The sequence below is a fragment of the Perognathus longimembris genome, chromosome 6 (genome assembly GCF_023159225.1).
Source record: "Perognathus longimembris pacificus isolate PPM17 chromosome 6, ASM2315922v1, whole genome shotgun sequence".
In the NCBI taxonomy this organism is placed as follows: domain Eukaryota; kingdom Metazoa; phylum Chordata; class Mammalia; order Rodentia; family Heteromyidae; genus Perognathus; species Perognathus longimembris.
This window is the reverse complement of record NC_063166.1, coordinates 38,751,113-38,823,201: the sequence shown is the minus strand read 5'-3', so window position 1 is coordinate 38,823,201 and position 72,089 is coordinate 38,751,113. Positions and strand designations below refer to the sequence as shown.

The 72,089-nt window shown below is 43.9% G+C and overlaps 1 protein-coding gene across 1 annotated transcript; it reads left to right on the top strand.

The window, feature by feature from the left end:
• The first annotated feature begins 70,722 nt into the window (after positions 1-70,722).
• Positions 70,723-71,910, top strand: LOC125353684 (PRAME family member 12-like). The gene has a single exon (XM_048349350.1). The coding sequence runs from the start codon at positions 70,723-70,725 to the stop codon at positions 71,908-71,910; it is 1,188 nt and encodes a 395-aa protein (XP_048205307.1).
• The last annotated feature ends 179 nt before the right edge of the window (positions 71,911-72,089 follow it).

Genomic DNA, 72,089 nt, shown 5'->3' with positions numbered 1-72,089 from the left:
TGCTTATCTGGCAGAGCACAAGCTTTCCCTCCCAATTCTCTCCATAGCACCTAAGAAAGGTCTTTCTGTCCTTGTGAGTAATTTCCAGATTGTTTTCACACTTCTGAAGAAAATGGGGTGAGAATTTTGTGGTGGCAGTGGACTCTGTTACTATGAGCAAGAATAGCCTCCTTCAGGAGAGTTAAAACATAAATATTCAGACAACCATACTCTATGACTTTGTGGTATGACCTCTAAATTTTAAGCTATGCCTTGTGGGCATAATCAGTTGTGACCTGAGGTGGACATGTATAGTGGACAGATGAATGACTGTTCAACTAGACTCGGCAACTGTGAATGACCCAGACTGAGAGCATGTCTGATGAGTAGCCCTCCACTGAGAGGTGCTTCATCAGGTTTTACTGGTCTGTATCTCTATTCCTTCAGAAACTTTTAGGAATGAGATACAGTGTACCTATGACCCCACAAACTTCTTGGCTATCTCAGTTCCAGTAGACTAGATCTGATGTAGATCAACCCCTGCAGAATGCTTCTGCACTATGATGTGAATACCAGCACTGACAACCAAGTCCTCATAGGATTGAAGGGCTCTGTCTATGGATAGAGCAGGAAACCAAGTCCTTGGTTTTATATGTGAGAAGCAATGTCTGCCTCCTTGGTGTTTGCAGCCCTGACCCCATTTGAAAGTTCTGCTTATAGTGGCACAGAACACTGAAGAGCCTCAAAGAAATGTGGTTTCCTTTTATGCACAGAGACACTAGAGAAGAACATAACACACTTCTGTCATCTCAGAACCAAGGTATCCTCTGCATAGATTGGAGGACCTCACTAATCTAAAGGGCACAACTGCAAGTCTGAACTGACTTTCTCACACTGACTTTGCCATTTTCTAAATTGCTTAATTGGTGTGCTTCTATTTTTAATCCTGTTGATGTGTTTATATTCTATTGGAGATGGGAGGTATTCTTTGTAATGATTTTAAATAGGCTATCAGTGAGTCATACAGATGACTGAATCCATCGGAAGTACTCAAACCATAGGTGGCAACTCTACTGAGCAGGAGGCTAGTCAATTGATGAAGCATTTCACAACATTTCTTCTTGACATACTGCGGGATGTTTCTGAACAGCCACTTTCTAAGTTGCTTTTGATTATCTTCTTTCACCTACTTCTATCACTGTTTGAAGAGTTCCTCTCTTCAGAACACAGCTTCTACTTTGCAGGTGAGAAAAGTGGAGGCCACGGAGTGGCAGAAGGACACTTCTCCATCTTGCAATTCAAGGATACCAGGCAGATGTAGCTGTCTAGCAATCCTTACCCCTAGAAGTTTCTCTGAGAAACTTCCAGAAACAGCCTCTCCTCCTAGGTGAAGTTCAGATAGGTCCTCAAATGTTCACTGATGAGTTCCTTCTGTTCTTAGAGGTATAAGAGGACTGGGCATCCCATACTTCCTGGTATAGTGGTGATTGATATTCTCCACATAGATCTCCCAGCACCTGCAGGTCATAGGCAGGAGGGACTATCCCAGACACTGGGGCCTTCTGAGCAGAGGACAGCTCAGTACTCAGTGTTGTCCCTTAGCCTTCCTCCAGAGCTGTCTGTCTCGTGTAATTTTGTACAATCAGTGTTAAGGGAGAATGATTCCTCTTTATTTCTCTTTCGTACCCATGAGGGCTACTTTCCACCCTGTTGGATACCCACTTAAGATTCCTAGAATTAAAATGGGAAGAAAGATTGATGCATAGACTCCTGCTTACTGCTTCTGGCAGAATTCATCCTCTTATTTCAAAGGAAAATTCTGGATTACCATTCCAGAGTAGTGGTGCCGGGTTGTTTCTCTAGCTTCATGGGAAGAGGTTTAGTATAATAGGCTATATTGTGGGATCAGCAACTAAATGGAGCTTCTCTACATTCAAACCAGGGATTACTCTTGGCCATACTCAGGGTGTGTGGGGTGTCCATGCCACTGCTGGAATTCCCACTGACCTTGCCCTCAGCTTGCCAGGTGTGAGGTCGATGATGGGGATGCTCTGTAGGCCTGCCTGCTTGCTCCCCACTTTCAGTAGAAGCCCAGGAATTCACAGCTTTGAATTTTCTGTGACATGCTTGGAGTTAGGGGCTAGTTATTTTCTCACGTCTGGCAAGTGAATTGTTTCCTCTAATGGAACCATTTATTCCCTGGTCCATCCTTTTGTATTGACCTAGTATTGCACTGTCAGGCAAAGTCTGCAGTGCCCATGTCCCATTGAGCTAAGGGGCACAGCCACAGGTCTGCTCTGCCTCTGCCCCAAGCCAGACTTGTGCTTTTCTATGTAGCTGAGATGGAATGATTCCAAATGTTAACTCATTAGAGATAATCATCTTTTCTTGAAGAAGACAGTCTTGGGACAATCGTTGAACAGGCAATGAGTGTTTGTTTTTAACAAATCCTGCAGCACCCAGTGACAATTGTTGGTGTGGTATCCACAGATATCTATAGCAAGTATTGTGGAGCTCAGCTTTCATTTTCTGAGTGGTGTGGGTCTTCCTTTGCCTGGGGGTGGAAATAAAGTTGTCTCTCCTGAAGTACAGGGGGTACTTGAATGGTAAATGGATAATGACCCAGAAGATCTATGTCTGCGTCCAGGAAAAATAGCAGGAGTGGGCAGAGCCTAGGTCCAGGTGGCAGAGGCTAGCTCAGGGTGGGGAATGCAAGGAAGTCCTGTGTTACCTCAGTAAATAGGTTTGCTCATGATTTTTTTTTCTCAAATTTTTATTATCAAACTGACGTACAGAGAGGTTACAGTATCATACGTTGGGCATTGGATACATTTCTTGTACTGTTCGTTGCCTTGTCCCTCATGCCCCCCTCCCTTCTCCCCCTTTCCCTCCCCCCCCCAGGTGTTCAGTTCACTTACACCAAACAGTTTTGCAAGTATTGCTTTTGTAGTTGTTTCTCTTTTTTTACCCTGTGTCTCTCGAATTTGGTATTCCCTTTGAATTTCCTACTTCCAATACCAGTAAACACGGTTTCCAATATACTCAGATAAGATTACAGAGATAGTGTAGGTACAAACATAGGAAGGTGATACAAAACATTATCAATAATAGAAACTACACATACACATAGGACGTTGAAAGTAGTTACAACTGTGATATATCACTTGTTTCCATAACATGGAGTTCATTTCAATTAGCATCATCTTATGTGTTTCTAAGGGTATAGCTATTGGGCCTTGTGATGCTCTGCTATGGCTTGCCTAAACCTGTACTAATTATTCCCAATAAGGGAGGCCATGGAGTCCATGTTTCTTTGGGTCTGGCTCACTTCACTTAGTATAACTTTTTCCAAGTCCTTCCATTTCCTTACAAATGGAACAATGTCATTCTTTCTGATAGAGGCATAAAATTCCATTGTGTAAATGTACCACATTTTCCTGATCCATTCATCTATGGAGGGGCATCTGGGCTGGTTCCAGCTTCTCGCTATGACAAATTGTGCTGCGATGAACATTGTTGTGCTGGTGTCATTACTGTGATTTTGTTTGTGGGCTTTTGGATAGATACCCAACAGTGGGGCTGCTGGGTCATAGGGGAGTTCTATATTGAGCCTTCTGAGGAATCTCCATACTGCTTGCCAGAGTGGCTGAACCAGTTTACATTCCCACCAACAATGAAGTAGGGTTCCCTTTTGGCCACATCCCCTCCAACAATTGTTATTATTAGTTTTCTTGATATATGACATTCTTGCTGGGGTGAGATGGAATCTCAATGTTGTTTTGATTTGCATTTCCTTTATGGCCAGTGATGTAGAGCATTTTTTCATATGTCTATTGGCCATTCTCATTTCCTCATCAGAGAAGTTTCTTTGTAAGTCTTTAGCCCACTTGATGAGGGGGCTATTGGTTCTTTGCAGTTTTGTTTTGGAAGAAGGTAATTTTTTTAGTTCTGCATATATTTTAGAGATGAGGCCTTTTTCTGTTGAATGTCCGGTAAAGATCTTCTCCCAGTCTGTGGGCTTTCTGTTCATCTTGAGAGCTATGTCCTTTGCCGTGCAGAAGCTCTGCAGTTTGATGCAGTCCCATTTGTCCAACCTTTCTTTGATTTGTAGCCTTTCAGGGTCTTTGTTAAGGAAGTTCTGTCCTGTGCCAAGGAGCCCAAGTGTTTCTCCTACTCCTTCCTTTAGTGTCTTCAGGGTGCCTGTTTTGATTTCAAGGTCTTTAATCCATTTGGAATTGATTTTGGTGCAGGGTGATATATAAGGATCTAGTTTTAATTTGTTGCATGTGTTGAGCCAGTTTTGCCAGCACCACTTGTTAAAGAGGCTATCTTTCTTCCATACTATTGTTTTAGCTCCTTTATCAAAGATTAAGTAGGCATAGTTCTGTGGGTTTAATTCTGGGTCTTCAATTCTGTTCCATTGGTCTTCAGGCCTGTTCCGGTGCCAATACCAAGCTGTTTTTATTACTATAGCTTTATAATACAGCTTGAAGTTGGGTATTGTAATTCCTCCAGCACTGTTCTTTCTGCTTAGGAGTGTTTTTGCTATTCTAGGTCTTTTATTGTTCCATATGAATTTCTGGATTGCTTCCTCTATTTCATTAAAGAATGGTGTTGGGATATTAATGGGTATTGCATTGAATTTGTAGATAGCCTTTGGCAATATTGCCATTTTGATTACATTAATCCTCCCAATCCAGGAGCATGGGAGGTTTTTCCATTTTCTTAGTTCTGACTTAATTTCGTTTTTCAAGCTTTTAAAGTTCTCTTCAAAGAGGTCTTTCACTTCTTTGGTTAAGGTTATTCCTAGGTATTTTATGTTTTTGGGGGCTATTGCAAAAGGAGTTGCTTTCCTGATTTCAGCCTCGGTCTTCGGGTTGTTAGCATAGAGAAAGGCCGTTGATTTTTGAAGGTTTATTTTATATCCTGCAACTTTGCCAAAGTTTTGGATCAGCTCTAGTAGCTTGGGGGTAGAGTTTATGGGATTCTTTAGGTATAGGACCATGTCATCTGCGAAGAGAGAAAGTTTAACTTCATCTTTTCCTATTTGGATCCCCTTTATATTCTCTTCTTGCCTAATTGCTCTGGCTAGGAATTCTAGTACTATGTTGAAGAGCAGGGGAGAGAGTGGACATCCCTGCCTTGTTCCTGATTTTAAAGGGAATGGCTTTAGTTTTTCACCATTTAGAGTTATGCTTGCTGTTGGTTTGTCATAAACTGCCTTGATTATATTCAGGAATGTTCCCTGGAATCCCAGTTTTTCCAGGGCTTTTAGCATAAATGGGTGCTGGATTTTATCGAACGCTTTTTCCGCATCCAGCGATAAAACCATGTGGTTCTTTACCTTGCTCCGGTTGATGTACTGGATTACATTAATTGACTTGCGCATATTAAACCAGCTTTGCATCCCTGGGATGAATCCAGTTTGATCGTGGTGTATGATTTTTTTGATGACCTGTTGCAGTCGATTGGCCAGAATTTTGTTGAGAATTTTTGCATCTATGTTCATCAGGGAGATTGGTCTGTAGTCCTCTTTCCGTGATGAGTCTCTGCCTGGTTTTGGGATGAGGGTTATACTGGCTTCATAAAATGAGTCTGGTAGTGAACGTTCTCTTTCAATTTCATTGAAGAGTTTGAGAAATATTGGAGTGAGTTCTGTTTTGAAGGCCTTGTAGAATTCTGCGGTGAATCCATCTGGACCTGGGCTTTTCTTGGATGGGAGATCATTTATTGCTGTTTCTATTTCAATACTGGATATGGGTCTGTTTAGAAGGTTTAAGTCTTCATAGTTGAGTTTGGGGGTATCAATTTTTTCTAGGAAATCATCCATTTCTTCCAAGTTCTCGAATTTGTTGGCATAAAGGTTTGCAAAATAGTCCCTTATTATTTTCTGAATTTCGGTTATTTCTGTGGTGATGCTACCTGTTTCATCTCTTATCTTGTTTATTTGAGTGTGCTGCCTTCGTTCTTTGGTCAGGTTTGCCAGGGGTCTGTCTATCTTGTTGATTTTTTCAAAGAACCAACTCTTTGTTTTGTTGATTCTTTCGATGGTTTTTTTCGTCTCTAATTGATTTAATTCTGATTTGATTTTAATTATTTGCTTCCATCTATTGACTTGGGGTTTGGCTTGCTGTTCTCTCTCCAGAAAATTAAGGTGCTTCCTTAAATTACTGAGTTGCTGTTTCTCCAGTTTGTTGATGTATGTACTCAGAGATATAAATTTTCCTCTGAGTACTGCCTTTGCTGTGTCCCAAAGGAGCTGGTACTTTGTGCCCTCAACTTGGTTGAAGTCCATAAACATTTGAATTTCTGTTTTAATTTCTTCAATGATCCACTGATGGTTCAGCAGTGTGTTGTTTAGTCTCCATGAATTGTGGGATTTTCTGTGGTGGCTGAATGAGTTGAGCTCTAATTTAATTCCATTGTGGTATGAAAGAATGCAGGGAATGATTTTGATACTTCTGAATTTGTACAGATTTTCTTTGTGCCCTAAGATGTGATCTATTTTGGAGAATGTTCCGTGTGCTGCCGAAAAGAATGTGTATTCTGTCCTTGCTGGGTGGAATATTCTGTAGATGTCGATTAAGTCTAGTTGGTCTATGCAATTGTTTAGTTCTGTGGTTTCTTTGTTCAGTTTTTGGCGTGCTGATCTGTCCAGAGGTGATAGTGGAGTGTTAATGTCCCCCACTATCATTGTGTTTGGGTCTATGAATGTTTTTAGAGCCAGTAGTGTTTGTTTGATGAAGTTGGGTGCTCCTGCATTTGGCGTGTAGATATTTAGGATGGTTATTTCTTCCTGTTGGAGAGATCCTTTTACTAGTATGTAGTAACCTTCTTTGTCTCTTCTTACCTTTTTTAATTTGAAGTCAATTTTGTCTGATAGTAGGATTGCAACTCCAGCCTGCTTATGGGGGCCATTTGCTTGATAGATTTGTTTCCAGCCTCTCACTTTTAGAAGATGTTTACTTTTGCTGGATAGATGTGTCTCTTGGAGGCAGCAGAAAGATGGATCTTGATTTTTGATCCAAGTTATGAGCCTATGTCGTTTGATTGGAGAATTAAGTCCATTAATGTTGACAGTTAGGATTGAGAGGTGATCGTTTGTTCCTTTCATTATCACTGTCTTGTTTAAAGCTGTGTCTTCCCATTTCTTGATCTAGTGTTTACTAATTAGGGATCATTTCTCTGTCTGTGTTGGGATCTTGATTATTTTCCCTGTATAGTACATCTTTAAGGATTTTGTGTAAAGCTGGTTTGGTGGAGATATATTGTTTCAGTTTTTCCTTACTGTGGAAGACTTTTATTTGACCTTCGGCTATGAAGGAGAGTTTGGCGGGGTACAGAATTCTTGGTTGGTAGTTATTTTTATTTAGACTTTGGTATACTTCATTCCAGGCTCTCCTTGCTTTCATGGTCTCTGCTGAGAAGTCTGGGGTAATTCTGATTGCTTTTCCTTTCTATGTGATTGTTTTCTTTGCCCTAACAGCTTTGAGTATTTTTTCCTTGCACTCTGCTGAAGCTGTTTTGATCACAATGTGTCGGTGGGAAGTCCTATTCTGGTCTGGTCGATTTGGGGTTCTGAATGCTTCTTGTATCTGTATAGGCCTTTCCTTCTGGATGTTTGGGAAGTTCTCAGCTAATATTCTGTTAAATAGGTTGCCTATCCCATTAACCTCTTTCTCCAAGTTTTCCTCAATACCTATTATCCTTAAATTGGGCTTCCTGATTGTGTCTTGAATCTCCTGTAGCGATCTGTTTTGTTGCTTGGACTGGATTTGTATTGATTTTTGATCTTTCTCCATAGAATCTAAGGAATCTTCAGCTCCTGAGATTCGATCCTCTGCTTCAGTTAGTCGGGACTGTAGGCTAGCTACTTGATTTCGAATCTCTTTTCCTTCTGACTGGTCTTTCCTGATGATTTCCATGTTATTTCTTAGGTCTTGTATGGACTTCTTTACTTCATTAACTTCATTACTTTGGTTTTGAGTGTTGCCTCTCAAATCTTTAAGTTGGGTAGCTATCTTTTCATTTGACTCTTGAAGCTCATTTATCTTTCTATTTGTGGATGCCATGAAATTCTCCATTAATTTTTGCTTTGCCTCCTCAGATTCAAACTTTTCATTTATCATGTTTATCAGTAAACTTTGTAGAGCATTTTGGGGGTTTTCTTCTATGTTTTTGATTGACTGCTCTGCTTCCTGCTTGTTTTGGGTGGGGGATAAGACTTCATTATTTGCCATCTTTCTTGTGTTTCTTCTGCCCATTTGAATTGGGAATGCCAGTCTACCAGCACCTGTGAGCACTGTTTAAGACCCAAAGCAGCCCTTACCAAGCACTGTTGTGTAAATCTTACAATTTCACAATTATATACAGATAACTTGTATACCTGTCTATAAAGTTAGATTTGGTATTCCTAAAGAATACAATTTCAATATAACATCTGATCCTGGGCCCTGTATTCAGTAGTTACTTATTTACTATTACAACCTTATACGCAATTCTTGTTTTTATATTAAGTTCTTTTAGGACTGGCTTTCTCTATGAACCCCTTTGATTCACTCGTATTAAGCTGGGATATCCTCTATCCAATAACCAGGAGTCAATGGAACCTGGAGGTCCAGGCAGTAAGTCAAGAGGGTAAGTTGGAGGTAGTAAAGAGAATAGAGTAAAGTGTATTGGGAGGGTGGTGGTGATTTTGGTTTAGTTTCAGTGATGTGGAAATGTGGAGAAGAGTAGAATCAGTAGAAAGAACATTGATAAAATGACAGACACTGGAGAGTTAGCAGAAAAGGGTGTAGGTGTTATTTATAGGAAAGTAATTTTTAAAGGAAGAGGACGCAACGAGAGAAATGAAGTAAAAATACTGGAAGACCGATACACAAAACAGAGAAAAATTATTTAACAAGGAAGCATAAGTAAATAAAAAGGAAAATAACAGAAAAGGAACAACCCAAGCAAATAACAAACACAAAAAAAAAACTTGATAAAACAAACCAGTAAAAATGGAAAACAAACAAAAAAAAAAAAACAGCCAATGATGTTTCAGGTGTGAAAAAATTAAAAAGAAAATTTAAAAGAAAAGTTAAAAAAAATGTTTGAAAAGAAAAAGAAACCAGTCTCTGGTTTCCCTGCAATGGACTGCAGTCTATTTTCCTGATTGGCTGGTTTGACTTGATTTCAGTTGGCAAGGGGTGGTTCTGTGCTGACCTTCTCCCCTGTTGGAGCAATTGTGGGTCTCTGAGGTTCGCACAGCTTGCAGGCAGGCCTTGGGCATCCTCTGTCGATGGGGACGTGGGCAGTCACAGGAACTGTGGCTCCTCTGTCTGCTGTGGGGCCGCTGCCTTTGATGCCTGGACTTGACTAGACTGTGAACTCAGCAGAGCGTGGCGCCTCTGGCCTGTTTTGCTCCACTAAGAGTTGCTTGCCTGAGGGAGGCGGCCTCTTTGGCATAGGTAGCTATGGAATGCAGCCCGTTTTGGGCTGGGAATTAGTTTCCTCTGTGATGGGACCGTTTAGCTGTCCCCAGAACTGTTTGTTCCTCCGTCTGTTGTTTCCGTGCCCCTGGTAGCTGCTCGCAGCTTTTGCTTTAAGTTTAGAAGTTCCGGCGGGCAGGGTGGAGCATCTCTGGATAAGCCCCGGACTCGCCTCCCACCAGGGCAGGGGGCGTTCTTCTGGGCGGAGCTGGTTCTCACTGATTCTGCCCCTCCTGCCCTTTTCAAAGATGGCTTTTTTGACCTCGCTTTCCCCAGGCCCACTTCAGTTCCAGTCTGGTCTGACCCTATGCCCGTGGCAAAGATGGCGCTTTGCTCTGGCGGTGGGGACAGGGATGCCTTCCAGAAGCTGGGCTGTGGGCACAAGCGAGAATAATTTTTTTTTTTTTTTGCGGGGTACTCACGCTGTCTCTGCGATGTCAGGTCCTCCGTGCTCGGCTGCCGTCTGGAGTATTTCTCGCTTTAGCTGCGCGGAGTGCGGGTGGCTGTGCCCGCCACTGTGCCGGAGCCGGCGCTGGCGCCGTGGCAGGACGCCGCCCAGAGCTCAAAACTGTGTTTTCAGACCAGCAAAGTCGATTTTTCCTTCCTGTTCAGAATCCCTGTACTGTTAGAACTTACTTTGGCTGTCTTTCTCGGAGAAACAGTTTCTATGAGGTGAGAAAACTACGATATCGGAGGCAGCTCTGCAGGGCTCAGCCGCTCCTCCGCCGTCTTCCCCGGAAACTCCGGTTTGCTCATGATTTTCCGCCCCTCCAGGAGTCAGTGATGCTGTAAGTATGGCCAAAGCAGGTAATTATTTTTGTATTCAGAATACACAAGTATCTTGAAGGCACTCTCCATTCCTGATGGAGAATACCTGAGCCTGATTGTTTTAGTCAGATGCAGACTAATCTGTAAGCCTTTCCATAAGGGTGATAACTCTATGTTGGTTTTCACGAGCCTTTGACTATAAAAATGGGAAAGGTTCCGTTGTCATGTGCTGCTGTTCTGTCAATTTCTCCTGCTGAATTTCTGCACTAGGCAACTCAATCTCCAGGTGTTCACGGCAGCCAGAGAGTGCCGTGGTGGAGAGGGGTAACAACACAACCCAGTAATGGTGTAGGCTCCTGAGCCACCCTCTGTATGTTAATGGAGGGATTTCTGGGAAGGTTGAGAGTTTGGCTCTGGAGAGGAATCAAGGGGTCTTGTACTTTTGCCTGGATTGGCCTCACATTGTGGGTCTCCTACTTCTATCCCCTGAGTAGTTGAGCATATAGACCCATTGAATGTGTTAATCTGGCAGATCCCAGAGAAGAAGGGAGCATAAGACACAGTGAGCCACATCTGTGAGAAGACCTCTGAGATGTCTCCCTCCCTCCCTCCCTCCCTGCCTCTCTCTCTCTCCCTCTCTTCTTCTCTTTCTCTTTCTCTCTTCCTCCCTCTCTCTGACTACATACTGAACACAGCATACTTGGCATAGTCGCTGCCATCACAGGAGGACTGGGCATTTCCTCTGCTCTGGTAGTTGCTTAGGAAAGTTGATGGCAAAGAGCAGTTTCTTAGACACTTAACCAAGGTGAGGTGAAGGAGGAAACAAAGAGCTTACCTTCTCCCTTTCTCTTCCATGTTGTCAGTTCTCCCAGATATTATAAAGTCTGGAGACTGCATTCTTCATTCTCTGAAACTTTTCTGCCCAAGATATATTTTGTGAGATGTGTTTCATCTAAAGATGTTTGTTTGACCTTTGTCTTAGATGAAGGGATGTCTGCCATGGCACCTTGGTATCATTGTTGTATAGACAGTTGTTTGAGTTTTTCTGGCACTCAGGGCATGGGGTTCTGAGTCCCTCAAGTAGGCATTTCAGACTGAATGCAGGTAGGTTGCTTTCAATTGCCTTGGAATTTCCAGTTGTGATGCCTTGGTGCCCCAGAGAGGGGATCAACCCAGGTTGATATCTCAGGACTCATTATGGTCAGGAAGAGTTTTGGCTCTGAGCAGGCCCCTATCTGGAGACTTGTACAGAAATTTGAGTGCTCCATTGCTTGATGTGAGAAGGTCGGGAGCGGTGTTATTCTTGGGATTGCAAGCTTATTTTTATAGCATTCAAGTCTTCTTTACAGGGACTAGTTGTTGAAGAATTTTTTCATGTCTAAAATGAACAAAGCCACAGGCAATAACTTGTTCAGGCTATGTATTGATAAACATGTATTCTCTGGGTATGGGGAGGTCCCTTCTCCAGGGTTATCTTTAATCTTCCATGATGCAGAGGGGTTTGGGTCAGCTCTGAACATACGGCCTTCAATCACTTCTTAGGTTCTTAGCTTAGCAGCCATTACAGGGGTTGAACCTCATCCTGAGGGGTAAAACAGAGAGCTGTGTCTAGAGTAGGTACAGAAAAGCAGTGGGGTCCTTTCAGCCTGGAAATTTTCCTTGTGAGAGTTCACATTATTAGATCTATATAGATAGGTTCCAAAACACTAATGTGTCCACTGTTTCTCTCAATTTTTCTAGACAGTCCTGCCACCAGTCCTCATTGTGAGTTACAATGATGGCATGTAAACTCCTGTCAGCACCATCTGCTTGGTCAGTGTCACATTTTGAGGTGCTTCTTAGACCTTGAATTTTGAAAATGACCACCCAAACATGGATATATCTTCTGCATGAGTTTACACCTGTTCACTCATCTCTTTCTACTGCTAGTACCTCTGGCATTTGATTCTACATAAAGAACCTAATCACAAAGCCATTGTATGCACTATGTGCTGAGTGTGTATATAGCATTGATATCTATTGCAGGAAGGTCAAGAGATTTCTGACTATCATCTCCACAAAGCAGGTAAAACAGCAGCCAAGGGATGAGATGAATTCTTCACAGAAGGTCAGCATTTCTATTCAGGTGGGGGTACCCATCTGCTACGGAGGAATGCTTTGGAGGCTGTTGTGACCTAAATTGAAATTCTTCCTGTACCTGTAGTTTCAGACTTAGGGTTTGTTTTCCTCCTGTCCTGTGAAATGATTACATGTAATATGCTTGGTAGGGCATGTGTGCAGACTTGTGAGTCAGTATCCCTCAGATACCTGAGAAGGGCTGCCTTGAGTCAGAGGATCTAGAGGGAAATATGAGTGTCTGTCCAGTGTGGACTCTTGGGGAATAGGACCAACAAAAAAGTCCATTACTTTTCAAAGCAGTATTTTAGAGAGTGGGCAGGTGAGATTTGAAGCTACATGTGTTTTCTGTCTTCCTGGGTGTAATAAGCTACGCACTAGTGACAAGCTGGAGTTAACAGAAGGGCCTAGGGAGATAGAAAGGCTTTGTTTACTGCTACATTTGATTCTTGCTCTTCTGCCTGTGTGGTGAGGATCCACGCTTGCTTATGAGCTATAGCTTAAGACATTGTATCAGCTGGAAACCTTTTATTTCTTATCAAAATCTAGTTCCATGTTCTTTCCTTCTGCAATCCTGTGTGGGTCTGAGCTTCACAGGGACTACTTTGAGTGATGGCATAGGGTTTCTGGGCTTTTCCCATCTTGCTGCCTCTACTGATATATGCATCTGGGTGGCTGAATTTTCCCTGCCCCTCCTGTGCAGTCTAGCAGATACACTGTCCCTGTTGGGAGCCATATGTGTTTTCCTCAATCTCAAGTCCCATGTTGGTGACATTTCTGATCTTCCATGCAATTATGAAGATTATTATATGCCAGTGTATAAAGTCTTTGTGTGATAAACACTTTGCCATGTTAGGTTGTTTTTATAGATAGATTCTAGATGATTTGAGGAAACCTATAGTGTATCAGTGCAAGTAGGCTCTGCATTATATGTGCATTGCTATTAGGTGAGCCTGATCACTTTTGTGGGTGTATTTTGTAAATCACAGAGGGGAAATGATAAGGGTAACATCCTATGAGCCTCTGTACATGGCTCTTTGTGTCTCAGGCATTTCCCTAAATATGGTATCCCTCTCTGGTTGTGATGAGGCTCGGCATGAAACTAAGTGTTCCCAGAGTGATGGCTGTGACAGCCTCATCACTCTAATTACATTCCAGTAGAAGCAGATGCACTATCCAATTCAGCGGGGATTTCCCTGTTGGCTATCTCTGTGATATTATTTCCCTCTCTTTACTGGGAAGTGTTTTTTTTTAATACACTCTGTTTGCTCATCTGTACTTAAATAGATCGCTACTTCTCATGATCACCACAGGAATTGAATAGAGGGGTCAAAAACATGAGGTTAATTAATTCCCTGAATTCAGGGATTAGGTATTCTTTAACTCTTATGCATTCTATCACAACAAGTAGGCCAGAGAATATTTAATATTGCCTGCTTCATTTTATATCATTTGTCTTGAATAGATCTAATATAAATACTATAAGTCCTTCAAGTCTTTACTGCTTAATAGCAAGTTAAGAACTTCAGTGGAGTATTATGCAGCCATTAAAAAGAATGAAACTGTGTCATTTGCATAAAAATTGATGGAACTCAGGATGATTCTGTTAAGGGAAGTAAGCCAGTTATTGAGCATCTAGACATTCACTGTTTAGAAGAATAATGTGCCCAAAGCAATGGGGAAAACTTGTTTTGGGATGATTCCAGGCATAATGGATGAGACCTTGGAGTTTCAACTCTCTATTTCTTGGCATACATTGGTGATTTCCAACTAGTTAGGTGAGGACTGAAGGTACAGGGCTATCTGGAATCTGGGACCTTGGGGATAGTTGTGGAAGTACTTTCCTGGAACTTTAACCCTGCCCACAGTGTAGGTAATATTCTTGTTATGTACAATTCATGCCACCTACAACTGCAGGAACCTTTACCATGACAGCATTACAGTAGCCACCACCATACTGTGAAAGGAATTTAAGGGTAACATAACTGCTCCTTCCCTATTCTATATGATCACATTATTGAAATAATGTCTCTATGCTGATGAAAGTAGGTGGAAGAAGACTCATTTCCATGGAAGCACAACATTCCCACATGGAAGTAGAAGAGGGGCTTTTGATGGGCTCTCCCAACAAAATCAGGGAAGCGTAATGTCTGAGTGGTAGGTTGGATGCCATCTTTGCTTGTCTTTAATTTATTTTCCCTGTGATATAGGAGTTGATTTGGGTGATTAATGGCCATCAAATTCTACAGAGAAAAGCCTGTATTTCCAATAATCATTCGTATGTGGAGGTGTGAGACATGTGAAACATGTGAGATGTTTCCACAAATCTGATTTCTCTAGTGTTCACCAATCATTTTAGTTCATAACTAGTCTCTCTGGTGTTGAGAGGTAGACTTGGTAATATTTCACCTCTATCTTTTTCCTTTATTCTGCATGGAACTGGTGAATCTGTAGTCTAGAAAATATTCCCAATGAGAAGTATGAGTAGGGATCGTATGTCCAACCAGTGAGAATGGAGCCACTTGGAAACAGAAGAGTCCCTTAAAACTTTCAAATCTCTTCCCTAGATAAGGAACTGGGAACCATGAAGATTAACTAGTGATGGCCTCTCAGAGCCTGGGTTTGAAGCTTAAAGCTTAGAATACTCGGGTTAAGAAGGAACTGGCAAAGAAGTATTAGGGAGGAACATATCACAGATGTTGCTGTGTGGAAACTCAATCTTTGAACTCTAGAGGGGCTTTGCCCTCTTCTTCTTTTTGTTTGTGTTTCTCCTAATGGATATCGCTTCTTCAGAACTAAAAGCCCACCTTTTGTTCTGAGTGTGTCTGTAGCACTGGAGGGGTCTTCCTTGATGAAAAGTGAGTGGGCGGATGCACACCTGCACAGTATTCCTGGGTATATTCTGAAGGATACATGGTAGTCACCTTGAGGCTCACTGACTGCCAGGACTGTGACTCTGGCACAGGTTGTACTGATCCAAGAGGAAGGGACAGAGCTTCTTTGGGACATGGGCTTGAACTGCAGCATTTTTCCTTCACAACTCTGCTTATGGTTACAACCTATGGTGCTGGATGCTGCCTGTCATCTGCTGAGTCACAGTAAATTTCTCTGGCTCATGCCCCCTTGTGTTTTTGCATCTTTCAGACATTTGATTTTTAGGTGGTTATAATCAGTGAGCAGACACTTGGTTGAACTATGCATAGTTGGTAGTTGTTAAAGTAACAAAGATGAGGAATACAATTTCCTGGGAACAGGAAATGGCATGAACTGAGGCACTGATGCAATCAGCAAAGAGCTTTGTCTCAACTCCATGTTCCTCCTAGACCAGGTCTCCATGATAAATTAAGAATCTTCAACCCCAGAAGAAATAAGAAATATATTCAGTTTTTCCAACAAAAATACAAATTGGTTAGAGATTTTTTTATACAAAATGGAAGCACTCAAACATTGTCCGAAATACTTGAATGGGGACTTTTCCATTAGAAGATCCCTTGTAAGGAACAACTTACATATCTTGTATACTGTCTAACTGTAACATTAAAGTTGTTTCAAATGACAAAACATGTAACATTGATGTTTGAGTGGAAAGCATATAAGATGTGTAAAACATGTAGAAGCTTTCCTATGTGTAATTTTCCTTCCGACAAATCATGCCAATGGAAGGGCAGCTGAAGAGAACCTTTTGAAAAGGAAACCAGGGTGTCTAGTCTGGATTCTGTACATTCTGAATCAGTGACCTGTGCATGTGAGGCAATGCCAGCAGTCCCAGAAGAGGAAGAAATAATAAAAGACTAGGGAGTGAGGACATAGGTGGGTATGGTCTTGCATAGTAAACTCTAGGTCATTTATGACTTGTGTCTCTGGTAACTCTGGAAGGAAGTCCATAGAGGGGAGGTGTGAATTTCCATGTCAAGAAACAGGACCTCAGATCAACAACAATGTCACCCCAGTTGTTTTCTGTTCTTTATCAGCTGAGCTGTGCCCTTGTGCTTGCAGCTGAGCTGCTATAGGACATTTTCTGGAAAGATCCAAGATAATAACTTGGATGGAGGTCAGAGGGAAGTGTCCTTGGGTTAGGACAACTGGCATGATGCCTTCCATAGCTGTGCTGAAAACAAGGGTGTCTGGGAGATGTTAGCAAGCACCTATCCATGCCCACATTCTCCTGAAAGATTCTAGTGCTCCTGGGATGAGTTTTTGTCAGGAAGAGCAAGGGATATGTCCCCCTAGAGTAGGGCTAACTAGATGCCATAGCTGAAGACTGATGTCTGGCTCTTGGCATGACCTCCATTCTTCAGCCCTGAGACTGCTAATGAAGCCTCCCATAGGACAGGACATCTCTAACATTCAGGATTGAATCAGGAAGCATTAAATAGTTCTCTGCTAACTGTAGAATCTCACCCTTGTTCAAGTGGTCTTAGATGCATTGGATAATATAAAAGGAAGGATTCCAAAGCTGCTTTGCTGCTTGTCCCATGAGCAGTCAGGGATTCTTCTTTTGTTGTCCTCAATTAGTTTTCCAAAATGACCTCTTTTAGCAAAGCAAGGGGTTCTTCTCTGAATGTCTCTGTCCTCTGGGCTGTTGAACATGTCAGAAACAGTCATCACAGTTGACTTTGTAAGTAAGGAGCTGGGAGTTGTCCATGAGGATGCATTTAAATCCCTTCCCCCAGAATCTCAGACAACTCACTGGTGGCTATAGCAGCTTGGAGGTGGACAGATAAGGTGGGTAATGAAGAATTCATAGAAGTGGAATCTTTTGCCCCAGAAGCTTTGCGATTCCAACACTAAGAGGACAGCATGGGCCATGTCTATATGGGTAACTTCCCATCTGTGGGAAGACCCTCGGGTCTCAAGTGCAAACGTCAGATTGTAAAACCACTCCTATCACCATGATAAGGATATGCTGGGCCACCCAGGCTCCTGAAGGTAATGCATTAGCTAGAATGTTCTTCTACTGAATGGAAGCAGCTTCTAGTCTTGCTACCCACTGGGGATTCCTTTAGATGTCACCGTATGAATGTTTTCTGCAGGGGACAAGGCTCAGATAATGGTCACCAGATCAGTATAGCAAATTCTTGGTGCTTTTGGTCAGAAGGGACTTTGTTGTGGTTACAAGGAAAATTCCTACCTCCTTGGCAGCTGCAGTGACTTCCAAGTCAGGAAGGGAAAGGCACAGGTCCAAGTGAAATTATGTCTTTAAATGTGAGCAGAGCCATACTATTGTGGAGAAATTGAGAATGTCCTCTTGTGTTCTTATAGTCTTCAGTCTTCATGTTAATAAAGGGAGAGTAAAATTGTTAGAAATTTCACTTGTTCTGTTGCCTGCTGTAATTTGATTGTGCCTGGTGATAGAAACCAGTGAGGAAGTTGTTTGGGGTTGTATAATACTCCATTGGGAAGTTTCCAGGGTTAAATTTTGTATCTGCAATGAAGATACTCACTATGGAATCTTAAAGTGGGGAAGACATGAATAATTTCCGAGAATTGTGCCCATTCATTTGAAGCTTACAGAATAATTTAATGTTTTCAACCTCTGTACTCTGGAATACTATGAAGATGTATAGGATGTTTGCTTTGATTTTTTAAAATTTCTGATGTAGGTTTCTAGTGCCAGAATAGGTTTGGGGACTGTTTTATAAAAGAGAAAGGAAATGAGGCTCACTTAGTCTTCCATAGACACATTAACATAAAGAATGGAAAAGAATCACATGTTACAGTGGGGAAGAGCAGTAATGTAAGATGGTTCTCATGTGACAGACCCTCGGCAGCCTGGTTCTGCCTTTTCTAGCCAGGTTTTCCTTTCCTGGAGTGATTCACCGTTATCAGCCTCTATCTTCTTGGACTGTTTTTCATCTTCAGAAATGGGAACTCTCTAGATTTCTGAGTTTGTCCTATTCTCTTCCTCTGTCCAACTTTATCTTAGTTTCCCTTCTGAATATATTTGTCCACCGTCCTGGCAGTAAAAGACTCTCTGTACTTGGTATCAGTGGACAAGCAGTCTTGTTTCCTGCTTTCTTCCCTTACTTGGCATGTCACCTATGTTTACCAGTTCTTTTGGACTCGGATTGGGCATTTTATTGGGTCACTATGTCTACAGCCTTCAGATACTTTCTTAGGAGTTACACAGGGCTATTGAACTGGTTGGTGACTGAGTGGAGTGAAGAGAGAAGGGAGTACAGAAGGTGTTAGTGAGCTGATCAATTAGAGGTGACTCAGTCTGGAGCTTGCTGAGAACACTGAGGGCCCATGAGCAGTGCATCTCAGAATGTCCCTCTGAGTGAACAATGCTTACCTCCAACTTAGTCAGTTGCATTCTTCTTAGATTTCCCCCTTAGTATTTCCTGGAAGTTCTGAGATAGGACTCAGGAAAGAAAACAAGTGGGGAGTGAGAATGAAGTGAGGGTGACACTGCTAATAGCTCAGATGAGGTCAAACCCACCTGACTCTGCTTTTCAGAGGGAGAGGGCCTGGCCTGATACTACCTACAGCAAAGGAGCTGCTTGTTTGTCTTTCCTATGATGGAGAGATGCCTTCTTGGAAGAAATGTGAAACAAATGTGTCCCTGATACCTGGGTGCATATATGTATCTTTTTTTCCTGTGAAGATATCATTGAAGGAGCAAGTCAGAGATTATTTTGTGCATCGTATTGTGTGTGAGCTTGGTTACTTGATGTTTTCCATTTGGAAGGTGTGAGGAGGGCTTGTGTGGCCCATGACAGGAGAAGGTTCCAAGGTTCCCTCCAAGCCTGTGCCCTACATAGGCCAGGGGATTGGGTTGATGTGTGAAGTTGAATTGGCTGATAATGAGGCCTGGGAACAAATCTGAGCTTTGTTTTGCTGAGTGGAAACCCATCCCTTGAACTCCAGAGAGTGTCTGTATTTGGGTCCTTTCTCTTTGTATTTGTCTGTTTCCCATGAAATTCAGCTTGTTTCTACTATGAGTGTCATCCTTAAGACCTAAGGCTACTTTAAATGAGACTTCTACAAAAGCCCCTTTCTCTCTGGCCAACAGATCTGCAGGGTCTTCCTTGAATGAGTGAAGTGTGTGTACTTCTCTTGGATACCTGTCTGACCTCGGAAGGATGTACCTCATGGTCCCTGCATTGCAAAAGCTTCAGTGCATATCGGACTTGGGATATCATGGGAAGGCTCTGTCTGGATGTTCATAATATTTTCCTTCGCAGCTCCATGCTCACATTAGCCTGTGGTGTAGGACTCTACCTGAGAGCTCTGCTGAGCCACAGTGGATTTCCCTGGCCTACCCCCTTGTGATGAGGTGCATTGTCCAAGTTTGTGATCCATCTTGGTGAACACTGATTTCTCCTCAGGAATTGGTCAGCTGCTGAGTCTCCTAGCGATGGAGGTGATCAGAATGGTCTCCTGGGAACTGGGAATCACAGTGTATTGACCAGCATAGGAAACCCAGAGAAGAGAGTGGTAAATGATGGCAAGGCAACATGTGAGCATAGCCTTGTGTTGGTCACATTTAGGCTATGGGTGGCTTGCTGTCACCAGAAACCCTCTATGAAGCTCCATTGAATGCAGGTCAGAATGTCCTTGTTAAGAAGCAAGATTCCTGGAGGTAGGCACCAGTTCCACTGGACATTCTATCCTTTACCAGCTAAGATACCCTTTGTAGCAGAAGCTGAGCTGGTCCAGGATATTTCCCAGAAAGCTGTACAACAGAAGTTAGAGGGAGTTGTCCCTCTGGGATGGTGCAGCAGGCATGCTGTCCTCCCAGCTGTGCTGCCAACCAGGGAGTCTACAAGGTGAAAAGTCTTTCTCAAACTCTGCAGAAGGATAAGTGTACTTGGGATTTCCTTTTACCATAAACAAGGAGGGGGTCTCTCTCACTGTAGTAGGGCTGGTCAGACTGAAGGCTGATGTCCTGCTCATTTCTCCTTTAAGTTTTGATGAAGCATTGCAAGTGGAATGGGAAGAGACTGGAGCACTGTCTTGCACCATTAACTGCAGTGTTCCTCTACTGGCAGAGGCTTTCAAGTCTCATGACAGAACAAGAGAAGGGAGGGGAGGGATTCAAAAGGCATTCTTCTCACAGGTGTCTGTCTCTGATTTATTTTTTGTCTTCCCATAGCCTACCAACCTGTGATACACCTCCACACAGTGATGTAGTTAACACCAACAAAAGGCTTTTCTCTGACTTTCTGTGTCCTATGGAGGGTTGAGCATAGGATGCAGACTCCACTGAGTGAGATTTTCTTTTAAGATGGGAGATTTTAAGTTCCCGTAGTATCTCAGAAACTTCAAGTTGGCTACAGCATCTTCAATTCATCCAGCTTGAGGTGGAAGGCAGAAAGCATGGTGTAGGAAACTGCTTTCTTCTCTAGGGTCTGTTCCCTGACCACTGGCATTACTGTGCAGAATATGGAGAACAGAACTGATGATGTTTTTAGCAGCAACTTCCCCCTCACCTTAGCCAGTGGTGTGGGCCCCTAACTGGCATCTCTGCTGAGCCATAGTGAATTTATCTGGCAGGAAAGACTTGGAGGTCTCAAGTCCAAAGACCAAGATTGTGAAATAGCAACTGGAATGTTTCTGCAAGGCCAGAGTGTGAGCCAGAGAGCTCCTGTGTGACGTGAAAGCACCTGCTAGTCTTGCGATCCTGCTGGGAACCTTTTAGATGGGTCCCTGGAGATGTTTTCCTGTAAATAGTGTGTGTTTTGCTTTCAAATAGTAGCTGACACATCAGAGTGGCAAATGCTGGCCAGAAAGAATGAGCTGATAATGCAAGGAGAGAAATGCAGAGATATTTTTTGTCTTAGGCAGCTATGCCAAAGGACCACTCCAGAAGAGCTGGAGCTCCAGGTCCCTGTGAGACATAATCCTGCAGAAGGCTTATCCTGTCTTGGGTGAAAAGGTCTCCTGCTCTTCTCAATAAGACCTCAAAATCCTGAAGGAATCCTTGTCATTGTGAGACATGGACCAACTATTCCCTGGAACTGGTACCTTGGTGCCTTGGTACCAGTTGGTGCCTTGTCTGGCCCCTCAGCCTTGCCCTCTTCCCGAAAGGGGAAACCCCAAGTTGGTGCCTTGACTTTGCTCCTGGTGAGTATCATGATATTTTCTGCCCTTAATTCACTGTGTGCAAAGCAACTGTTTTGTCAATAGTGCACAGCACTCAGGATCAGCTGAAATGAAGGCCTGACTGTCACCATTGCCTCCATCATGCTGTTGGAAGTGGCCCACTAGGTCTCCTCTGAATAGGTATTCCATCACAAAGTACAAACACTACTCTGTCTATGCTATCTCAAAATTTTTACAATAGGGGTGCTCCACAGATGTCAAAATTTCTAATTCCTTGGCAAAGGAAGAGTTGTTCCCTCTTGTCAGATGCTTTCACAGCCACCAGGGAGGCCTATGAGGAGATGCTCAGCTAATTTGGTAAGGCCAAGCCCCCCCCCCCCCCCCCCGCCAACTGATGGTTCCCCAGCACCTAGTAGGAGCTGCTTGTGTGAGGAGCTGGCCTCCAGGCCAGGTTAAGACCTGTCCTAATATTGTCATAGCATGCCCTGACCATGCTATTTGACCAAAGTTCCAGGGTTTCCTCTGATGTGTTTGGCAAAGTCCATGTAAGCCTAGCCCATGTCATTGGGAACCTACTCTTCCCACTTTCCTTGGAAGGCATGGAAACCAAGTCCTGTATGCACTGGCATTTGAGAAGAAGGTAAGTCCTCAGCTTTGAGGGTATGGCTTCTGCTCTTCAGAAATAAGTGATATTCGCCCCCAATGGTGTTGCATGTGCTGATGAGAGCCACAATGGCCTCCTTTGCCAGGATAACTAGTGAGGGGCGTCTTCAGGTCAAGTTCCACCATGGTGTGTTTGGTGATACTACTGCAGCTTCAGTTGCTCATGGGAATTCAGAGGTTTACTCAGCATCAGGCACAAACACCTGTGTCACCCCCAGCTCCCCCCCCCAAGTGGCTTGAATTGGCCAAGCCCCACTAGCCAGCAGCCAATGCGGAACACTTTGCATCTAGTTCTCTTGTTTTAGGCTCCTCAGGAAAAAAAAATACCACAAAATTGAGGGTAAATACTAATGGCTTTTTCTAAATAAGGTTTCTATAAGCCTTAAAGGGTTCAGTGAATCAAATATACTTCATTTTAGAACAGAGGAGACCAGACTGAAATGGTGTCACAGAACTTAGACAAGAGCCACTTTGAGCTCTTTTCTAGATTACCCTTAAGCTTTCTGGCCATGTCTACCTTCCATGTGTCTTCTGCCATGATCAGCACATTACTCTGGATATTTACCTTCAACTCACCCATGTTCTGTTTCATTCTCTACAAGCCTAGGGTCTCAGACCCACAGCAGTGCTGTGATGTGGCTATGCAAGTTTACTATGCTTACTATGGGTGGAAGATGGCCACCATGGGTCACACAGAATTGCTCTAGTAAGAGGACCAAACCTCATGTCTCCTTACAGTGAGCAAGAGAAGGGGTTGGGTGTCCCCTTCAGCAAGGCACTAAGTGGAATAATAGTAGTAATAGTAATAATAATCATCATCCTTGCAAGTTATCATGTTCATGTTAATGAATGATGCCAATGAAACAAGTAAGACTTCTCCTATTTGAAATATAAACTAAACATGAGAACAATCATAGGAAACCCAAAGTAGGATGTGGTGAAGCACAGGAAGAGAGGGAATGCACCATATGGAAATTGTCTTGTGTGATCTTTTTCCAAGGATAGCCCAGAGATGGATAGCACAATTTTGCCTATGACCTAGATATCTAAATTCGACTTTGAATGTTGGAGATTCTAATGTAATTGACATCAATGGTCTTATCTTCTGTATTATTATAGTACTCGTGAACTTGATTTCTTGAAATTTTGCATGTAGAAGATATGAACAGGGCTTGTTTTAGTCCAGTGTTCACACTGGACCTGGAACCACTAGACCCCAGTCTTTTGACCCTAATGTGGAGGATGGCAATGAGCTGAGAAGAGTGTCACTGAAATGTAGCCTCTTCAGAGTCATAGCTTGGAGCTTGGGATACTTGAGGGTGAAGAAGGAGACTGATGTGGGGTCTGGGGAAGAAACAGATGGGCTTTACTGTGTGGAAATTCTTTTCTCTTTATAGTTGCATGTTGCTGAAGGAGTCTAGCTTGTGTCTGGCACATGTTCAGTCTTGTGTAATTTCTGAATTCTGTGCAAATAGGGACATTTGTCTTGGTTCCAGAGGCTCTGCAGAGTGACCCTGTGTATCTGTGTTCCTGAGATTCACCAGCTCCAGTTCTGGGGAAGTGTACCAAGTCCAGGGTGGGTGCTGCTGCCCTGGTAGCTGAGTGCTTGAAGTGCTTTGTCTTGATGCCCCTTCCTAGCTTGATGCTCAGCTTAGCCTATGGTGTGGGACCCTGCCTGTACCTCTCAGAAGCCCTAGAAAAAAATTTTTGGTCTGACTTCTAGTGATGGAGACATTGCCCAGACTGAAGTAGGTGTCTGTCATAGGTGACTTGTGTATCCAGTAGTTTTCTTCCCAGTTTTTTAAGTTGTCTTTTGAGCCAAACTATAACTTTGGGAACTTCATTGTACCATGTCTTGACCTTAATTCCATTCCTTAAAACAACTATTTCCTTTAAAACTTCTATTGAAATACAATTTTTTTATTTTGTGGCATTAAAGATTTTTTATATATTTTTTTATTATCAAACTGAATTACAGAGAGGTTACAGTTTCATACATTAGGCATTGGATACATTTCTTGTACTGTTTGTTACAATTTTTTTTAACTGATCAATGGAAGGATATTTGAAATACAAAATTAAACCTGAGCTGTTTCTTTAAAACAGAATTAGAGGCCTATGCTTAGGTCCCTGTTTTCATCCTAGGAAACAATTCCAGGGAAGACCAAGCCAGGAGAAAATGGTGAATGGCAATAGGCGGCCAAGTTCAAATCCCGCCAGGTGGTCAAGAGTGGGAGTCACCCCCAGGTTACGCCTTTTCTGGGGTAGGGGTGAGGAGTTGTGGCAAATGGATAAGGATGTGGCCTCAGGAAAGGGGGAGGTAACAGCCTTCAGGTATGCTGGTTACCAAGGTAACTGGGTGGGTACTTAACCAGGTGGGGGGCATCTGCCTGGAGCCCTTCTGGGGGAAGACCTTACCAGGGGTAGCTAAGGGATATACCTCAATTCGGTGGGTATTGTGGGCATATGCCTAGGCAACAGTCCATACCCTTTCCTTTTCCTGCAGCCTAAGGGTGGAGGATATTATTATGTCATGCCAAGTAAGGTCATAGACCTGAGCAAGGTCTTTAAGCTGTTTGATATAACTGTTAGTATCTTGGGAATATGATTTCAACTGCTTCTGCATCTGAGCCATATCAAGCATTGAAAATGGAGCACGCACTCTTACCATCCCTTTGGGCCCTGCCACCTCCCACAAAGGGCACAAAGAGTTTGGTGGGGGCTCAGTGCCATCAGTGTGAGATTGGGTGTGAGATGCAGGAGAGGAGAGAAGGTGAGGGAGGGAAGGTGAAGAGGAGGGTGGAGAGGAAGAAGGTGAAGGTGCTGAAGGCTCAGCAGGAAGAGGCGCAGAGTCAAAAAGGGGGTCAGAAACATCAGGCTCTGCAGGGGTCTCAGAGCTCTCAGAAATGGGATGTCCACATACCACAAGTATGTGGACAGTTGGGTATGATTGGCAAAGAGTAGGGTTATTCTTCAGAGCAAAGGAAGCCTGAATATGGACCACCTCTGACCATTTACCAATGTGAGGCAAAAACTGTCTAGATATGGAGAATGATATAATCTAAATTTCTGTGTTTGGGCCACTGGGAACCATTGTCAAGTTGGTTCTGCTACCAGACTTCAGTACAAGAATGAATTAGGTGTTTTCAGTTGATGCAGCCCTTAAGGGACAAGACATCTAATGAGTGCAGAAGGCATTCCAAAGGGGGTTCCTCCTTCAGCTGTGATGTGCAGCACCCCATTAGAAGTGCAGGGGGAAATAAATTTGGTGAGTGAATGAGAATTTACTGGACAGATGCAGTGGCCCCCACTTTTGGAGGCGAACAGGCCCTGGGCCTGAGAAGTTCTCTGGAATGGTACCACCTCTGGAAAAAGAGCAACAGACAACCTATAGAGCAGTTTCACCCACTAGAGTAGAGAAGTGGTGTGGACATGGATGTGGAGGCTAGCAATGGAATTGGTGAAAAGTCTCAGGAAGAGAGTAGCCTCTGAAGGGCAGTGTCTGGAGACAGTCACTTGTTGGCCATGTGAGTCATTCCTACCCAGTAGTAGTTAAGGGAAATGCCTCAAGTGTTTCTCTTTGAAACACAAAATTGAGGTCCATCCACCCCACTGATATTTACTCTGTTTTCATTAAGCTGATATGTGCTTTTGTGGCTGAGCATCCTTGGGACATTTGGGAGAAAGCCATAACATAGTAACCTTGACAGAGGTTGGGGGAAGTGTCATTCGTGGAAGGCAGAGCTGTCCCAAGAACCAAGCTGCCTAGAGGATAGCATCAAGCACGCCAGCCTCTCTCCCATGTGTCCATGCTCTCTTGAAGGATGACAATTTTCTGTGGCTTCCCTTTATCTGACAAGGGAAGGGAAGGATGTAGAAACCCCATCCTACTTTTATTATCTTCTTTTTAGCTCTTTGAGTTTTAATGGAAGCTTCCCTGGGAAGGGACATCTCTCCATTGATCAAGGTGGTTTTTAGATATTGCTGCTAGAGCAAGAGAAGGAATTCCAAAGCCATTCTCCTGCATTGCTAGCAGTTCTCTATGTGCTTCTCATTTTACAAGCACTTTGTGGTCCTTGGTGTTAATTATATTCTCCAACATCCATGTGGTTCTTGATCTGACTCTCATTTTCTCCCCCTTGGGATATCCAGGAGTTGAGAATCGTATTAGACTCTGTTTACCCTATAAGGAGCAATTAGTTCTTCCTGGGAACAGATTGAATTCTTTTCAGCCAGTTTATCATACAGGTAGATGATGTGAATGGCATTCTTGAGCTTTACCCTTCGGGGAATGAAGAGTTATGGAATAGCTCTTCCTGGAGATAGGTCTTTCTCTTCTGATGCCTTTGGCACCAAATGAACATGGCTGTCCCATCATGTCTAGAATATGGATCCATCAACCTAAGTACCTTCCTTCTGGGCAGGAAGATTCAGTGGTTTCTGAAAAGCCATACAGTGGACTCATTCTAAGGTGTAGATGTGCTTTTCCTAGGAATCTCTACAGGGCAAAAGTGTGAACTACTGGAATCATCTGTGGGGAGGAAGTGCCTACTGGTCTTGTTTTCAAAGTGTGCGATACTTTGAGAATTGTCCTTGCAGTGTTATGGGGATGTGGGTCAGAAATTCTTGACATGAGGGGGATTTGGGGATGGTTCAGAGCCATTGATCACAAAAAGCTAGTAGCTGTTGGATTGGAGCACAGACAGAAATGTGTGGCTCCTCAAAACCACAGGGGTCTTATGAAATTTGATCTCAAATCACCTTAGCCAGTCTGGGGTAGAGAAAAGTGAGATTGCCCTCTACTGTGGCCTCTGATTGTTGGTATTAACAAAGGGTAATATTGAGGCATTTCACATCTTAATGATGCTGGTAGGTAATAATAGGTGTTACAAAGCTCATGCCTTTTCTCACTGTTAAATCCAGGTAAGACCATCTAAAGCTCTGAAATCAGCAGGCCCTCAAATCTCTTACTGTGTCCTAAATTGTTACAAGATAAATATTGTAGAAGAAATTTGCAGCTCTGATTTCCTTTTTGACCATAATGCAGACCAGAATGTGTGTATTTCTATAGTCAACATTGCTTTACATTGCCATATGCCTCATTGTATGATGTGGATTAACATCGAAGGTAGTCAAAAACCACTAGTTCAACTATCCTTCTCCTGTATGTGAACCTCTAGGTACAGCCTGCTGCTCTAATGGATCTGAGCCATTCATATCTTCTTTGGTTGGAACACTTGGTGCTTTTGCCCAATATTTTGTACTTTGTGCTCTAGCGACACAGGCCCCCCATTACATTGCACCACATTTAGCATTGTTAAGCCTGAGCCATGCACTAGAGGACTAGTTGCATTTCCCTTTCCAAGTGCCTGGATGTCTTAACCTGTGTCCCTGAGGCACAAGGCTTTCTGATTTGTAGTGGAATTATGTGGCTTTGGCATTGTTGTCCTGTGTGTGGTTTCCCCTTCATCTTTGCCCCTGCTGTGTTCATAGAGGCCAGACATTGATCTCCTTCCACCTAATGCTCTTGGACCCTTTCCATGGAGGGCTCATTGACAGGCCAGAGTTTTAGTTAGAATCCAAGCGACCTTCTTACTGTCTAGCTGTTCTGAAAGGCACAGATCCATTTATGGCCCGGGGAATTTCTCTGGATGTCAATCGTGTGGATGCTATTCATGAAGGCCTGGGATACCACTGTTCTTGCTTTGTGTGTCCCACATACATATGTGATTCTCAGGTCACCAGTGTTCTTTTCCATTAGCCGCCTTTGCTGTGATGGAATACTGAAGATAAGAACCAGGGATTCAGTGTGATATGTAGATTGTCCTTTCTGATCCATCCCTGCACTGACCAGGTGCTTTCCCCACACCTGAGCTTTAGCTCTATACATGGTTGGCTCCTGGACACAGCACAGGTATGCCATCTGTATGTGTATGGAAGCATACTGACTCTTGCTGGCTGGAACTCTGTGGCACTCTGAGGACATTTGTTCTAAATGAAAACTCCTTACCTGCTGATGCTCTATGGGGCAAGAACAAGGGAAGTGGTAGCAGCCGCCACATCACAGGTGCCAGGTGACACATATTCGAATGCATCCCTGGTTGGGGTATCATTTTATGCTGTCTTGTCCTCTTTCCTGTGTTTCCTCTTGAGTTTGTTCTATCTCAAGACTTAACCTTGTAGCTGTTCTTGCGCTGAAGATTTGTCTGCTGTGGAAAATGTTTCCGTAGTGTTTTCTGACTATAAACACTTGTGCAAGATGGAGGTCAGATTCAGAGAAAACTATTTTCACCTTGATGTCTGGAATTGAGTCCAGGTCATATAATATATATCTAATTTATAAGAATGGTATCTCTCAGATTTGTAAATACTTACATAAGGAGGTAAAAGTTGACATGAATCCTAGACCCCCTACTGCTGCTGCTTATGATTTGCTTAACTCAGACTATCCAGGGAGCTTTGCTCTGGGCCACACCATGGATGTGAGCCATGTGGAGTATCCTAAACCCAGCAGCTTGAGTCTCCTGTATGGTTATGACTTGCGCCTACATTTCTGAGGATGTCAGCAATCTACATCTTAATTTCTCTCTTAATTGATGATCCTCTTCATTGTGAACAAGTTGAGGTTTCTTAAGGAATTTGCCTTTTCTTGAGTACTTTTTCTATCTTGTGGACTCATGTTTTGAGTGTACCTAGTTATGGTTTAGCAAAATTAAGAAATAGTTCAAGATGAAAAAAGTTGTTTAAGGTGACAGCCACAGGAGTTGAATATGGCTGCTCCCTGAGAGTTCTTGGCCCTGATACAAATATCCCCGACAGGGCTAGTGTGGGACCATGTTTGTCATACACATTGCTGTCCTTCCTCCTCTGGGTAGCTAGGTCCATTGAAATTAGTGGACTCTTGGGCCCAAACACCTGGGCAAGCCATTTTCTGGAGTAGAGATAACTTGTTCATATTTTTCAAACACTGGCCCCTTTCTCGTTTATCGCTGGAGATTTTCAGAGTAATCTTTGGAAATAAGTTTTCTATACAAGGCCCCAGTTACCTTGCACAAATCCTTGGAAAGAGAGCCATTAATATTAAATACATAAAGTCCTTCAATGGAGATAGTATAAGCACGATAAGCACGATGCATATATTCTTGACAAGAAAAATTTGCCAAGTTGTTAGAGTAGTTACCTGCTTGATGTGTTTAAAAATTGATCACAAATGTGTAATGATACTTAAGGTCAGTTGATGTTAGGTAATGAGGCCAGGCTCATGGCATCTCTTCAGATGGCTGTCCTAAACTCAGACACAAAGGCTATCAGATTTGGGCAACTTGCAATCTAATGGCCAGCATGAGACAGGAGCCCAGGTGAAATAAAACTTTCAGAAATTCTGAGAAAAGGTCTCTTGTCAACATAGTTCTCCAGTAACTTGTTCCAAGAATGTGCTGCTTTTTGGGTGTTTAAGGAAATTACTTTGGGCAGAGGGGAGGTATTATCTGTCTGTCTTGAACAATGCCAACTCCAACATAAACAAGTCCTTCCAGGAGCTCCCAGAAGTTTTCCATCTAAACAGGTGGGCAGAGACCTGCATTTTCTAGAAGAACGTGGGAACTCTGTCAGAAGCTTAGTCTGTGCATGAGGCAGGCTGTCCAGTTGGCAGCTCTTGGAGCTCCTCTGAATGGTTCATGTTGGGCATTTGTTTCTTTTTTTTTTAATTTTTATTGTCAAACTGATGTACAGAGATACATTTTCATACATTAGGCATTGGATACATTTCTTGTACTGTTTGTTACCTCCTCCCTCATTCCCCCCTCCTCCCTCCCCCTTTCCCTTCCCCCCATGAGTTGTTCAGTTGATTTACACCAAACAGTTTTGTAAGTATTGCTTTTGTAGTCATTTGTCTTTTTACCCTGTGTCTGTCGATTTTGGTATTCCCTTTCAGTTTCCTAGTTCTAATACCATTATACACGGTTTCCAGTGTACTCAGGTAAGATACAGAGATAGTGGAGGTACAACCACAGGAAGGGGATACAAGAGGATCATCAATAATAGAAGCTACGGTTTCACATGGCATGTTGAAAGTAATTACAACAGTGATATAAGTCATTCCCATAACATGGAGTTCATTTCACTTAGCATCATCTTATGTGTTCATAAGGATATAGCTATTGGACTCTTGTGAAAGGATCACTTTTTTTTCCCTCTCATATTTGGATGCTAGGTTTAAAAGATTAACACAGGGGCTGGGGATATAGCCTAGTGGCAAGAGTGCCTGCCTCGGATACACGAGGCCCTAGGTTCGATTCCCCAGCACCACATATACAGAAAACGGCCAGAAGCGGCGCTGTGGCTCAAGTGGCAGAGTGCTAGCCTTGAGCGGGAAGAAGCCAGGGACAGTGCTCAGGCCCTGAGTCCAAGGCCCAGGACTGGCCAAAAAAAAAAAAGATTAACACATATGAAAACACATTTACACACATGTGTAAATACATTATATATGTTTTATAGTCATGATATATATGAGTACATACATTATAAACTGTGATACACACAGACATAGCTTCAGTCTTCGTTTGATTATGTTCAGTTTTTAGTTTCTTAAGCAGAGCTAGCCTCCAACATCTTGCTAGGATTTATTTTAAAATAAGTTAATAACTTCTAGAAATTTTCACAAAGCAATATGGCGTAGTAATTTCCTCCACAATCACATAGAAAAGGAAGCTATTATTCTTTTTTTAAAAGTTTTTATTATAAAACTGATGTACATAGAGGTTACAGTTTCATACGTTAGGCATTGGATACATTTCTTGTACTGTTTGTTACCTTGTCCCTCATACCCCCCCTTCCTCCCCCCCTTTCCCTTCCCCCCACCCCCGGAGGTGTTCTTGTATCACCTTCCTGTGGTTGTACCTACACTATCGCTGTAGTCTTATCTGAGTATATTGGAAACAGTGTTTATGGGTATTGGAAGTAGGAAATTCAAAGGGAATACCAAATTTGAGAGACATAGGGTAAAAAAAGAGAAACAACTACAAAAGCAATACTTGCAAAACTGTTTGGTGTATGGGCATTTGTTTCTATGAGACTCATAGGCACGCTATGACAGAAGCACCATACTTGTTCCTGTTGTCGCTGAAGTGCTGTTCTGCTACAGGGCACATGGGATGATTCACACATTTATCTGGCCTATGTCTCTAGCCTAGATTTAGCCTAGATTTACTTTAGGGATCACCAGACCTATGGTTAGTCTGCTCATCAGGTGAACCAGTGTCCCCCTATAAACCATAATGCTTACCTTGTTATTTTAGGTAGTGCTTTACTGGCCCAGTATCCTACTTTACCGCTTCAGTACTGACTGAAGAAAATATTGCCTTATTGCCTTCTTCCCATGAGGAATCTACGTGTTGCACATGAACAATGTCACAACCTCACATGAGTCTAGATGGCCATGCATTCCAAACACCTTCTTTGGTAAGGAATACCTTACAATGCTCCCCCTTTTCCCACTTGAATGCGTGTAGAGTCATCAGAGTAAATTATCCCTGCCAAGGGAAGCATTTGTAAGTATATGACATGTATCTATTTTAAGGGGTGAAAGATTAATGAGATATGAGAGAAACTGAGGTTTTGCCATAGTACATAGAAGCCAACATGTCTCCACTGGATTAGAGGAAGCTTTGTCCCTCAAGCAGCACACCCTAGCAAAGTGTTTCCTGTGGGAATATGGGAAAGAATGGGAGTGGATGTCATTCTTTCCCCTCCTGCCTGATTCTTTAGAGATGAAGAGCCATTTAACTCTTTCTTGACAAGCTACTCCCTATGCCAGTCTGTCCTGGGACCTGAATTCAGAAGTGTCACAGGAGAGAAAAGATGTTGAAGCTGTGTTTCAGATGCACACTCGACTGATGGCTGATGCTTCCATCTCTCAAGGCAGCTCTTCTGTGCATCAGCCTTCTGTGCATCAGTGGGAGCCTCATTGGGCAGCTCTAAGTCTGCAGACTCAGACCTCCTCAGGATGAGAAAATAACAGTCTTCTGTGTTCAGAATATTCTCAGGAAAAGTGTCACATTTTCTCATTTTGGAAGTTTACCTCTAGGAAAATGAGAGCACTTGTGGAAATAATCAGAATAAGGGATGAATGTGGGTGTATCCTTCTTCTGTTTCCCAATATATTCTTCTTGCTCAGAACAGGGCTAGATTGTCTGCTTCCCTGTGGAGTGCCACCACAGTATTTCATGTTGTCAGACCTATCTTGGGTATCATCTCAGCTTGATAAAATTGCCTCTATTGGGGGGAATTTCTTAGTGATCTAATGGATCCTGAAAGTTACTATCCAAGAGAGGTGAGCATTGTGTAGTTGATTGCTGTCATTTCACCTTCAATGATTAGGGTCTATTCATTGATTATCTTTTTTTTCAATTTTTTATTATCAAACTGATGTACAGAGAGGTTACAGTTTCATACATTAGGCACTGGATACATTACTTGTACTGTTTGTTACCTCGTCCCTCATTGAGAGATTTTGTTGCATTTTTTTCTAAGCCTTCAGTTCAATTTAATTGCCCCTCATGAAGGCAATGTGAAGGTGAGCTTCATAGATGTCTCTGGGAAACTACAGGAAGGGATACCAAGGCCATAGATTAGTTCTTGATGACTATTTCAGTGTCGAGACAGGTGCTGCCATCAATGAGGTTTTTCTTCTCTACTCCTATTCCCTGTAGAGTTGATGCTTCCTTCCTCCTGAGCAGGCTTTTGTCAATAAGAAATAAGATATCATGTCTGGATACCAGTGTCCAGACCTCCATGCAAGATTATCAGGAAGCTCTTTGTATAAATGAAGTCTTGAGAACCCAGGAGTGGGAGTTCAAATCACTTACACCCTTGAGGGCTGGAGGACATTTCTGAGAGAATTTTCTGAGTGGGGAGGCACGTTGTAGCTTGCTCAGAACATTAAGTGAGACAATGTCTGGGATTGTGGAGATTATAGGTGAAGCTGCTTTTCTATGCTACCTTAATGTTTGCTGCAATAATTGGAGAGGGGAAGGAGGAGGTGTCACTCCTGCAAAATGAAGTAGATCTGTACATTACAAATCTTAGAAATACCTACAAAGTGTGCTTGATTCTGCACCTCAATATAGTATGAGAAGTTGATTAAAATAGAACATGCCATACACCATACAATGTAGCGAGCATTCCAAACTAGTCTTCCACTCTAAGTTTTAAAAACTTGAGCAGAGAATGTTCTGAAAGACTAAGATTTTTAAATTAGTAACTCACCCTATTTGCTGTGTTCTTCATAAGCAGCCTACATTGTCTTGTAATAAGGACATATTATGGAAGAAAGTAAAAGGCAATAAAGTAAATACACGACTGGCATTGTGGACTCATGCTTTGGCAAAAAGCACTGAAAGTTAGTTCCCTGCTGCTCAGGAAGTTTGTGGTTCTAGAACTGGTGCTGCTGTAAGTGACACCCCCTACTGGTGTGAGTGTTCACCCTGCCTATTGGTGGCAGCCTGGAAGTGTCTGCTCACACCAATGTTCTCCAGGACAAGGAGGTTGTTGGTATTTGTTATTCTTCTGTGTGTGCTACAGCTGCGACGGTGATGTATGAGGGAGAGCTTGACTCTAAAAACCTAATTGCTTCATCATGTGCATTTTCTGCGAGTTAATTTACTGTTGTTGGACTCAGGGCACCAGGATCAGAAGGTTAGGGACCATACTGTCGGAAAATGGAGAGGAAAAAACGGACTGGACTCAATCTCAATGGGCAGGGACTGTTTATTGAGGCACAGTGAGGGGTAGCAGACTTTCCATGGCAATGGAGGTTGTGCAAGTAGGTGGTGTTGAAGTTAGCCTTTTATGGGGTCTGAGCAAGGAGATGGAGGTTATCCAAATGGCCATGATGTCTGCAGAGGCAGGGACTTGAGGTTAGTGCCACAATGGAATGTTAATATACAGGCTTAGGTTGAATTGTCTTGCCTGGGTAGTGCACATCAGCATATACCTCATGTCTTGCCTGCCATTTGTATATACCTGGAATAATAGTGTGGGGTCATTCCTTCCTAGATCTCTGGTAAACACAGCTGCCATACCAGAAAAGATCAAGTTCTCATGAAGCCTGCTGAAGTCATATTTATGCACAGACTGTGCACAGTCCTCTGCGAATAATTGCAGGATGAACTATGGTTATTGCTCCTTAAAACTTAGCCTGATTTCTTGAGGCCTAGAGTCTTAAACCTTTGGATACTTGTCAGTTCAAAGCTTTTGGAACTGGGACCTGAGTTGCATATCCTTGAATTGAAAATTTGATGTCACCCAAGTGTGATACTTGGAAGTGAACCCAACATGTGCACAGGAGACTGTCTGGCATTGTGACTGAGGATGAAATTATGAAGACAGAGTAGGGACACATCACTGACCTGGCTGCTTCTGGACCAACTTCAGCTAATACCAGGTGGACCTGGTTTGCTTGTGGAAAGCATATCAGATGTGCCTTTGTGTGAGAGAGTCTCAGACTATCTGTACTTATCCCTCCTGTGATGCAGCAATTCCCTCTCCAAGACGTGTTTCTGTCTACAAACAAGAATACAGAATTCAAGAATACAGAGCAATATAGCCTTTGTATGGGAAAGTCTAGTCTTCTGGAAATCTTTCGGTAGTAGTTTCCTATTCCTTCTTGTGATAAAGACACCTTTCCTAACTTGAGGAAAGACATCCATACATCCCTGTCTCTCATTCATACAAGTTTCTACCTCAGAGCCTTGTGCTTACCAGAAAAGCACCCTATGCACTTGAGCCATGCCTCTGGCTTCAGCAATCTCCCCACAATGCCTGCTTGAGTTGAGTACCTTTGAGAATGATGAACTAGCTTGCTGTATTCAAAGAATTTTTCCTTTAATTCGAATACGCTGTGCTACAAAAAGTGAGCATAGAGCAAAGAGCTAGAATTCATTGCCTCTGTCCCAGCTACCTTACCTGCTATGAACTGTAAAAAGATAAACACTGTGGAAGTGTACTGAAATGTCAGTTTTTAATTTCATAGTTCACTGTGATGGAGGTCAATATCTCCTCATGTGGATATTTTAATATGTGAATTGTTTCATTGCTGCACACCCTTTTCATACACATAGATACAACATGTACATAGTATCTATGGCAAATATTGTATGTGCTCTGCCACCAATATGTGTATGTGAAGCAAGAAGCCAATTACCACTTTCTGGGACATCAAATAACTTGTGCCAGCTTAGTTATTCTGAGGTAAGAATGGTGTGAATTCACCCAGTGCATGTGGTAAACCTTCATGGTTCTTGGAATGAGCCAAGAGGGTAGTGGTCCTCTGCTGACACTACATCTGAAGAGTTGCAGGTAGCACAGCTCAGACCGCTTGTAGAGGGCCAGCAAGAATCATGAGCATCCTTCTAAACTTGTAACTGCTTCTTTTTGTGAAGTTGTCATTGTCTCCTCTGCGTTTAGTGTACATAGCTGTAGCAGCCTCTGGACCCAGGTTAGGCCAGTAAGTAGAGGCATACTTTGTTGAGATATCATAACAGGCCACCATGGAGGGGCACTCAAATAGATGTACCCTTTTGTTTTTAAACTCTGCCGGCAGTTTATTATTCAGTCAGATTGAGTGCACATTCTTTCCTCTAATGATTTCATCCTTATTGATGTTTCTTTTTTATTGAAACTTGGTCACCTAAGTGGTGAGAAATACTGAAAATCAAAATGAATATTTTTTTGCCAGTCCTGGGGCATGGTCTCAAGGCATAAGCACTTTCCCTGGCTCTTTTTTTTCTCTCAAGGCACTCTAGCCACAACACCACTTCCAGCTTCTTCTCTTTATGTGGTGCTGATAAATCGAACCCAGGGCTTCATGTATGCTAGACAAGTACTCTACCACAAAGGCATATTCCCAGCCACTCAAAAAGAATATTTTTGTCATCCTATGTCAAGAGAGAAAGGGGTCTCAATTGACTGAAAAATTCTCTCCATCTTTCTGAGAGGGCATACATTTCTTGGTCCCAAGTTGATGATGGTGGTATAGCTGTGGATAGCTTTAGAAGAAGGTAGATGATTGTGAGATGACTACTCATCTTTACCTCTGGCATCATCACATGTGGTGATGCACACAGGGGCTCTTAGAGGAGCCTTCTGTGGCATTCACAGCCTCACCAAAGCCTTTCTCCAGGGTAAGAGGCCACACTGTGTCCTCACAAGCATTAGAGAATAGCAGTGGCTATTCACAATTTAAGGGAACTGGCAAGAACATTCCTGGGGTTAGGGACCACACCGAGACCAGTGCTGGGTTCAAAACCTTGCCTTTCAGCCTTGTCCCCTACTCTTCCAAGTGCACATTCCTGACAGCCTGCCACCAGCACAGTGAGTATTTAACTTCCTTCAAACTGAGATCTATGTAGTCTCTGAGTTCTGAGCTCAGAATTTTGTCTCTTGTTTATGCTCTACCACCCCCCCCCCACTTTCCTATTTCCCAAGCCTGATTCTACACCAAGGCTTTTGTTCCTCCCACACCCTTCTGGCTAGCCACCTGGGGAAAAGTTGGTGGCTGAGTTTTAGGGCCATCAGCTCATTCAGGAGGACTTTCACCTACTGAGCAGGCTGACAGGTGAAATGACTGTGCTGGGAACTTTAGGTGACAATGTTGTCAAGGTGAGGATATAGGCTCAGCTTGAGAAAACCTTGAGAGGGCTTTAGTAGAGAAGGCAGATTAGTGGCAAGAAGTATCCTAGTTGACACAATATGTGGTGGGGTGGGTGGATGTGGGTGTGGGTGTGTGAGTAGATAGCTTTCCCTGCCTGGAGTGGATATCACAGAATTTCCACCTCATTTCTTGTGGGCCTTTATCCCATAAAACATTCCATTTAGAAATTACAGGAATGCTGAGATGGAGCCTAGTGGCATAGTGCTTGCCTGGGAAATGCAATGTCCTTGGTTTGATACCCATACTAAAAAAGGAAAGACAGAAAGGATGGTTGCCAAGCCTATCACCATGCACCAAGATCAACTCAAAATGGATCAAGGACCTCAATATCAGACCTGAATCCTTGAAACTACTGAAGGACAGAGTAGGAAAGACGCTAGAACTTATAGGCACAGGAAGGAACTTCCTGAATAGAGTTCCAGGGGCACAACAAATAGGGGAGAGACTCGACAAATGGGACTACTACAAATTAAAAAGTTTCTGCACAGCTAAGGAAAAAGCCACCAAAACAGAAAGACAGCCACCCATATGGGAAAGGATCTTTACCAGCACAGCAACAGACAAAGGCTTAATATCTATCATCTACAGAGAACTCAAAAAACTAAGCCCCTCCAAGCCCAATAAACCAATCAGGAAATGGGCAAAGGAGGTAAAGAGAGACTTCACAAGAGAAGAGATAAAAATGGCAAAGAAACATACGAGGAAATGTTCAACATCCCTGGTAGTAAAGGAAATGCAAATAAAAACAACCCTGAGATACCATCTCACTCCAGTTAGAATGGCCTATACTCTGAACTCAGGCAACAACAAATGCTGGAGGGGGTGCGGGGAAAGAGGAACCCTTCTCCATTGTTGGTGGGAGTGCAAATTAGTACAACCACTTTGGAGAACAGTATGGAGGTTTCTCAAAAAGCTCAACATAGACCTACCCTATGACCCAGCCATACCATTCCTAGGCATCTATCCTAAACAGCAGGTCCCAAGATATCAAAAAGACATTTGTACTTCCATGTTTATCACGGCACAATTCACAATAGCCAAAATATGGAAACAACCCAGATGCCCCTCCACAGATGAATGGATCCAAAAAATATGGTACCTATACACAATGGAATACTACATCACGATTAGGAATGGTGAAATATTGTTATTCGCAGGGAAATGGTCAGAACTTGAACAAATAATGTTGAGCGAGACAAGCCTAGAACACAGAAAACAAAGGGGCATGAGCTCCCTGATATATGACTGTTAAGAAAGGGAGATGGAGAGACAGTAGAGACCAGGTCTGTGAAACCAAAAACTGCTTGTCAAATGGTATTTCCCACAGAATTGGGGCAGCAACCCAACATTATGTAACTAAAACCAAACAACTATTCAACATATAAAGGGTCAAAAATCGACCTCTCAGTGGAATACAATAGCTCAAAAGCTATGTATGTATGTTCATATAAGACTACTGTCGACATATTGTCTAATATCGACATCACATTTAAAGCCCTAGGCGAATTTTCTTGGGCTTGGCCACGTGGATACTGTATATGTTCTTGATACATTGTGTATTGTATATATGTCTACCTGACCTAGAGAAGGGAAAGAAAAACAGGGCATAAGATATCACAAGAAATGTACACACTGCCCTACTATGTAACTGTACCCTTTTTGCACAACACCTTGTCAGAAAAAAATTTATTCAATTAATAAATAAGTTAAATTTAAAAAGGGAGGTAGGGGAAGGTGGGTTTGGGCTAAAAGGACCCAGGAGATGTGGACCTTGCTTTGTATGGCCTAGCTTACTTATTCCCGGGTATACTTCCAGGTCCCTGAAGCAGAGTCTTCTTCTAACATGAGTTTGTAAAATGATTACTTTGCCTTTGTAATTCTATGTTGGTTTATGGCGCTTTCCAGTCATTTTGGCTTATACATGAACTGTGGGCATGTCATGAAAAGAACTATTATCAGAATCTCCTTAAGGCAGTCCTTTGGGAATCTGGATCCAGAGTTCTATATTAGCATCTTCAGTATGTGGGGAAATGGCCACCCAATTGCTTTCTCTAATTGCAGTTATCCAGGTTGCCAGAAGAGGGCGGAGATGTAAGGCAAAGTCTATGGAGCTGATAAATTCACTGGTTTCTCCATCCAGAGCCTGCAGATTGCATACTAATTAGTGAATAGCATTGAATCCTACTCTGTATTCAATAGTACCTTCAGAAATGTTACCTTCTGAGATGTCAAGGCATGAAGGTTTATATATGTAGGTATATAAACATTAGTATATGCAAAAGTAATTAATGGGAGGACTTCCAGGAAGACGGTGGAGGAGCAGCAGAGCCCTAGCCGAGCTCCCTCCAACATCACAGTTTTCCCACCCCAGAGAAATTTTTACTCCTAGAAAGACAGCCAAAGTAAGTTATAACAGTACAGAGATTCTGGCCAGGAATGAAAAATCAACTTTTCTGGTCTGAAAACACAGATTTGAGCTCTGGGTGGCATCCCACCACCATGTCAGTGCCGGTGCCAGCACAGTGCCTCGCACTCCACGCAGGTAAAGCACTGAGTGGAGACCAGGGAGAAATCGTCCAGATGGCAGCGGAAAGACTCGGATCACAGGCTGAGCACAGACGGGCCGAAATCGCAGAGAAAGCGTGAGTACCCCACGAAAGACATGCTCACTCGCGCCCACAGAGCAGCTTCTGGGAGGTAGCCCTTCCCGCACCGCCAGAGCAAACTGCCATCTTTGACACTGGCATAGGGTCAGACCAGACTGGAACTAAAGCAGACATGGGGAAAGCGAGGACAAAGCAGCCATCTTTGAGAAGGGCAAGAGGGACCGACCAGTGAGAGCCAGCTCCACCCAGGAGTATGACCCCTGCTCAGGCGGGGGACTTGTCCTGGGCCTCAACTCAGCTAGAGGTGGCCTGCCCAGACCGCTGGAATTCTTCAATTAAAAGCAAAAGCGGCAAGCAGCTACCATACCAGCGTCACAGAACAGCCACACAGGAGCTCAAACAGTTCCCAAGACAGAGAACGCTTCCATTTAGAAGCCCAATTACCAGCCCAAAACATAGCTGAATTCCATAACCTGCTCTACCCAGGAGGCTGCCCCACCCAGGAGGGAGGAACCTCCCCCAGGCGAGCAAGCATCAGCTGGGTAAACCAGACCAGAGGCGCCCAGTCCTACTGAGTCCACAGGCTATTCAAAGCCAGGCACTAAAGGCAGCGGCCCTACAGCAGACGGTGGAGCCATGGTTCCCAAGACTGTTTCACGTCCCCATCTACAGAGGATGCCCAAGTCTTACCTGCAAGCTGTGGGAACCACAGAGCCCCAGAATTTCACCAACAGTTGAAGAAGGTCAGAGCAGATTCACCCCCTGAGAACTGAAAGCAAGTCAAAACAGCCAAGCGGCAGACAAGACTGTAGACCATTGCAAGGAAACCAGAGATTGTAGAAACGAAGACTGTCGATGAAGGCAGCACACTCAAAAAAACAAGATCAGAGATGAAACAGGTAACATCACCACAGAAATAACCGAAAATTCAGAAAATAATAAGGGACTATTTTGCAAACCTTTATGCCAACAAATTCGAGAACTTGGAAGAAATGGATGATTTCCTAGAAAAAATACATATCCTCAAACTCAACCATGAAGATTTAAACCTTCTAAACAGATCCATATCCAGTATTGAAATAGAAACAGCAATAAATGATCTCCCATCCAAGAAAAGCCCAGGTCCAGACAGATTCACAGCAGAATTCTACAAGGCATCCAAAACAGAACTCACACCAATATTTCTCAAACTCTTCAATAAAATTGAAAGAGAGCGTTCACTACCAGACACATTCTATGAAGCCAGTATAACCCTCATACCAAAACCAGGCAGGGAATCATCATGAAAAGAGAACTATAAACCAATTTCCCTGATGAACATAGACGCAAAAATTCTCAACAAAATTCTGGGCAATTGACTTCAACAGGTCATCAAAAAAAAAAAAAAAAAACATACATCACGATCAAACTGGATTCATCCCAGGGATGCAAAGTTGGTTCAATATACACAAGTCAATTAATGTAATCCACCATATCAACCAGAGCAAGGTAAAGAACCACATGGTTATATCACTGGATGCAGAAAAAGCGTTCAATAAAATCCAGCACCCATTTATGCTAAAAGCCCTAGATAAACTGGGATTCCAGGAAACATTCCTGAAAATAATCAAGGCAGTTTATGACAAACCAACAGCAAGCATAATTCTAAATGGTGAAAAACTAAAAACATTCCTTTAAAATCAGGAACAAGACAGGGATATCCACTCTCTCCCCTGCTCTTCAACATAGTACTAGAATTCCCAGACAGAGCAATTAGGCAAGAAGAAAATATAAAGGGGATCCAAATAGGAAAAGATGAAGTTAATCTTTCTCTCTTTTCAGATGACATGATCCTATACATAAAGAACCCCATAGACTCTACCCCCAAGCTACTAGAGCCGATCCAAAACTTTGGCAAAGTTGCAGGATATAAAATAAACCCTCAAAATTCAATGGCATTTCTATATGTTAATGACCCGAACGCCGAGGCTGAAATCAGGAAAGCAACTCCTCTTGCAATAGCCTCAAAAAACATAAAATACCTAGGAATAACCTTAACCAAATAAGTGAAAGACCTCTATGATGAGAACTTTAAAAACATGAAAAATGAAATTAAGGCAGAACTAAGGAAATGGAAAAACCTCCCATGATCCTGGATTGGGAGAATTAATATAATCAAAATGGCAATATTGCCAAATGCTATCCACAAATTCAATGCAATACCCATTAATATCCCAACACCATTTTTAATGAAATAGAGGAAGCAATCCGGAAATTCATAGGGAACAATAAAAGACCTAGAATAGCACAAACAATCCTAAGCAGAAAGAACAGTGCTGGAGGAATTATAATACCCAACTTCAAGCTGTATTGTAAAGCTATAGTAATAAAACAGCTTGGTATTGGCACCAGAACAGGCCTGAAGACCAATGGAACAGAATTGAAGACCCAGAAATGAACCCACAGAACTATGCCTACTTAATCTTTGATAAAACAGCTAAAGAAATAGTCTGGAAGAAAGACAGCCTCTTTAACAAATGGTGCTGGCAAAACTGGTTCAACACCTGCAACAAACTAAAACTAGATCCTTATATATCATCTTGCACCAAAATCAATTCCAAATGGATCAAAGACCTTGAAATCAAAACAGACACCCTGATAACACTAAAGGAAGGAGTAGGAGAAACACTGGGCTCCTTGGCACAGGACAGAACTTCCTTAACAAAGACCCAGAAATGCTACAAATCAAAGAAAGGTCTCTCCCTGGTGCGGCACTTTCGAGTGACGTTAGCTCATGAAGGGGTCATATGACAAGCCCGCAGCCTATCAGCGTCCTGGCTGGTCAGCCTTCCCTCTTCTCTTACTATCATTAGTTCTTGCTCTTCAAGCTTCTCCGAGATCCGCGTATGCTTGGCTTCCTTTACTGGTAAGGAGGTGGGCAAAGCGTTCTCATTCAGCTGCGTGCACGTGAGGTCAGTGCTGGCTCCCCCGCCCCACCCTGGCCTTACCTGCGGGCCGGGTGACCAGGGGAGAGGGTGAGAAAGGGAGTTGTGAGAAGCGTAGCTGAGCCTTGATCTCCATGCCAGGGGAAGCGACCCGAGCCCGACAATTTTTTGGTGCCCAGCGTGGTTTCACAACCCACGCAAGGAAGTCCGGCTCCCGACAGACCCTCTCAGAATTAGAGTGGAAACACTGGGACGCGCGGTCCTCCCACCCAGGTCAGAAAGAGGATAGGACAAGTTCAAAGTAGGCGAAGTAATTCGCCACTTAAAGTCCTAAAGTTCACCCTCCAAAACGCGGGGATTAATATTTCAGAGCCCTGCGCTATATGAATTTGGAAGGAATTGACCCATAGGGTCCCGTGGTTCGCTGAGGCCAACCCACTCTCGTGGGAAACTTGGGACCGACTACAGTGGGAGTTAGAGGAGGCAGAATGGGGAGAAGAACTCCCACTCGTGGCCCTACAGGCTATTAAAACTCTCAAGGCTTGCTTCTCCTCGGACCCGGGGGAGAACCCCTGGACTCAGGAGAGGGCGGCCGGAGGGAATTTTGGTCCGGAGGGGGCCCTGACGCCCCGCTCCGAGAGGCCCAGGGACAAAGGTCCCGGGGACCTCAATTCAGGCACCGCTCAGGCGCTGCCAGCTCGCTGCCCCTCCCCCACCAGAGGCCCGGCTTGGCTGCATACATATGCAAATCCAAGGAGCCCGACTGAGGGGCACCAGCAGCCAAGTGGCTGCACGCTTTCGCCTAACTCAGATGACTCAGTAAACCTCAACCTGGTAGCCATCTCAGCCTCGTGGCGACCCCAGGAGATACAAGATTTCAGAGAATTCAGGAAAATAGTTCTTGAGGGAGGGGGACCAAACACCCGCTGGGGGGAGAGCCTACTCGAGAGCCTGGCCCACTGGTTTCCTACCGCTCAGGAGTGGAGAAGCCTGGCCCGGTCACTGCGTGATAGAACAATGTATGAGGAGTGGTGTTCCCTCTTCAGATATGAGTGCTATGCTCAGGCAGAGAGAAATCAAGCCACTGATCCTCCAATCCCCATAGCCTTTGGCATGCTGTTTGGATCCACCGGCCCCAACGGGATCCCTTCCCTGCCCCCTACCGGGCTATGGGACTGGCTGCATGGTGCGGCCTGAGAAGAGGGTCCCTAGAGTCCCTGGCAATAAAAGCTATCCAAGGAACCAATGAGAGCCTTGCTACCTTCGTTGGCCGAGTGAGGGACAATCTCCGCCAACAGTCTCAAGGGCCCCAGGTAAATCAATTTCTAAGGACCCTTGTGTGGGAAGGGATGACATCAGAATGCAGATTGGCTTGTGCAGGAGTAAAGGAGAGATCAGTGGACAGCTGGATCTATGCTTGTGGGGGCATCAACGCGCGAGCCCACCAGGCACAGCCGCTGACCACTCTGCTTACTGAGGAGCCTGCTCCAGCCCCCACCGGCGAGGTAAGCGGGGAGCGCTGTTACATATGCAGTGGCTGGGGTCATACTAAGAGGGTCTGCCCCTCTAACCCCATAAGATCTAGCCCTGTAAGATCTGGCGCCCTGAGGGGACAGTCCCCAAGCTGGAGGGCTAGGGAGGTACCCAAAAGACTTTTCTCCCGCTGCCAAAAGGTATTTCATTGGCGGAGAGAGTGTAGGTCCAGATTTGATGCCAAGGGAAGGCCTTTAAACGACTAATGGGGCACCCTCCAGCCTATCACCCAAAGGAGGTGATCAGTCCCAGGACAGGCCCAATACACAGCCTGAGGCTAAGGCCCTCTGGGCAGTTCCCATTGTCCCCAAGATGAGGCCAAAGACTGAAATCATCATAGCTGGGAAAAAGTTCCGAGTCTTAATTGACACCGGAGCAGACCAGACCATATTAAAGAAGGAGCTAGTGCCTCCGTGGTGGGACCTAATCCCCAGCCCCCAGATGTTGGGGGTGGAAGGCACAGCTGAAAGTGAAACAACCAGAGACTGGCTCCCTTGGGATGATATGAATGGTGGCAAGGGAGTAGTGTGTCCCTTAATAATGACCAACTCACCAGATAACTTGTTGGGATGAGATATCTTGGGAAAGATTAAGGCTGTGGTCATCACAGGCCAGGACCTGCCAGTTAGCCCTAGTGACTGCCAAAAGGCGCCTCCCTCTGAGGCCTCAGGGCAAGAGGTCCCTAACTCTTCTACAGGGCCTCACCCCCAATCCTAAGGGCCACTGTTCCTACTGTCCCTGCCATTCGATGGCACCCGGGCGCCCTGATTTGGGTGGAACAGTGGCCTATTCCCTCAAACAAATTAGAAAAGTTAAAGGAAATAGTTTTAGAACAACTGTCCCTCGGGCATAGTAGACCCTCGCTGAGCCCTTGGAATAGCCCTGTATTTGTTGTACAAAAGGCCTCAGGTAAATGGAGGATGGTACAGGACCTAAGAAAAATTAATGAGCAGATAGTCCCCGCAGGCACCCCCTTAAGGGGGCTGCCATGGATCCCCTATATTCCTTGGGTTCTTAATTTTATTATACTTGACATCAAGGACTGTTTCTTTTCCATTCCCCTCGACCCCCAGGATTGCGAGAAGTTTGCTTTCTCTGTGCCCTCGGTTAACTACCAGGGGCCTGATCAGAGGTATGAGTGGGTAGTCTTACCTCAGGGCATGGTTAATAGTCCTGCCTTCTGCCAACATTATGTGTCACAAGTTCTTCAACCCCTTCAGAACCAGTCAAATATTATTTTATACATTTACATGGATGACATTATTATTGGATCAGCAGATGTTCAAGTGCTAGACTTGGCCTATAGCAAGGTACAAACACTCCTACAAAGAGGAGGGCTGCATATAGCCAGTGACAAGGTTCAGAAAGTATACCCCTTTAAGATCTTGGTGGCAGAGCTTAAACTAGACTCTGTGTGCCCCCTTAAGCCCCAGTTATCCTTCCAGTCATCTTATACTCTGGTGGAAATGCAAAGACAGTTGGGAGAGATTAATTGGCTAAGACCCTGGCTTCACCTGCCTACAGAGGAGCTGCTTCCGCTCCATGACTCTTTGAAGGGCAAAGCGCCCACTGATGTTATTACAATAACTCCATCACTTCAAGCAGCCTTCCAAAAAATCCAATTGGCCCTAAATAAGGCACAGCTGGCACGCTACAAGCCTGAGTGCCCACTTTGCCTTTGGATCCTCCCCAGGTCTGAACTTTCCTCAGCTGCTATTACTCGGTCAGGGTGCACGCCTCAGTGGGAGGAGCTCCCAGAGTTTATTCCCAGATAGACCAGCTAGCTGACTTGGTAATTAAGGGCAGGGATACTTCCCTGAGACATTATGGGTGAGATCACGATGTGCTAACTATTCCCTACCGGTTGTCAGATTTTGAATGGGTCAGAAGAAATAATGCACATGTATCCAGTGCCCTGGAGGGCTTTATGGGAAAGGTAGGTTGCCACTATGGCACCTCGAGGTGGGTGACCTCATTTTCCAGGCTACAGTGGATACCTCCTGTGCTTTTCTCTACCAAGCCTCTCGTCAAGGCTGTCAATGTGTTTACAGATGGGGGACGAGCCGGTGCTGCCGTAGTGGTGCGCTCCGCCTCGCCCTCTGCCGGTGGGAAAGAAAACACCCATTACTTTGAAGCCGTCACTGGCTCTGCAGAATTTAAAGAATTGTACGCAGTCGCCCTGGCACTGACCATGTCAAACAGCCAATGAACTTGTTTTCTGATAGTCTGTATGTGGTTAATTTACTACCCAACCTGGTATGTTCATACATTAAATTAGATGAAGACCCAATCACTCCTCTGATGATCTAAGTCAGGTCTCTGTTAAAAGAGCGGGGTGAGCCTATATTTTTACAGCACCTTCGTGGACACCAAGGATTGCCTGGGGACCTGGCACAAGGTAATCGTATGGCTGACCAGCTGGCCGCTAATGGAACCATTATAGCTCTGGCCATTGTACAACCTCAAAACCTTCAAATGGCCAAAGGACTCCATGAGCGTACTCACTTAAATTGGAGAGGGTTACATCAGAGATTTCCTTCAATTCCTATAAAAGATTTAAAAAAGATTATAAGGACTTGCAAATCGTGTATGCCTTTCGTGCAGGTCCCTCCCCTGCAATCTCCAGGGGTGAACCCAAGAGGTTTGAAACCTAACATAATTTGGCAGACTGATGTAACCCACTACGCTCCTTTTGGAAGGCTAAAATATATATTTATGTCTATTGACACATGCTCTGGTGCGTGTTGGGCCTCTCTGCATACGGGGGAAAGAGCATGGCATGCTGAAAGCCACTTCTTACAATGTTTTGCTATCCTAGAGCTGCCTTTACAGGTGAAAACAGATAACGGACCTTGCTTCACCAGTAAGCCTTTAAAGGCCTTTTTCCAAATGTGGAATATTAAACATACCACTGGAATACCATACAACCCAAAGGGTCAAGCCATAATTGAGAGGCATAATAAGACCCTGAAGGATCAATTATTAAAACAAAAAGGGGGGGAAGCCCCCATGACCAGCTGAGGACAGCGATGTTTACATTGAATATTTTAAATTTCTCTAAGGACCAACTGCTGTTGGCTTTCCAGAGACACTGGTCAAGCCAAACACCCTACTTAAAGGTGGAAGTCCGTTGGAAGGACCCCCTTACAGGGGCATGGCAAGGCCCAGACCCACTTATCAGTGCGGGAAGGGGCTTCGCCTGCGTTTTCCCAACTGGGGAACCGAACCCAATCTGGATACCAGCTAGAGACTTAAAATATTGTTCATCAGAATAGCCACCCAAGGGCACCTGCCCTTGAGAGATGTCTCTCCTTGTTTCCTCTCAGGAAAGCAGAGACTGTGGTGGAATTTTCTATGGAGAAACAAGAAAGCATGCCTGTACCAGCGATGGACCCAGTGTCGGCCCTGTTTCTTCCCTGGACCTTGCCTGATGCCCTTTGGAGTAATGTTTGCTGTGGCAGCATGGCCCACAGCCTTGCACAAGGACCAAAGGGAAATTTTGCACACTGTTGTTCCTTCCTTTGCTCCCCCCTTTGCCGCTTATCTTAGGGGTCCCCATTGGAGGGAAATAGGAGCTAAAGGACTTGGACACCTTAATGTTTTATGATAAATGTTTACAATAAGCAAGGGATTGGCACCTTGCCACAATGTTTATTATAAAGTGTTTACTAACCTCAGTGGTTAAGTTACCAGCAACCTGGCTGCCAAATCGCCAGGACCTGAGCCTGCCTCTACCTCACTATCAAGGGAAGGAAGAGCCATCTGCGCTACCTTGAGTGACACCAGAATGGACCAGGATTCCTCTATTTCTTATGGACTAAGCCAGATAAGAGACCCTCCATTGCTTTGTGCCTGTGTTGTAATTGCTCATGTGTTACAGTTGCTCATGTTTGCATTTGCCTTGTATTACGATTGCTTATGCTCATGTCTGCTTTATGCTCCCATTTACATTATGTTTACATTGCCCTGTGCTAGACACATGGGTCTCTTATATTATAAGCGATAGGCCAGAGCTGTCTAGATAACAAGTGGCCTTTGGCCTTTTAGCCATATAGGAACCCCCATGAGGCTCGTCACTCGACCCCTAGGACCTGCTGCTCACTGAAGTCCGCTGGCATGAGAGAAAATTATCAGGGCTTTCTTTCAAGTGCCAATCCCACTCTCCCCAAGTCTTCTCATCGGGCCCGCCAGCCCGGCAGGAAGGTCAGCCTGAAGAGCTAGGGTGTTAGCCCAAGACGGTACGACTCCCCATGGGGGGGGGGGGCAACCTAAGACACAGTGCACTCTCAAGTAGGGCGCCTCCTGCTGATCAAAGAAAAAATAAAAAATAAATGTAAAAGGGGGAGATGTTGGGATCCAGCCTTTGGACTTGACGGAGGATAGGCATTGGAGAGCGCTTCCGAGATGCCACCCTTCCCCCAGCCCTGGGGAATGTGGAAGCAGGCCACAATTCTCTGGGTCCGGAACCAGAAGAACTGGCTTTGCAACCAGCCCCCAACTTTCTCGCCAGCCCAGGCGCCCCCAGTCTCTCCCTGGCGCAGTGCTTTCGAGTGACGTTAGCTCATGAGGGGGTCATATGACAAGCCCGCAGCCTATCAGCGTCCTGGCCAGTCAGCCTTCCCGCTTCTCTTGCTATCATTAGTCCTTGCCCCCGCCTTAATAAATCAGATTGCTCTTGAAGCTTCTCCGAGATCCGCGTATGCTTGGCTTTCTTTACTGGTAAGGAGGTGGGCAAAGCTTTCTCGTTTGGCCGCGTGCACGTGAGGTCAGTGCTGGCTCCCCCGCCCCACCCTGGCCTTACTTGCGGGCCGGGTGACCAGGGGAGAGGGTGAGAAAGGGAGTTGTGAGAAGCGTAGCAGCACCTTAGTCCCCGCGCCAGGGGAGGCGACCCGAGCCCGACAATGTATCCAATGGCTAACGTATGAAACTGTAACCTTGCGGGCTGGGGAAATGGCCTAGTGGCAAGAGAGCTTGCCTCGTATACATGAGGCCCTGGGTTTGATTCCCCGGCACCACATATACAGAAAACGGCCAGAAGTGGCGCTGTGGCTCAAGAGGCAGAGTGCTAGCCTTGAGCAAAAAGAAGCCAGGGACAGTGCTCAGGCCCTGAGTCCAAGGCCCATGACTGGCCAAAAAAAAAAAAAAACCAAAGAAACTGTAGCCTCTCTGTACATTAGTTTGATAATAAAAATTAAAAAAATAAAAATAAAAAAGTAATTAATGGGAGTTGGAAATTACTTGATATGTAGATATACAGATATATATTTAATGAAAAGAGCCACAGTACCTGTTATGAAAAGTCTGTAAAATTATCTTACAAGGGTATAGAAGGAGCTAAAAGAGGCTGTGATTAGAGGAAAAGGGACACGAATGGCTTTAACTGAAGGTACAGTAGCAATAGGAACTGGAGAATTTTGACTAATGAGTCAGATAAGGCTGTCATGATCATAAATAACTACAAGGCTGTCTTAGAAATGAGAGCTGATGCAGAAGTCTGCAGAATTGAATAGTAAACTAAGACTAATACTAAACTAGATCTAAAGCTAAATTTCCCAATGATAGTCTCCTTCCTCCTCACTGATCAGTGGGGCTAGGGTTCAAACCAATTCTAGCCCATAAAGAATCATTTTCAAGAACTATATAGTTTTCCATTGGTTGCAGGTCTGTTCCTGGGACAGTGTGGAGGATATTTTGTTTGGGCTTGATGGTATCATATTATTTTATATCTTTAATTATAAGTGCAATTGAGCAAGGGGCCATCATGTTCCATGTGGTGGCTGACTTAGTTCAGTGGATGAGAATAAGACTAAGTATGGCTGTACAGATCACCTACCTGCCTTCTTGGTCAGTTGTCCTTCCATTGTATTGCAGAGCTCACCCTAGAATCAAGCCATTGCCAATCATGCCTGTGGGTGACTGATGTTCTGTTGTTTCCCACTATAGTGTTGACATTATTTCAATTCTCGTGGTCATATGTCACCACCCACCTCCACTAATGCTCTCATCTTCATTGACACTTGAGCCCCAGTTCCATGGTAGCAGGTCTTACCCAAATATTGCCCTTCAGAGAATCATCTTTGGACTTCTTAGTGACATTTCCTCTATCACAATTGTGCCTCTTGTTGCTTTAATTACAGTAATCGCTGGACATTTTTAGAAATAGTATAGCTACCTTCCTATGCAAAATTGATTCCAAACTTTCCAGATATTTGAGCCTTCAGTATTCCAGGCAAATATGTGATCTCTGGTTTAACTTTGGGCAATGATGATGGAGTTGCATTCAATGCCCATTCTTGACCTGCAATCAAGAGTGATCTGTCCAGATGCAGGGAGCTGGCAGTAAGGAGCCTCTCCCTGTCAACCCTCCCATTTCCTCTGTTTCCAACAATGTTGACATGGCCTCACTGTGCTCTCCTCTTGCCCTGAAATAACAGTATTGAATTTGATGAACTGCTATCTAAATGATATGAGGGTGTAGCTCAATGGTAGAGTGCTTGCTTAGTATGTTTGTGGCCCTGGGTTCAAGCCTCAGAATCCTAACAAAATATATAAGGGATGTTTCCATAAGTTTTACTATTCTGGCTCTTGAAAAATCCAGATAGCTCCGGAGCATGGTGGACTACTACTAAGCGAATCATGTAGAAACCTTAGAAGCAGTCACCAAGCCAAAACTGATCTCTTCACTAAATCAGATTAACAGGGCCTTAAACAATCACTATCTTCTGGGTATCTAACACATTGGTGTCTTGCCCCTAATGAGGAAATATGGTTGTCATTTCAGGGGTATAGGTGGGAGGAGGTGGCAAACCTTTGGTAAAGGTTCAAATGGCAGATATTCTAGGGGCTTTTCAAGCCATGTGATTTCCAAAGTATTCAACCCTGTGGAAATGTAGAAGTGGTCCGACAGCATGTTCATGTCACATTCTGATAAAACCTGGTTCATAAAGTCAATAGCCAGTGGGACTTAGTGAGTGGGCTACTCTTTAATAGGGAAACAGAAGAATAGTTGTAATTTTGTCTCACACAGCCCTAATTCTCCAGTCCTGTCACTATATAGAGAGATCTGGGCCATCTAGTATTCTGTGGAGCCTTGCACACATGATTGTGATGATACCTCTGCAGTCCAGAAGCTAAAAGAACTCACATTGATGAGTCTCTTCATTTCACTCATATTTGGGGAGAATCTAGTTTGCAGAGCTAAATAAGAGTAAGGTAAGCCTTACAGGCTCAGGCACGTGTATATCTGCACATGCCTTTGAGAAAGGAGGATAAACTTGTTCTTTGTAGTTCCCACTTTCTGTCCTGAACCATGTTTGACATTTTAAAGAGATTTTTTAAATCATTTCTTTGTTTAAAATATTGTGAATAACTGCACTTTGTTTCTGTGATCAAGTCCAAGTTCCCATTTGACTGAAGAACAGAATTGACAGCCTGGAAACAAGGTAGATATTCAAAGGAGACTGGTTAGAGTATATATTCAAAAACCAATGTCTTTACCTTTTACCTCTTTTCCTCCCATGTGACCTTGGCAAGAAGTACTTGCTAAATGTCCCAGAAACATGGTAGCATAAGACCAAAGCATGACGGGTTGTTTTGTATAAATATTTTTTAAAAACCTGCTCGTGAACAAGTCATCTGTTCTCTTTCCTAAAACTTAGTTTTACTTTTAAAGTGATTTTGAGTGTCTTGCTCCTTAAAAACAAGTCTGACCTTTTACAGACACTAATAACAGTTCTGGTCCTGGCTGAGAAGTGAGGCTCTTACAGGGAACAGAAGGTGTATGTGTAGCTTTAACAATGTTCTGTGTCAGTGTTGATTCTCAAATCATGGAGCAATGTCACACTACCTGAGTGATGTCACTGAATGTTGAAGCTTGAAGGAAAGCCTCACAAAGCTGTCAGTAGCAAATATAGAAGCAACCAGAACACAGCTTCTGTCCCAGGCAATGTTTGAATAGTTCTTCAACAACTTTCCATATTAGTGTTTTAGAACAATTTTTGCTTGGGCTCTTAAAAACATGTTTTTGGATATGTGCTTTATGCAGAGTCCCAGAGAAATCTACTACTCACTCTATATCACAGCCAAGGGTATGGCTCACCACTGCCCCTGATACCCACCTGCGCACTAGGTCCTTCAGTGTTTATGTCACAGGTGTATCAATTCTGCCTCTGAGACCTGTGTGCCTTGGGAGGCATCTATTTCCTCCACATCTTCACCAGAGGAGAGCTGGTGTGTCATGTGATTTGTCTCTGTTCTTTTAACAAATGCTTCAATTATGCTACCAGCTTAACTAGTGAATGAAGTAGATCCTTCAGTAAATAACACACTGTTTTCTAAATCTGAAGGATCCATTCCTTTCTGGAACGCCATTTGAGTTGTTTCCTTTTTTTTTTTTAAACTCAGGCTCGAAAGAAGAGCCAGTAGAATTCCTTAAAGAAACAAGAGCATGATACTAAAAAGCATATACTTCAAAATAATCACACCCTATCCCAGTGAAATTATAAGCCCTAATAGCCTTCTTGTTCTCTGCTGGTCTTTCAAAGATAGCTGATTTTAGAAATTACCGTTAATCTCTTGATATGGATGCAAAGAAGTAAACAAACAATGCTTGTCGCACGAATTTAGAGTATTTAGGAATTGATAAACAGCAAGGCATGAAGATATGAGCATTATTTATCTTTCTTGGTCAGAATTACATTCTTAGAAATGCTAAGAAAATGTATTTGGCCTAACTCGGTTTTGTTATCTGACCCACTTGTATCTGCTCTTCTAAAAGAGAATTCTCTGGAGATGAGAGCTGGTAGGAAAGAAGTCAGGATAAACAAGCTGCCATTCTGACAAACAAGGGCCAGCTAGAAAACCAGAGCATTGCACAGAGAGAAGAAAAGAAGTGGGCCCTGTACTAAGTGGGTCCTCCTAATCCAAGGTCTGCATTTTCTCTTCTAGAATACCTGCAATTATGATGTCACTTTCGTCTACTAGGCTGGTCTCTGATTCTTTCTATGAACACATCATTCTTAGAACCGTACTTTACTAGTCTAAGCACTGAGTATGTTTAGGAGGGTGATTCTAGAGGGGAGCATAAGGGGTAAGACATGAACATGACACCACCCCATAGGCTGGGACCCTGAGGGGATGCAGGAGGAAAAGCAAGACACAGGCATTCTTTGATTTTTCTCTATTTTAACACACCTCCTCCTCTCTTCTGAATCCGGCCTGCCTTGAGATGAGCTGTTCTGTTCTGCTGGACTGAAACTATGAGCTAAAGAAATCTTTTCTCTTAACTTGTGCCTGGTATTCTCTCAGTGATGAGAAAGCTAGCTAACATAACTAGTCTCCATTTTCTGTGAGACCAGGGGTTTGGTGAGCTAAGGACTGTTGGAGCCCCCATAGCTTCTTATCTCATTTCCTGACTTATTAGTCCACATTTCTACTTGGGATTCACAGTAAGATTATTAGCAATTATATGAATTCTGCATTGTTCATCTAAGGTGATTATAGTCAGCAGGAAATCTGAAGAACTTTTTATATTAGTAAAGGAACTAGCTGTTTATTGGCTGTGGTACTAAAAATATAAGACAGGTTTTGAAGAACACACTGTCTGCAGCTCCTAAACAAGAAAGCAGATTACTCAAAGAACTATCCACTGGGTATTCCTCTGGGGAGAAATCATGTTTTTTTGAAAGCATTAAAAATGAATTGTTAAAAAACTGAACTTAATATTCAAGTTTCTCTTGCAGGATGAAAGGAAGACAGAATCATATTACTAGAGTTGGAGTTCTTGTTTCTTTCTTAGAGGAGGGTCTGAAGATATTTGTGCCTGGCTATTTAGAGGTTTGCCCGCTTATCTTTTCTCCACTTACTCTCAAGTCTGAGAGGAGCTCTCCATGCTGACTGCTACCAATAGTGCCCATACTAATTGTGAATAATCATTATGTTATTGACTAACTGGGAAGAATCATTGTTATTGATGCTTCTGAGCAAAACCCCCAGCTCTGAATCTCAGCAGACTAGGCTCAACCACGAACTATGCCAATTAAAGACCAGTAGTTGTGAAAGGTACAGCAAGAAGTTATTCAGTGTGTAACATTGGAAAGAACAGAAGGGCAGTGGCCCTCAAGTCTGTCCCATCTGTCCTTCTAAGATATTGTCATGGGCTCTAAATTATGTAACAAAGGGGCACAAGTGTTAGGGTTAGCCTTGTTTGAGCTGGTCTAGTTGATCACTGTTAGGATCCCCCAGGGCGGCAGGTGAGTTTGACTCTGGCTATGAGACATTTATCAATCACCCCTGAAATTGCCAGAATCCAGGGTGACTGGAGCTTTGCTGTCCTAACAATGATTTTTTTCAGGTCCTTTTCTTGAGGTAGCAACCAGGACATGGACAGCACAGTATTCTTGCTCTTCAGCCTTGAAAGTGGCTAACAGCATTAGGTATGCCCAGTGGTCAGGGCAAGTGCTCCTCCAGTGACTGATAAACCCTCCACAAGAGTGAAAGGACATTAGAAAAAGACATGCAAAACTGAGGCAGGGATTTCAGGCTCAAGTGAGAAACTGCTTTTGCTGAAAGATACCAAATCCTAAGTTCTGTTACAATCAACTTATCCTATAAGCATTGTCTTGATTCATAGGCAGTTCAATGCCCTGAGATTTTGGCATTCCTGGGAAAACACAAGTTTGTCTCATTGATCCCAATTGCCATGTTTCCTTCCAAGTTTTACCAGGATAATACATTGAAAGACTTGTTAAAATAAAAATGAAAGCCCCTGACTGTGAAAGAACAGGGCTTTTCCTGTTATTCAGCCATACATAGCTTCTTTTGTTTGTATTCTTCCTTGCAAGGATTGAGTCAGGGAGGGCTAGGGTTTGTGTGTTTTTCTCCAATGTGTGTTCTTCTGGTATAAATAGGATTAAACAGGAATGCAATTTTGAAAAACTGTCATTTTTTAAAGTGTTGTCACCACATAGTTCCCAACTCCTGGGTTCCTTTTCCTTTAGATGAAACAAAGGTTTACTCAAATGCCCTTGCCATGGAGGGCAGGCTAGAAGGGCATGACACAACTGCTATGCCCATGTGTAAATGGGATCTGACTATGAATGAGGCCTCCAGGAATTTGAACAGTTGATTGGCAATTTCTTTTTCATGGGATTTGATGATTGATTCTTTTTGTGGAATATTCTATATACAATGTTCCACATTGCCTATTTCATGCTAGTGACTTGCCTACACATTCTACCTGACCTTTGGTATTTTCCTGTGTACAATGTCTACCTAAGGCATAGCTTTCCTCTCCCTTCCAAAAGACTCATAGAATGAATTCTAGTTTCAGTGAGACAAATGTCTCGTCTTCTTGTAATGATTTCTAGCTATGTGGTATCCCTGAGATGTACTTGCCTATGAATTTGTGGTCCTGGAAAGGGTTATAGGACAGTCTGTGGAGACAGGGAAATGAAATACTGGAATAGAATTGTATGGTAACCTGTTTGGGGGCACTGAGAGGAAGACAATGGAGGGTCAGATGGCAAAGGACAGAACCATGCTGTAGCTTCTTCTGTAACTTTATGGCCACCAAGTGTGCTTCCATAAGGTTGGAATAATAATTCTTTAAGGCAGAGATTGAAAGCTCCAACCCAGAGGACCACACATACACCAAATAGAGGGAAAACAATGTTTATTGTCTGCAAATTAACAATGCTGTTGCTTTCCAGGTGGTGCAATGCAATGTACTGCTTGTCTTGCAAAAGAGAATATTATTATAGAGCCAGGGGCTAGGGATGGAAAGCTGGGTTTACTATGTGCAACAGTTGGGGTTTGGTCTAGGCTTAAGGCATTCCACTCCTGTAGCAGGAAGCTATGGGTCATGGTGGTGGGAGGTAACAAGTGGGGACAAGTCTGGTCTGGTCACCTGATTTCTGGGAAGGGCTGAGGACTTAGGATGTAGGTTGTTAAGTCAAAATGGATGGTGATATGTTAACAGAGATGATACTGTCTGAGCAGCTGAGAAGCAGCTGAGAGGTAGTCTTAACATTTGTTGGAATGGAAGCTCTTTACTCTTGGAAATTGTGAGCAGATGGGCCCCACTTTGATTTTTTTTTTTTTTTGGTCTGTTGCATCAGAGAGTTACGCTTGCCAGAGACCCACACATTTCAAAATAAGTAGGTTGTTTCACAGAACAGTCTTTGTAATTCCCATATCCTTCCCTCTAAGAGTGACATATTCTGGATACCTACAAAGGGAGGGACTGTTGGTTCTCACCAGGGAGTCACCCTGGCTAGAGAACTACAATTGTCTCCAAATCCAAGGGCAGGACTATTGTAGGTCCTGCTATATAAAGGACAGAGATTTTCTAAGACCCCTTGTGAAGGCCACAATTTTTAATGGATATTTCAGAGGCACAGGAGAGTAAATGGTTTTAACAAGAGAAGAGACTAGTAAAAAACATAAGTTTATGAAAATGCCATTAAATAACACTGGCAGGCAGCCACAGAAGGGTAGAGCACTACTAGTGCTGCTGCAGTTATTATCCAAACACTGTTTCTTTTTGTTGTTGTTGTTTTGTTTTGTTTTGGGGTTTGGTTTTTTTTGGCCAGTCCTGGGCCTTGGACTCAGGGCCTGAGCACTGTCCCTGGCTTCCTTTTGCTCAAGGCTAACACTCTGCCACTTGAGCTACAGCGCCCCTTCTGGCCGTTTTCCATATATGTGGTACTGGGGAATTGAACCCAGGGCTTCATGTATATGAGGCAAGCTCTCTTGCCACTAGGCCATATTCCCAGCCCATCAAACAAACACTGTTTCTTATCAGAACTATGTCTCACATTTCTGGTGAGAGAGGAATCATATAATTGGACATTGGGTGCACTAGAGGATCCTGGTAATTATTTACTAATGGGGGCCTTGAGTGACAAATCCAGCAATTGATTACTTTGGTGACCAAATTCTGGGTTACCCTAATTAGGGCATTATATTCACATAGGCATGTGTCTTGTAAGCCAGGGTAGAAAAATGGTTAATACTTAGTTATCATTGGTACCTTACCTTGTCTTACCATGGTTGGTAAGGGAATTTCATCCTATGGGATGGGTGTGAAAGATTTCACTGACAGTGGCCAACAAATGTATCTCTCCCTTTCTCTCGGAGAACATGAGTGTCAGCACAAGCCCTAAGGGATGATTGGAGTGAAGTTTTAAAGTTGTTTTATAAGGCAGGGGTTGTAGGAAGTTGGTTAGGGTTGGAGTGGGAATAGTTGGTTTCTCATGACAGATAATGGATTCTGTGTCCTCATGTGTCCAGGGTATGGTTATTTTTTTTCTTTTTTGCGGTCCTGGGACTTGGACTCAGGGCCTGAGCACTGTCACTGGCTTCTTTTTGCTCAAGGCTAGCACTCTACCACTTGAGCCACAGTGCCACTTCTGGCCATTTTCTGTATATGTGGTGCTGGGGAATTGAACCCAGGGCTTCATGTATATAAGGCAAGTACTCTTGCCACTAGGCCATATCCCCAGACCCCACCATCCCCCAGGGCATGTTTTAACCTGGATATGTGCCAAAGTTTCTAAGTACTTTGTGGTTTCTCCAAAAAGAGTGCAGAAGGTAGTAGCTGGTCTGAACAAAACTAGGCTTCATGGGAACCTGAATAAAATAGAATTCTGGTACTAAATAAAGTTACTTAGTTCTGTTCATTGGTTCTATATTTCCTCCCTCGGCCAGTGAAGAGATGATTCTTCAGGAAACTGAAAGAGTTGGGCCCCACTCTAGGGTTGTTGAAGATGAGAGATCGTCTATCATCTCCAGCTTCTTACTTCTGAGAAGGGTCACAGCTCTGAGGAAGTAGCTGGTCACTTTGGAGAGCAGATTGAAGCCAAACAGCTGAAAAACTTTGGGTACTGGGATAGAGTAAGGTTTTAAACAATGGGTTAATCCATTCTGAAAGAAGCTTGTTAGAAAGTAGAGAATTCGGGCTGGGGATATGGCCTAGTGGCAAGAGTGCCTGCTTCATATACATGAGGCCCTGGGTTCCATTCCCCAGCACCACATATACAGAAAATGGCCAGAAGTGGCGCTGTGGCTCAAGTGGCAGAGTGCTAGCCTTGAGCAAAAAGAAGCCAGTGACAGTGCTCAGGCCCTGAGTCCAAGCCCCAGGACTGACCAAAAAAAAAAAAAGAAAGAAAGTAGAGAATTCTTGGATTACAATTAAGGATAATGGCCAGAGGTCTGGAAAGGGGGTTAAGCCAATAAAAAAAAAAATTGACCAGATATCAAGCTTCCAGAAAAACCATTCCATAATCAAACGTTTGGGTGTTTTTTGGTCATCATGAGTGATTTCAATTACCTGATTAACACAAGTATAATTTCTCCTGCAGGATCACATAGTTCCCTTCTTGGCTGGTAACTAAGAGAGCTAGAGCCCTATGGTTTTTGAGGGCCACAAGTTGGGAATTGGTATTGCACATTCTGCGTAGAGTTGACTAGTTTGACCTGGTGGCTTAGCAATAGGACCATTCAGAAGTCTGTACAGAATTGGGTATATCATTACCTCCTATGGGCAATCTTGAGAGAACATCAGGTTAGGATAAATGAGGTAGGTTTTGTTCTATACCACTAGTCAGGTTACAGTTGGCTTTTGGACACAATGTCCAAAGTCCAAAATTGGATGGAAAATAGGATGTATACCTCTGGATCAAAATAGAGTTCAAAGGCATTTCTAGGTAGGGCCAGAAAAACTGGCCACACAGGAAACACATTTGAGCTTGATGGTCCAGGCTTTGTTAGATAGCCCTTTCCCTGTTGAGTTGTTAGTGGTGCAGTTAAATGAGGATTAGCCTGGTGCCATGTTGCCATACTGTTCTATCCAGGTGAAAGTCTCATCTTGATTCTGATTTGTTTGGGTTACTGTATAACAGAATTGTTGATCCATCCTTAAGGGCTGGAAAAAGAAACTAGTTTTCCATAGGGGCAGTCAGATGGGGAGAGGGTTGGGAATAGGCCCTCAGAAGCAGGGAGTGGTAGTTGAGTACAACTGCATTTCTGGTCAGCTGTAAAAGGACCGAGCTTGTAAATAGAGAAGGTTCTCTCAATTTGGTATAGGAATATGTCTTGGCCTGGTTTGAGTTCTTGAGAGAGTAGAGAACATTTTAAAGAGTTCTTTAAAATGTTACAGGGTTTGAAATAAGTCTTTCTACAGAGAGAGGTTGAGTGAGGTACAGTCCTGAGAGAATGTGTCTGGTGATGAGAGATTTTCCTAAAGAGATGATCTGAGTTGGAGCTTCATGCAGTATATCTCAGATGAAAGGTGGCATGCCAATAGACTAGGCTGACAGATTTTTCTGGGACAGGAATGTTTCCTCCATTTAATCCTCAATGTCATGTAATACTATTAGTCTCACCTGGGTTTCATTTGAGACCAGACAATGGTCTCCTAAACAGAGACAGGTCCTAAATTAAGTGGCTTTGGGGCAGTATGTGGATATCAAGTAAGGGAGGTGAGCAGAAACCTTAAGAGTAAATTCCAGAAGGAACTCTCATCTCTTTTGTGGCTATAGGAGTATTAGATTTGCTTGAAAAGGACTCCTCTCAAAGGGGCTCAAGAGGTTTTTTGCTTTTGTTATCATGTTTTGTCCTGAGAGGTCCTTTACAAGCAATCAATGTTCAGTGTGTAAAGATGTTACAGAAGAAGAGCCAGCAGGTTGAAGGACTTGTTCGAAATATCTCCTGAGAAGCTGGTGAGTGAGACCAGCAGCAGGCAGGTGGGGGAGCCCAGGGAAAGGGGGTCCTAGGGTATTTATTTGTGGGAATGGCATCTGTATATAGGTTCAAAGAGATGAAGAAAAGAGGGATTCTGAGGGTAGTAGTGAGAGGGAGTGGAAATCAGTCCCCTCCAGTTTGGATGGGGTTCCCTACAGAGATTGTTAAACTGTCTTTTATGTGAGGGTGAGAATTTTCTGTCTCCACTTCTAGGTATCAGTTTTGAGCTTCATTCTGCCTGGCATTTCCTAAGACATCTGCCACCTGCTGGGTGATTTGAGAAGTGAAGGCTGTCTCAGCCAGTGGTCAGGGAAATGAGGAGCCCAGAGCTGGGGAATGATAGATTATAATAGGACTCTGGCAACTTCAGATGCCTCTTCAGAGGTGGCAGGAAATGTGTCTACACATCCAGTAAAGGAATCAATGTTCACACATGCCTATTGCACTGATGGAGGGAGGAGCATGAATGGGAGATCTTTTACTAGTCCTCACATGGAGGGTTCTTTCTAACTGGTGTGTGAGCAATGGGAAGTGGATCACACTTGCCCCAAAGGTTAATTTAATTCCAGACAGAGCCCTGCTATGTCAGAGACAGGAGAGAATCCAAGCAAGCAGAGTGAATATCTTGTTATAGTGCTTTTAATAGCTTCTTCTTTGTATGTAGGGAATTATTGCTGTCCTTATGTGTGTCTAGATTGTTGTTATGCAGCATGCTATTTTACTTGTAGGAGCATCTGCAATATCTTCCATGTAGCCCCCAGGGATAGGAGAGTGTGGTTTCCTAGTGATTCTAACCAGGAATTAGGATATTGAGAATAGGGTAGGGCAGGGGTCTGACTATAGGTCATGGAAGTTCCATGTAGGGGTATAAAGCCTTTTGGCTACCTGGTCTGCCTTCTTGGCTATGGATTCCAGGGATGGGTGTCCTGGTGTCCCCTACAGTGGTGACCATTCCATAGATGAGCAAAGAGACCAGACAGATACAAGATATACTCTGAAGGAGGAATGTTAAATAGGATACTCTGGAGAAAACTGTAAATAAGACATGCGAGGGCTGAGGATAAGGCCTAGTGGCAAGAGTGCTTGCCTCATATACATGAAGCCCTGGGTTCAATTCCCCAGCACCACATATACAGAAAATGGCCAGAAGTGGCACTGTGGCTCAAGTGGCAGAGTACTAGCCTGAGCAAAAAGAAGCCAGTGACAGTGCTCAGGCCCTGAGTCCAAGGCCCAGGACTGGCCAAAAAAAAAAAAAAAAAGACATGATAAATGTACTTCGCGTTTGCATAAAGCATTAGCCTCTTGAAGATAGTGGGGCTCAAGTAAGGTAACGCAGCACTCCCTTGTGGTCAGAGAAACTCAAAGTTTCTATGACTTGCTTGGTAAACACTACAGCCTAGCCTATGAAATTGTTTCTCCTCAAGTGCTAAGCCACTGCCCTCCATACCACCCTAAGTATAAGGAGGGTGGGGAATGCCTGGTAAGTCAGGTCTCACTGCACTGGAGATTTTGAGTGTTTCTCCACATGAGTGTCCTGAGCAGCAGCAGGTGTTGGAGGACTGGAAACAGGATGGTTGGATTGAGGACCGAGCAGACAGAGGACGTGTCCAGGAGAAGGGTTTGGTATTGTGTAATATGATTATTAGGGGGAAAAAAAGTCATGGGCTCTATGATTTAGGACACCCAACTCCTGATAAGATCTCAGTAACTGAATAGATTTTCCCTAGAATACATTACTAGCTTCTGTGGTTGGAAGGACCACTGTGGTTCAAGCTTGAAGGCATGGGTCCCAGCCTAGGGCAGTATTACCAAGCATCTTAGATGAGCTATGGCCCTATTCTGGTCCTACTCTAGCATTCCTTTTGTTACGCTATTCCTTTCCTTCCTTGTGTACAAAGTAGACAGGTTTTAAGATTGGGTACAGTAAACAGGAGCTGGAATGAGGGTGTTCTGAAGAGATGAAAAGGAATTTGGTGAGTTTTCCAGGTGCTACAATTCTAGGCCTCTTATACAACTCTAGAAGTGAGTCCAAATGGAGGTATTCAGAAAATAAAAATCCTGGTCAGTCCTAAAATTTAGGATTCTTAGGTTTTTGACTAGATGAGAGGCTTTTCAGGGTTTGGTAAGTCACTTTCTCAGGTTGTGATGTGCTTTGGCAGGCATTGGAGGAATCCAAGACATATTTTTTGTTTTTACCAGTCCTGGAGCTTGAACTCAGGGCCTGTGCCCTGTCCCTAAGATTCTTTAGCTCAAAGCTAGCACTCTACCATTTGAGCCACAATGCCACTTCTGGCAGGGCCTTTTCATAAGGCTTTGCCCAGACCCAGAGCAGCTTCAACAAGCAGTGAGCACTAGGATCCCAGCTGCCCAAGTGCAGAGGAGCCGAGGCCTGTCATTGCAGGTGCTAATACACACACTTTTAGAAAAGCCTCCTTACCTTGGAATGAAACCCAGGGCCAGCAGCACAAGGCCCAAGGAGATGAGTTCCAGCCTGTCCTGGTCCACACCAGGAATGGTCCCATCTGAATGGTTTCTTATCCATTGCAGTCCAGTTCTGGTTCAGTGTAGATTCACAACTGTTGGGAGTAGATGAAAAAAGGCTGATATTCATACTGAAGGAGACCCTCCTGAGATACTAGTTCTCTTTTCCTTTGTTTAGTGTCTGTGCTTTTCAAAATTTATAGAAGATTACATTAGAGGTACTAATTTTACTCTATATTTAAATCTTTATGACTATTAAAATCTATGAATAATGAATTCACATCATTTTCAGGATAATGGGTTGAACTGGCAATCATTGTTTGCTTAAGTAATCCAGATTCAGATATAACCTACCGTGTTTTGTCTCCTTTGGGAAATCGAGCTTGTTTTTCCTTAAAGGAAGTTATAAAGCTAGGTGTCAGCGTATCAAGCCTATAATCCTAGCTACCCAAGAGGCTAAGATCTGTGATTCCTGGTTTTTTGTTTGTTTGTTTAGTCTTGTTTTTGCCAGTCCTGGGGCTTGAACTCAGGGCCTGAGCATTGTACCTGGCTTCCTTTTGCTCAAGGTTAGCACTGTACCACTGAGCCACAGCACCATTTCTGGTGCTGAGGAATCGAACCCATGCTGGGCAAGCACTGTATGACTAAGTCACATTCCCAGCCCTGTGATTCCTGTTTTAAAGCCAGCTTGGACAGGAAAATCCATGACTCTTAAGTCTAATTAATCATTCCAAGCTCCAAGTGGAGCTGTGGCTTAAGTGATAGAGCATTAACCTTGAGCAACATAAGCCTAGGGACAGTCCCCATGCCCTGATTTCCAACTCTAGGACTGGAAGAATGGAAAAGGAGGAGGAGGAGGAGGAGGAGGAGGAGGAGGAGGAGGAGGAGGAGGAGGAGGAGAAGAACGAGGAGGAGGAGGACGAGGAGGAGGAGGACGAGGAGGAGGAGGAGGACGAGGAAGAGGAGGACGAGGAGGAGGAGGACGAGGACGAGGAGGACGAGGAGGAGGAGGACGAGGACGAGGAGGACGAGGAGGAAGAGATACACTTTGAAAAAGAAGATACATAAGAGTAGATGACAGGGTGGGAATGTGGCTTAGCCATAGAGTGCTTCCCTAGCATGCATGAAGCCCTGGGTTCAATTCCTCAGCACCACATACACAGAAAAAGCTGCAAGTGGTGCTGTGGTTCAAGAGGCAGGGTGCTTATGCTGAGCAAAAAGAAGCCAGGGATAGACCACAGACCCTGAGTCCAAGCCCCAGGACTTCAAAAAAAAAGTAGTACTTGGGAGGGAATTAGAGTAACTCAGGTTGGCCACAGAGAGATAAGGTGGGGCAATGAGCAGACTACACTGGGTACATTCAAGAAAATGTCATAACAAAACCCATTATTTAATTAATATTTGCTAATTAATGAAAAATGGCTTTCAAGGCATGCAGGAAAGTGAAGGTGAATACAACAGGAACAAAGTGATGAGTTCTGTATAAACAAATACAGGAACCATGTCATGAGGTTTGAAATCATAGTATCAAATGATCAGCCTTGGGCCTGAGTTACATAATAAAATCCTGTGTCAACCAACAGTCAATATGAAAATAAATATATAAATAATGTGAAACAAGAAAATCAAAATCAAATAAAAACAAATATTCTGAAAAATCCTAATGCAGTAGTTATTGTTGTCACCAAAATTTTTTTGAAGACAGTTCTCTGAGCACAGTTCCTTCCACATGACCTAGAGATCACACTATCACTGAGTTTACCTAAACACTGGTCCCAACACCATCTAGAGATTAAAATACAAAATATGACTGATTTTCTAGGTTATAGGAAGTTCAGCTGACTCTGTTACATATAAGCTACAGATAATAATGTATAGCAACAATTAAATATTAAATTGGGTGAGCACTAGTGGCTCATGGGTATAATGCTAGCTTCTAAGAGGCTGAGATATGAAGATCACATGTCAATGTTAGCCTTGGCAGAAAAAATCTGAGACTCCACTTTCTCTAGCCAGAAGTAGAAGGGTAGCTCAAGTGGAGAAGTGCTAGTTTTGAGTGAAAAACACAAGTGAGAGCAAGCCCCAATACTGACCTAATAGTTGAACTGGAGTTCAAGTCCCAATATTAGCACAAAAACAAAAGACTAAATTGTGTGGTTTAAAGTACATGGAGTTTACAGAAAGGCCAGAGCACAGAGAATGTAGCTGAAGAAGGCAAAGAGGAAAGTGATGAGGAAAGTCTAGAGGCAGATAGGCTATGCCACTGCAGTGTTTCATAGGGCCTGTCAAGGCTTGGTGTTTATCCCAAGTATAATCCAAAGCCATTAAGGGAGTGAGAGGTGGGGAGAGGGCAGAGACAGAGACAGTGACTGAGACAGAATTTTAATATTATCCTCAAAATTACCAGGCACCAGTGGTACACACCTGTAATCCTCCCTATCTGGGAGAATCAGAGGAGGAGGAATTTGGTTAAGGGGCTACAGAGGCAGACAAATCTTGAAGATTTTAGCTCATCAGATAGGAGCTTGGCCTGGAGGGATGTGCCTGTCATTGCAACCACAAGAATAAGTCAAAACTCAGTGAATCTTAGTCCAGTAGCAGACATAGGCAAGAAGTGAGACCATTTTTTTTTATTTTTTTATTTTTTGCTGTTCCTGGTGTTTGAACTCAAGGTCTGGGTGATGTCCCTGAGCTTTTGTGCTTAAGGCGAGCACTCTACCATTTGCACCACAATGCTACTTCTGCATTTGCTATTTATATGGTACTGAGGAATCCAACCCAGGGCTCAGTGCATGTTAGGAAAACACTCTACCCCTAAATCTCATTCTCAGTCCTGAAACCCCACCTTAAAATTAAGCAGTACCTGCAAAAGCATGATTTTGTTCAAAGTATACAATGAATCCCACTCATATTACAAATGTATATTGACTTAAATGTAAATATGTACAGATAGATAGATATTTGTGACTCAAACCTGTGAGTTCTAACTACCATGGAATCTGAGACCTGGAGGATCAAGGCTTAAAACTAGCTTGTGGCAAAAAGTCCATAAGACTCCAGTTGACCAGTAAAAGCTGGGCTATAGATGTGGCTTGAGTTGTAGAGAATCACAAGTGATCAAGAACACACGGGCTGGGAATATGGCCCAGCTCTGAGTTCATGTCCTGGTGCTATCAAACAAAGAAATGAACAAATAGTTTTTTAAACTACATTTCAAGACGGCTGGAGGTGTGGCTCAAGAGTAGAGTACCTGCCTAGCAAGAACTATGTCCTCAGTTTAAGTCCCCATACTGATAGAATAGATAAATAAGTAGAGAAAGAAAGAAATATCACTTTGACTGAAGCATGGACACTAAGAAGAAGCCCAAACAAATAGAGAATAGGTACGAGGCTAGTAAAGTATTCAGACACAGAACAGTGGCTATGGAAACAGATTCTTAATTCTACAATTAGATCTGCTGATGACAACTTTCTGGGAAAGACAGAGGAGGACCAAGAGGCAGGAGCTATGGTTGATGACTTGAGAATTCAGATTTGAGCAATTGAATAGCTGGTGGCTTCACATTCCCAGACTGAGAAAAATGGGAAAAGTGTAGGTTTTAGAAAAGAAGGTTACTAGTGAAGTACTAGCCAAACTCAGACACAGGCACTTAAGCTATTCCTCTAGATACATCACGTAATCAGGTGACTCACTGGACTGTGTATTTCACCTTCTGGGACATGATGGATCTGTGTCTGAGCAAAAAAGGTGAGTCAGTTTATCTGGAGGATTTTTTAGCATATGCATGGTATTGAATACATAAAAATCACATGTGGCCATTTAGAGCTGTAGTTTTAAAACCTGTAGTGTAACCTGTAGTGCAAGCAAGTCAGGCTCAGAGTAGAATGGATTTAAGTGCAATTCATAGTTATACAAGTGGCAGTGGTAAATATAGCTGAAGCTTTGTAGAACTTGCAGAGAAAAAAACAGTGATTGGCAGCTAGAGAAGATAACACTGAGTTATCTTGTAGTTACTCGCTTTTTTTTCCTACTCAGAATGGTAGGAGATAGAACCTTTGCTATATATTGTAATTACTGGTTAAGTGATTTAAAAATAAATAGGGCATGATACACTCCTTTAATCCCAGCACTATAGAAGTTCAAAGCCTGCTTTTGCTGTGTTCAAAGCCAGCTTGGGCCAATGCATACAAATCGTTTAAAATTGTTTTGTCCAAAGAATCCTATTAGCATTTCCAAGAATAGGCCCCCAGATAGAAGGGTTTTTTTTTTTTTTTTACTATTTATTCATCCTCCCCCACCCTAAAACACTGTTTTTGTCTCTTCAGTATACAGCATAAAACATGACTCCAATTTCTGTTCCATGTTATCGTAAATAGCCCTAGCCTGTAGAAGATGCCACATACAACTGAAAACCACAAAATGTATTGTATACTTCAGGTAACCTTTGTGAGAAAAGATTACAGTCCCTGCCCTTATTTTCACTTGAGAAATTGAAGCCAAGAGAAGAATTAAATGACTCAAAAGTCTAGTCTTGGTGGTCCTAAATCAGGACCAGAATCAGGATTCGGCCTCCAGATCAGTGCTTTTCTGCCTTTTGCTGTCTCATTTTAACTATTTCCTAATTGCTAATCAAGATTCAGCCTAATAATTCCCTTCAATATTCAGTTCTCTAAAAGCAAACAGACTCTGCTATCCCTTGTTCCTTTCAACAAACTAGCTCTCATTCCCAAACCTGCCTCTCAGGTTTGTCCCCATGTCTCAGTCCCAAGCCCAGCCCCTGCCTCCCACTGAGACCAGGACATCCCATTGTGCTTGAGCCACTAAATCAAAGGCCTGGGTCATAGCTACTGGCAACATGCTCCTGGGAAGTCCTCAACTCTGAGACTTGAGTGTCTGGTGCCAGGGGTAGTTTGGCGGGTGGTGGTGTGTGTTTCCCTTAGGGCTTACAGTTTCCTAGTGCACCAGTTTCAGTCTCTGGGAAGTGTAATATTTGCAGGAAAGGAAATGCACTACATGGTTCAGGCAGAAAGGAGTTTATTGGGGGAATAGCAAAGTTCCAGCCATACAAGATGTTGGCACCTGGAGATAGAAGAGAGGTGGGGGGTGGGGGTGGGGAGCAAGAGAGAGTAAGTCAGAAAAAGAAAGAAAGCAGGGACTCCTGTTGAGCTGGATTATATAGGGAAAGGGAGGTTTGGCCAGGTGGATTGCATGTGACCTCAGAGAAGCAGGAAGTAACTGCCTCCAGGTGTGCCAATTACCCAGGTAAAGCAGGTACTGGGCACAGACTTAACAGGTGGGGGAATATCTGCATGGAGCCCTCCTGGCATGGATCTTACAGTAAGAAAGCTCCATCAGATATGTTGTGCGGAGGGCAGGAACCAAGACTAGAAAGGAGCCAATAAGGTGATCAGAATTGCCAAAGAATGGGCTCCCAGGAATATGGTCTAGTGGCAAGAATGTTTGCCTTGTATACATGAAGCCCTGGGTTCGATTCCTCAGCACCACATACATAGCAAAGGCCAGAAGTGGCATTGTGCCTCAAGTGGCAGAGTGCTATCCTTGAGCAAAAGGAAGCCAGAGACAGTGCTCAGGCCCTGAATCCAGGCCCCAGGACTGGCAAAAAAAAAAAAAAAAAAATGGGGCTCCCTGAAACTGACACATCAGAGTCCCACCCCTTTCAGGATTGGCTGTAGAGTAGACAGCTGTGCTAATCACTGGCCAGAGATGAATGCTTTACCTTGTCAAGTTTCCAGAGTGGAGAGCTCCCAGGGCCACACAGCCAGCCAAAATCCCACTCAGCCCAGCTGTCAGAAAGGCTTTGCAGCCAGAGGGCTGGGCATCAGGAACAGCTGGCTGGAGCCATGGCTTCAGGAACAGCTCACAACTAGGTAGGAGCCACCAGCTGCAGGAGGAAGTCAGGCAGACACCAGGAGCACCTGCGAGCAGACCCTGGACCCAAAGAGCAAGAATACGGCACTCAGACACACCAATTTGCCACAGTGCCTGAGGTCAGCACAAAACCAACTCCATGATTCTCAACTAGCCTGCTAGGGTAGGGGGAACACCCTAAGGGAGACCAGTGCAGGTAGTGACCACAGAGCTTGGTCTGACCCCTCCTGCCAGCCCAAGAAGGGGCACCACACTCGAAGGGGACAAAGAAGCCAGAGCCCTTTCTCCCACCCCTACCTGTGGGCTTTCACCAGGACTCATAAGGGAAAGAGAAAGGGAAAGGGAAAGAGAAGTGGGGAGGGGGACTGGGATTCTGCATCCTCCCCAGCCCTGGTATGGCAGGGAAACCAGGCCTGCTTGAAAACAACACAGACAAAATCGCGCACACACACACACACACACACACACACACACACACACACACACACACACGCAGGAGCCTGCTCCTTCCACAGCCTCACCCCGATGCCCCAAGGCCTCAAGTCAGTCTCCTGAGCCCTGCACAGCATACAGGTCTGAGCGCCCAGCTGCTGCTAGGAGGCTCCTGGGTTGGGAGCCTAGAAGCCCAAAGCTCCAGCACACTTCGGAAGCCACCTGAGAGATGAGAGTCAACCCCGGGCCAAAAATGTAAAAGAACTCCCAGCACCTGTGGGAGGTCGCCCCTTCCCAAGCTCACACTCACTCCAGAGGCCTCCACTGCAGACCAGACTGAGCACCTTTCAGCTAGCCCTGAGCCCAGTGCACCCACAGGTGCTCGGTGGCCAGGGGACCCAGTGTGCGCTAAACTGCCCCGTGTGAGCCAGCTGGGACCAAGAGAGGACTGCCACCTGTTGGATGCAAACCGTCCAAGCTTGAGCCAACATCCGGACAATCCCTGAATCCAAATGAGGAATCCATAGGGATAGATTACAAGACTCATGAATAGTCAAGACAACAAACCAAATCCAAACGCTAACAGCAACCCAGGGGAGGACCCCAGCATGAGTGAAGAAGAGATTCAGGACAAAGGAGTGAAAAAGTGCAGCAATGGAGTGCACTGGCTACCTTGGACATTGATGAAAGTCAACTATGCAACTCCTGGGTGGAGAAGGAAGGGAGGGAATGGAAGGGAAGTGGGAAGAGAGTACACTAGGCCAGAGGAATTGTGCTTATTTCCAGATGTATGTAAAGGTAACCCCACTGTATATCACCTGTAAAATAACAAGTAAATTGGGAAAAGAATAAAAGCAAACAGGGATGTTAAGTCCAAAATGTCTCCATACCAAGAGTAATCTATTTTAACTAGTATATCAGAGAAAAACTAGTGTCTCTGAGGTTTTTGTAGAGTAAGAAACCTTAAAAATGCGGTTTTTCTTGAGTTTTCTTTGCTTTATTATTGCATTTTTGTGGTTTTGGCATGGTCCCTTTGGGGAGAGGGAGTGAGAGACAGGGTTTCACTATGTAGACAAGACTCACCTGCATCTCACAATCCTCCTGTGTCAGCCATAGGAGTGGTAGGATTAGAGGTGGATTCCCCCATACCTAGCTTGCATATGTTAAATATATCTAAATACTGCCTCCCCAAAAGTTGCCTCTGGAAGCTACTTTTGCTAGTGATGACACCATTGTTCAAAAATAATTTGGATGTGCTTTACAGTCAAGTAAATAAAACAACTGAGGAAAAAATGCCTTTTGGATTCCCTTTACTCATTTTTAACCACATAGCTAGTTAACTTTGATCACATTTTATTCACCTGTATTCATTTAGATAACATTAGATAGATGATAAAAATACATAATTAACCCAAAGAGGCCAGCAAGTGGAAATGGGTCATTTGGGGGTTTTATTTTTGTGCCAGCCCTGGAGATTGAACCCAGGACTTGGGTGCCATTCATGAGCTTTTGTGAGCAATGGCCACACTCTACTATTTGATTTATAGATCCACTTCTGGAGGGAAAGAAAGAAAGATGAGACAAAGGAAGAAAGAGATGAAGAGAGAGAGAGAGAAGGAGGGGAATTGTGAGGGAGGGAGGGAGGAAGGAAGGATGGAAGGAAGAAAAAAAGAATGGAAGAAGGAAGGAAGTAACTAAGGAAAGAAGGAATGAGTGAAAGAAATGACGAAAGGAAAGAACGGAGGAAAGATGAAAGATAGGAAAGTAGGAACAAAAGAAGGAAGGTAGGAAGGCTGGCAAGCAGGTAGAGAACTAAGTAGAAGGAAAAGATGATGAAACAGTAGGGAAAGTAGGAAAGGAAGAAAGGAGTGAAGGAAGGACAGAAGAAAAGAAGGAAGAAAGGAAAGTAGGAAGGAGGGAAAGAAAGGGAGAAGAAACAGAAAATGAAGGAAGAAAAAAAGAAAGAAAGAAAGGAAAAGGAAACAAAAAGAAGAAAGGAAGGAAGGAAGAGAAAAAACACAGACAGAAATTCCAGTAACCTTTGTGGGTGCTATACAGGTGGGCTGTGTGCTCTCCTGGATCCTTTGCAGGCCCAGGGCAGTGGAGCATCACTGAGAATGCCTGAAGTGGTTAAGGGATAAGGGTGGGAATGTTTTTTGTTTCAGAGTGATTTATGTTTCAAAAAGCAGGTATGGAACATGCCTGTAACCCTATCACTTTTGTATAAGAAGCCAAGTTTGAATTAACCCAGGAAGTGACACCCTGTCTAGGTATGCTGGATGTGGCTCAAAAACCCAATCAGAAGCTACTCACTGATTGGTTGATATGGGGAAGTAGGGTGGGGCTTGGGAGTATAAAGATGCCTAAGGATCAGAGAATAGCAGCAGACTTCTGGAGCCTTCAGTCAGTGCTGGCCCTGTTGGGATTCAGAGAGCCCTACACACCTGATCCACATCTCATCCAGCATGATGAGCATCAGGACCCATCGTCACTCCAGCATCTCGCCATGCAGAGTCTTCTGAGCAGCCAGTCCCTGGCCATCTCTGCCCTGGAGGACATACCGGTGGTGCTGTTCCCTTTGGTCTTCATGGAGGTCTATGCCCGGAGCCACACAGAAGCGCTGAAGGCCGTGGTGCAGGACTGGCCCTTCCCCTACCTCCCCCTGCACGACCTGGCAGAATCACCAGAGCCACAAACCTTCAAGGCTGTCCTGGATGGGCTCGAGCTGCTACTTGCCAAGAAGGAGCACCCCAGTCGGTGGAAACTACAAGTGCTGGGTCTACAGAAGGGGCACTCAGACATCTGGACACAGGGCTACCCCACCGTGCCCCAAATCTCCTATCCAGACATTCTGACTGACAAGCCAACAGTAAGCTGCTGTTCTGGGATGTGTGAACAGCCGCCCTTGGTGATAGTCACGGACCTGACCCTCAAACAAGGCATCCATGATGCTCTCCAATCCTACCTGCTCCAGTGGGCCCAAGAGAGGAAAGAAGGAGTCCAGCTGTGCTCCAGGAAGCTTCTGTCTGACTCATTCTCTGAAATCCAGAAGGTTCTGCAGGTGGTGAGGCTGGACTCCATCCAGAAACTGATGGTGTGTGAACTCTGGAATCCAGAAACCATGAAACCATGTGTTCCTTATCTGAGCCTGATGAAAAACCATCACATCCCAAGCATTTCTAATCGGCTTGAGTACTTCTGCACTTTCAAAAGCAGAGTTGGCTCCTATTCCTGGAAATCGAAGGCATATTTTTGGCATCTGCCACATGTCCAGGAACTACACATGGAAGCCATTGTTTTCGTTCCTGGAAACCTGCCTGCCATCATCAGAAGGCTGTCACCATTGAGGACCTTGTCTCTGGATGGTTGTTTACGGGTGGAAACTGACACGTGGTTTCTGCCCCAGCTCCCACACACCAGGCAGCTCAAGTACCTGCTTCTGAGGCATTTGCCCATGAATGCCCTCAGTCCTGAGCCCCTGAGAGTCCTGCTGGAGCTCGTGGTTGGTACCCTGGAGACTCTGGTCCTGGACCGCTGTGTGACATGACTGATGCCAGGCTTTATGCCATCTACCTGCCCTGAGCTCCTGCTTCCAGCTCCACTTCTTCAGTTTCTATGGAAACCACATCTTCTTGCCTGCCCTGCAGGACCTCCTAAGCCAAATGGCTAGGGTGGGCCATTTGAGATGACGGCTCTATCCTGCTCCTCTGGACAGCTATGAAGACC

Excerpts from the sequence above, each read along its gene's own strand:
- LOC125353684 (XM_048349350.1), top strand. The coding sequence starts at position 70,723 with ATGCCTAAGGATCAGAGAATAGCAGCAGACTTCTGGAGCCTTCAGTCA.